Source organism: Pezoporus wallicus, unplaced genomic scaffold (assembly GCF_028554395.1).
Source record: "Pezoporus wallicus isolate ANWC-B61680 ecotype Strahan unplaced genomic scaffold, APGP_CSIRO_Pwel_v1 contig_3952, whole genome shotgun sequence".
In the NCBI taxonomy this organism is placed as follows: Eukaryota; Metazoa; Chordata; class Aves; order Psittaciformes; family Psittacidae; genus Pezoporus; species Pezoporus wallicus.
The window spans coordinates 9159280-9230411 of record NW_026635034.1 but is presented as its reverse complement, the minus strand read 5'-3'; the positions used below and the strand labels follow the sequence as shown (position 1 = coordinate 9230411).

The 71132-nt window shown below is 41.8% G+C and overlaps 1 protein-coding gene and 3 long non-coding RNA genes across 8 annotated transcripts; 3 read left to right on the top strand and 1 right to left on the bottom strand.

Annotated features, from left to right (window-relative positions):
* The first annotated feature begins 3003 nt into the window (after positions 1 to 3003).
* Positions 3004 to 4999, top strand: LOC130592952 (uncharacterized). Its single transcript, XR_008970714.1, has 3 exons — positions 3004 to 3119; positions 3601 to 3777; positions 4896 to 4999. It is a non-coding gene; the product is annotated as an uncharacterized LOC130592952 (long non-coding RNA).
* A 12664-nt stretch (positions 5000 to 17663) lies between these two features.
* On the bottom strand, positions 17664 to 20598 carry LOC130592953 (uncharacterized). Its single transcript, XR_008970715.1, has 2 exons — positions 19878 to 20598; positions 17664 to 17976 (listed from the first exon to the last, which is right to left on the bottom strand). It is a non-coding gene; the product is annotated as an uncharacterized LOC130592953 (long non-coding RNA).
* A 2704-nt stretch (positions 20599 to 23302) lies between these two features.
* On the top strand, positions 23303 to 70876 carry ATOSA (atos homolog A). Of its 5 annotated transcripts, none has more exons than XM_057397676.1 (13): positions 23303 to 23690; positions 46293 to 46380; positions 54545 to 54729; positions 55617 to 55819; positions 56241 to 56366; positions 56645 to 58493; positions 58992 to 59108; positions 60053 to 60132; positions 60885 to 60993; positions 61810 to 61968; positions 63840 to 63908; positions 64739 to 64938; positions 70278 to 70876. In XM_057397676.1, exons 2-13 carry the CDS (start codon positions 46329 to 46331, stop codon positions 70429 to 70431), a joined length of 3303 nt encoding a protein of 1100 aa, XP_057253659.1. In that variant the 5' UTR covers positions 23303 to 23690; positions 46293 to 46328; the 3' UTR covers positions 70432 to 70876. The 5 variants fall into 5 exon arrangements, with proteins under 5 accessions (XP_057253659.1, XP_057253667.1, XP_057253685.1 ...); XM_057397667.1 differs by lacking the exon at positions 23303 to 23690 and adding an exon at positions 35338 to 35382; XM_057397684.1 differs by lacking the exon at positions 46293 to 46380.
* On the top strand, positions 35565 to 37834 carry LOC130592948 (uncharacterized). Its single transcript, XR_008970712.1, has 2 exons — positions 35565 to 36099; positions 37131 to 37834. It is a non-coding gene; the product is annotated as an uncharacterized LOC130592948 (long non-coding RNA).
* Positions 70877 to 71132: the final 256 nt, after the last annotated feature.

The following is a 71132-nucleotide window of genomic DNA, read 5'->3' as shown; positions in this document are numbered from 1 at the left end:
TGCCCGCAGCTCGAGGGAGGAAAAAGCAGTTTTGAGTTGAAAAGCAAAAAAAAAAAAAAAAAAAAAGGAGTAATGACAATGATAATTCTGCAAAGCTGATGATGGCATCATGGCACAGAAATAGGATGCCACTCACCTGTATTTTATTTGCGTAAAGAATAGGTTCTGTTTCAACTAAATGTTGTGTACTGACATGGTTTGTGATGGCTGTAAATATTTCCTTTCCCCACATGGTAGCTGAGCTCCAGGTGTACCTTGGTTTCCTTTGGGGAGATAGCAGAGGGGTTGAGGGAGGGAAGGACAAGGGCAGGATTTGAGCTTTTGGTCAGAAGTTACACTTTCTAGGTATGTTTTTGTACTTCAAGTATTGAAATGGGACAATAAAGACGCTCTGAAATGCAGGATCATTAAATGGTCTGTTGGTAAGCATTGGCTAAATGTCTGTTTTTAATACCTAAATTAATGCCGTGCAATGAGTTATGCTTCACATAGAGGGGGGAGGCAAAGTATTAGTCTATAAATCCAGCATGAGCCGTCGAGCACTGGACAGAACCGTACTTAGGAAGACATGGTTTCTTTTCCTGTTCCGGTACTTTGATTTTTCACAGCCTGTTCTGCATTTATCTCATCCTCCCCATGGAACCACATTAGTTTTGCAGTCTGACCCGAACAACAGTATTAAATGAAAATAAACGTTAAAGCATTGTGTTTTACTTGCTTTGGTAGTTGTCTTCATAACCCCTGCCCACAGTCCAGTCCCAGCTGAGCCGGAGCCTGGGTCCCCCTCGTTCCCCCCCCCACGCCTCCCTGTTAGCTCCATCCGCTGCCGCGCAAAGAGGGCGCCAGAGACAATCACAGGTCCCAGATCCGTAGAGGTAGGAATTCTTCCAAGAGCAAGAGGGAGTTGTTCTTCCAGAGCAATGAAACAAAACCAAAAGAGAAAAAAAAAATAAATAAATAAAAGAAATAAAGAAACCAAGCGAAGATTTTGATAAACGACGTTGCTGTCATTTTTAGTTTGCCCATTAGGAAGCAGTAGTAGTTTATGCGTTGCATCTGCATTTCAGACTAAGTGATTATTGTACCTAATTACGGTTGATTGCTGATATTTCCTCAATCTCTCTCTCTTAGTCAAGCGCTTCTTCTTCTGTATTTTTGTGTGTAGCAATGACAAGTGTAATGCGCTAGGCATTATTCTGGTTTGGTTATGAGTATCTCCTGTACTGCGTTAAGATTTCCTTCAGTTACTTTTTTTAAGCTTTGCTACTGTTCTCACTTTATGCCGTGCAATATCATCTGCTGTGTTTGCTAAGCAAAGAAAAAAAAGAGAAAAAACAACAAAAAAAGGAAAAAAAAAAGGAAAAAAGATAAAAAAAAAAAAGAAAAAAAGCAAGTGATGATGTCATCATGCTTTTCAGTGTTACAATGTTTCAGCGTTACAATGTTTCAGCGTTTATGTAGTCACAAAAATGTAGTAAATAAAAGGTTGGATTTTCCAGCACTTTAAATTTAGACATTTCTTGCCTTCTTTTGTTTCTCCATGTACAGCTCTCCCCGGGGGGTCATGGGAGAGGGACACAAACCAGCACCCTGGCTTCATGGGGCTCTGTCTTCTTTTCTGCTTCCATCCATGCTGAGTTCTGCAGCCCCCACCCCAGCTCCCGCCATGCTCCAGGGCAGCGCGTGCCGTGTGTGGAAAGGGGAGTGCAGTGGAAAGGGGAGTGCGGCTCACACCAGGTGCATTTTTTTAATTGAGGGGGAAAAAAAAATTAAGAATATAAGTGAAGCAAATAATGTCAGTTTCCTTCGTACCGTGCTAGGATACGGACGGCGCCAAACTAATTCACTGAGGTGTTTCCTTTTGTGTGATGGAGTCCACCTCAGGCCACAAGGATCAATATTTAATTGTTTAAAGGGATATTGTATTCCTTTCCTGTCACTGTTGTTAATGCCTCCGCACTCTGTAATCCCACGGGGTCTTTTCCCGGGGATCTGATCAGAGAGATTACCCATCACTCGGGAGTGGTGGGAGGAGGGTCCCCAGCCGTAAAAGATTCAGCAATGCATTGAACCGCTTTCTCTCTATCTCCTAATGAAGTGATGGAGCGTGTGCCACAAAATTTAACAGGGTTTTGTGGCAAATCAGGTTGTGCTGCTGAGAGGAGGATTAAACCTTCATCTTTGTCCCATAAATCATGGCATCAGCTACATTTATTCTGATGGATGGTCTGGACTCTACTGACAATATTTTATCTCTGGAAGCGCCTGCAGCTTCTGCCCTGACGTGCAATTTCTTTTTACTGCTAAGCTGAGGGAGGCACTGAGCGCATCCGTTCAGAGGGCTCCCCTTGGGCTTGGTATCCCAAGACCACACCAGAAACCAAAGCATCACCAGCAATCCACATCCAGGGCAAGAACAAAAGCTAAGGGGAGATGGGAAGCCAGGAATGTCCTTTGTCCACAAGAGGGCCTGCGGGATTTGCTCTCTGTAGCTAATTTAGGCCAAGCCTGGGAATATCTGGCACTCAGTCATGTTGGTAGCTCTGTGGGGTGGTGCTGGCCAGGGCCACAGTGCAAAGTGAGGGCTCCAGCATACCCTGCTGTGTGCAGCACCCTCACCCAGGGAAGAAAAACACCTCCAGGGACACAGCAAAGTGCTTTTTTCTAGACAAAGTGATATGGAGATGCCACAGGGGTTGAAGCCCATTGGGCAGCTGTGGGGACCATTCTCCAGGCCTGGCTCAGCTGCAGCAGGTCCCTGGCAGTGACCTCTCTCTTCACCTCCCATCCCATATTTCCCTCTCATTTGAGTGAGGAACAAAGCAGTGGTGTCTGGGTGCTTCTTCACCCACTTAGCTGGCATAAGGCCCATCGTGGTGGCAGCACAGGGTGATGCATCAGCTGCAGCCCATTTGCAGGTGATCAACCCAGGCCAATAAAGCTTCCAGGGATGGGCTGTGGCCCCCTCAGGAAGCAGGGCTGGCATATTTGGAGGGAAATATGGGCTGCTTTGTGCTCGGAGTTAAGCTGTTCAGGGCTCTGTGTTTGGATGTGCAGGGCGGTGGCTCAGGTGCCCTGTGTGAATGGACCAGTGCCGCTGTCAACGTTATAAATTAACAGTAAGTGCTAAAAGCCTAAAGTAGGAGGAAGGCCAGTGAGGCAGGCGGGGGGGGTGGAGGAGGGAGGTGCTGCCTGCGGGAATGGGAGCCACAGCAGGGAACACCCCTGTGGGGAGGGGGCTCCCGGCAGGTACCAGGAGAAGGGATGGCTCTGCTGGGGCTGCCCGAAGGCCAGGGCTGTGCCGGGACAAGCCTTGAGCAGTTTTCTCCCCACTGGGGCACCGGTGTGGGAAGAGGAGCTGCAGAGCACCCAGTGCCTGGGTGGGCAGCTGGGCTGCTGCTCTCCCTGGGCGACAGTCACTGCAGGATGGAGACAGCAATACCGCACCCGTGTGTCTGGGAGCCGGGTACTGTTACTGATGTACAGGAAAAAGCCTTTTGTAAAAACCTGCTTGTTCATCAAGCAAAATAATCTCCTGTGCAAGGGAGGTGTCTGGAGTTTGATTCTCAGTTATGCTTTTGGTACTAACAATCACTTTAGGTTAAAGATGATCGGGAGGAAGAATTAATCCTTGTTATCAGCTTCATTAGGAAGAACTACTGCAATGCAAAATATAAATGTCTCATGTGAATGAACTCCACAGTGGCTACGGACACATAAATCACATGAAGCTCAGGACAGCAACTCAAAAGGGCTGGCAGCAGGAAGAGTACAGAGGTGAGCTGTTGCTGTGTGCTTTGTGCTGGGCACCCAATGTTGTCCCTCTGGTCACACAGAAGGACCTTTAGTCTGACCGATGGTGGCTACTCTTTTGTTCTGGTATCCTTATGAACAAAGCACAGCCCAAAACTTAGCAGCTGTGTCCCCAGAGCAACACTGCTTAGCCCAGATTTGTCTGCACAGGTAGGCAAGGCTGCTTGAAAAGAGCTGCTGTAAGGTGTATGAGAAGGTTAATGAGTCCTTCCCTGTAAGGGTGAAAAGGTTTTCAGGTGTTTGAAAATAGAAGCAGGATCTAAGCTGGCAGTGAGTAGCCAAGCTACATCACTTTGTGACCATGGGTAAAGGTTCTGCATCTCTGATGTCACTTGCAGGTTTGGGCTCCTGGCAATCCTCTTGCCAACTCATAGAACTGCACTTAAGTTTTCCTTTTGGTGGACAAGGATGGTGATTTGAACATGTGCTAGGCACAAAGTCCTATGGCTTAGAGTACTGTAACTCACCCCTGCTGTGCCTGGCACAGGTAGCAAAAGGTAGCAAAGCATCCTTTCCAAATTTGCCAGTGGTTGGTCTGTGAGGAGCAGGGACTGTAAGGCAAAAGGAAGGCCAATGGCAGGACGCTGCATGAGCCCCCTGCCCTGAAGCGGTGACTCCTGCAAAGGGCTGGGGGCAAGCAGGGAGCAGCCGCCTCTCCCCTGGCAGCATGTGCTGCCTGGGGTGACTTGGCTACAGAAGCAACCGTGCTCATTGCAGATGTCCCCAGCGATGCGGGGACAAGGCCAGTGAATTACTCAAATTACTTGAATCTCCCCAGCGGTGTGCAGAGATTCAATCTTGGCATGGCATTAAATCAAGCCAGTGACATAGATCAAAGGATACTGCTTTAATCACCTCGTTAGGCCACAGACATCATTAGTTACTCATTATGATGTGTTGATACCAGCATTCTCCCTAACACAGTTATGTACACTCCCTATCAGACATTTTTCTCATCAAATGGGATGTCAATACCTTAACATCTTAATGAGTTACAGTCAATATCCATTGCAATAAAGCTCGTGTTTTCTCCTGATTTCATCTACCCTTAGGGTTTTGATTAAAATGGCTGCTTTTTCCAGGTAATTGAGGAACTATGGAAATTCCACATAGGAACTAGCACATGCTGCTACACAGGCTCCAAAAATCTTAGATTGGTTCCAAGTGCTTTAGAGACTACAAGGTAGTTTGCTATTTTAATATAGATTTTTGGGTACTGTTGCTCAATTCTGCTTTCCCAATCACTGGTAAAACAATTTTAGCATCAAAGAAAGTAATTAAAATATCCAAGAGTGTATTGGAAAAATGTTACAAGCCAGTCATTGGTTTGCAAATGTCTAAGAATGCGAACAAGTGCTGCTGCCAGGTGAGCACGGGTTCAGATGAAGGTTTTCTGATTTACTGCATTGGCAAAATATTAAACCATTTGCAGGAACATGAAAGCAGCCAAAACAAGCTGCAGTATTATTTCAGGCTCAGGTTTGGCAAGTGGAAGTGTGCACAAGTCCCCAGTTTTCCAAGTTGGGGATAAGGAAGCAACTATTTAGGCAAAGCAGACTTTTTGCCCAGTGAACTGTGAGGGACCTTGTCAGTATAGTGGGAAGGAGAAGTCCTGAAGGCTCCCCAGCTCACTGACCACCTCATAGTTTTCCTCTGAGGAAAATGTTAATGCATCACCAACAGAAAGAAATCAAGTATTGAAAGGAAGAGGAAGCAGTAGCAGCCATCCACTGGAACAGACCTGTTCCCCCATGGCTGTCTCCTACCCAGCTGGACAAAGTCAGGTGCCAAATAAGACTGTCCCCACAAGTGGTTTGCACTTCATACAGGCTGTGAGGTCAGTTCTGCCTGCCTGGTCCATACCGTTTCTTGGTCCTGTGTTAGTCCCTATTCACTCCTGCATAGCTCTTGGTGAAGCAGTAAGGTTAGACTCTCATTCCCTAGCCTTCCTTTCCCAAGCTGGCTGCAGCCACACTCATTGCTGGCACTCCATGAACTATTTTCACAGTCTCTCCCTTATTAAACTTGGGAGAAAACCATTTGATTTTTTTGAGTGCTGGTGTGACAGCTTTGCAGAGGAAGCTCTTGCTAGATGCTTGATGTGCATCCACTCCAGCTCACCACTGCTACATACTAATGCCAATCCTTCTCCCAGATACCACCAAGTGAGCTCTGACATCTAATACATCACTAGTAGCAGTTCCTAAATCTTTTCTCCCAGATGGACTTCTTTCCATGTGTAATCAGGGATTTACATATATGAAGATTTACAGATTATGGCATACTTACACATAAACATCCTACTGTGTGTAAGATCTTCCATTGCCACAACTGTTCTTCTCCTAGCTCTGGGTTTTTAACTCTGACAGCAGCTGCAGCTTTGCTGCTGCATTCTCTGGGCAAATCCATGGGGCTTACACCAAGTACCTTTTCTTCCCTCCAACTCTGATGTGTGCAGGGCCATTTCTGCTGTGTGATCTCTTCATGCTCTTCCATGTCCTCTGCAGCCAGGATGCCCTCAGTGTTGCCTTGCCTGCTCCTTTCAACCTTGTCTGCCTGGACTGCAGGGACAGAGAAGGATGTGGGCTCAGCCCTGGGAGCGGTCCTGCCCCTAGCAGGTAGGAGGGAGGTGTCTCTTTTGGTTATCAAAGACCTTTGGTTTGTCACAGGTTACCTGCTCGGTCCTCCTCTCCTTCAGCCTTCTGGAGACATTGTCCATGTGGATCTGGGGAGCTTTTCTGTGCCAATTCAGAGTTTAGCTACCTCAGCAGCTCAGTGCACTCCTAAGTGTGCCAGAAAGAATGAACAGAAACAGCATCCCAGTGTGTCACACACTGGGCAGCATCCCAGGGTGTCAAGGGAAGACCAAGGCCTCAAGCCTTGAGACTGACGGATAGTACTGCCAGAGTGCTGCATATCCATTGCACCTCCCAGCCTCATTGCAGTGTATGGATCAAAATCTGCTGAGGGATGCCTCTCCAAATTATGTCACGTGAAGGGCTCATACCAAATGGGTGAGCATGAGCTTTAACCAGTGGCAAAACCATCCACCTGTATTTTCAATCCCCCTGGCCCTTCTCAATCCTCTGCTGTTCCTTTGGGTGGCACCTGAGGCGAGCAGGGGCAGAGCTCTGCCTGCAGCCCAGAGCACCCGTCTCCTGCCTTGCTGCAACCCTTTAGGTACAGCCCTCTGGGAGAAACCCTGACTCCATGAAGATCCCCGTTTGTCTGTGTTTTGACCTCTGACTCTTTATAAAATGTGCAAGTATATTTCTAAAATAACAGTTGCTTTAGTAATTTCTTTTTAAACAAACATCTGTGATATTTGACACTTCTCCTTATGACAGACCCAGGGCTGCAGTTTGGGACTCTAAAGCCACATTCGAACTGCTTTTTTATTTTAAAAGCCCTCTTTTATACAGGAAAAGCCAGCAGAGGTTTCCTGGATCTAATTTAAATCCTGGATTGGACATTACTGTTTATGGTAGTGAAAAACTGTGTGGTTGCTGGATTCACCAGAATAAGAGAAAATTTGTCATATTCTTAGCAGTCACTGAAAATAGCAAATGAGCCGTTGTGATTCACATTGGAAAGCACCAGCCGTTTCTGCAGTTCAGCTCGGCAGCCTGGAAAGGGCGAGACCCTGACACAGCCCAGCCATGCTGGGAATGGGCAGGCACCTTAGGGAGCACATGGCTCAGGTGCTTTGGGGAAACCCTTCACAGAGCTGCCTGTATTGCCCTGCCCAGTACACCCCTGATCCATGGAGTATATGAGGATATACAAAGTGAAAGTATCTGGAGTTTTGCAGAAGAGTGTGGCCCCAAGTAATGCACATGGAGGTTAGTGTCATGCTGAAAAGTATATGGAGTTGCCACCCCAAACCCATGGTTCATCTTCAGGGCATCACAACCCACAACCTAGGGGCCTCCTCAGAACCTCCTCTGAGAGCCAGGCTTGAACTGTTTCATGTACAAGTGGTTTCTGGTGATCTGTCCTGTTGTCCTTGGAGAATTACACACTGTGGTAAGGGAGTGTGGAGTTACCAGCAGAACTGATTTCTCCTGTTATCCAACTTGTCTGGATCATTGGAGTCCCAGAGTGAATAAACAAGATAAGTAATCTTCTTGGGAAATACTCTGGATGAAAGCCCAAAGGAAAAATGTGGTTTGAAGTGTTCCCTTACACAAGAAGGAAAAACCTTCATCATCCCTTTTTGTGCAGAACTGGCCCCTTTGGTTGGGTGGCTTTGCAAAGGTACTGGAAGACTTTGCATATTTGTTTTGGATAGGAACATGCAGATGATGTGCATGTAACAATGGAGATAGAAACAGCAAAGGTGCCTGGGGAAGCACAAATATTCAGAGTAGTGAGGAGATGTGAGATGCTTTCCAAATAGAAAAGGTTTCTATGCTTAGGGATGCAAAATGTGATGACAGCCCAACAGCTGCCCTGGAGGGTGAAGCTGACCCCTGGCTTGGGAGCAGGTCCATCTACCAGCCTTACTTCCCAGCCTGCCACCAGCTCCTCCTGGGAAGGCAAAGGGATGTGTGAAGGAGATGGCTGTGCGGGGCCGGGAGTGGAGCTGGGGCAGCATCTCCCTGTGAGTGGCTCAAATAGGCACTGAATCTCAAGTGTAAGATGCAAGGGATGGGCTGTAGCCACAGCCCCAGCTCTGCCAGAGAGCTTGGAAAAAGGGTTGGATGTGGATCGGATGTTTTATCAGGCTCCTCTTAGTAATACCTGGTATGATCCAAACTCCTCTGATCCAGATATGGAAACTTTGCAATGAGTTTATATCCCTAACAATGAGCCTATATTCTATTTCTATTCAGAAGTCTCACAAAATTAACCTTTCCCTAAAGCCTCACCAGCTAGAAGTGCACAAGTAGAACTGTACTTTCACTTGGGAGGATGCTTCAATCTCTTGTGCTTATTGTGAAAATCAGAAGAAATCTCATGATGGTAAGCACTAAAAACTTCAGAACCAGCAAGCACATAAAACATTCTAAATACCATCACCTGTAGCTCTTTTTCATTGAAAATTAATGTTGTGAGGTTTGAGGGTTTACTTCCTGGTGTTAATATTTGGATTTAGTTACAGTTTTCTCAAGCTGGTGGAGTTTGCCTGCACCTCTGGAGGGGGAAATTAGTGGCAACATTGACTGCCACTAATCAGGCTCAATTCCAACTAACTTCAGTGGGCTTTCTATCAGCTGGGTATTGGTGGCTCTTTCAGCTCCACTCACTTCTAAAGGAGGTCTGCCTATGGCAATCAGCTCATGAAAAGTGTCATCCACAACTGACAAATTATATGTTCCTTATCTTTTTAATTAGAGTATATACAATGTTAGTAATGACATATTATGTATGTATTAATTTGAAAGGGTTGCTTTAGTGTCAGGCTTGCTTATGTGGGGTCATCAGTATGAGGATATGTATTAAAAAAAGATTTAAAATCCCTGAAGAGTTATACAGCCCTGCTTTTTCATAGCACTACACATTAGAAGGCTCTAAGTTGCTCCTCTCCTAAGCTTCACTTTTTTTCTTCTACATTGCACCTCACTTGACAAACACTAAATTGCAAGAACCCACATGCAATAAGGGATAGAAAAGTTTATTTGGCTGTTACTGTGGTCATTGGTGTGATGAAAAATAGAATGACAGCATCTGAAATGCTGAGGGGACCCTCAGCTTTCATCTAGGGATAGGCTCCCTCATCATCATGCTCCTGAACATGAGGTTTATCTCATATTCAGGGGCATGTGCTCATGTAATCCTCTGCTGACATCACATTAGCATTCAGTCCCTTTTTCCTAAGCTTAGCGTTCATTTGGGAACCTGGATGTTTCTTTCACATTGTTTGTTGTAGCCTCACCATGCCCTGCAAGAAAAATATTGTCTCTGATCCAGGAAGGCACTACTGGGGGAGTGCAGGTCCTTCATGAGGTGCATCACAGACAGGCGACGCTTTGGGGCTGGGGCAGCCTCATGTGTGCCAGCAGAATAAAGCCCCGGCTTGGGCAGATGTTTCTAGGTATTTCTAGGAAAGCAGTGTTATGCTGGAAGCCTACCCTTAGGAAAGAGGGAGCAAATAGGACACACGTGATACTTGGATGTAAGTTTACTGCCAGTTTTGTAAGGATTTCAGCCCGGAAGTGCTGTGTGGTTAGGTATGGAGCAGCTGCCACAAGCCCTCTGTCTCAGAGTACCAGCCCTAACTAAACCCCAAGAGCCCATTTGAACTTTCAACAGCCAAACTGGAGATGGAAAGGCACATCAGTGTGATGAGAGGTAAGCTAGGCAGACCTGGGAAAAACAGGATTGAAGAAAGACACCAAAGAGCAGGTTTGAGACATGATAGCTGCCTCTGAGCTGTGGTAGGATGTCGTGGCAGGGCTGTGATTAGATCTAAACAGAGCTGAGCTCTGTTCAGCGTCCTGCTGCACGGGGTTTTAACCAGAGACAGAAACCTGAATCATCAAAAATGTTCACAGACCAGAAATACCACTGTATGCTGACGTGTTCAAGCATCTCATATCAATGTGCTTAATCAAAACAGTGCAGCCTGGCACTCTGAACACCAAACTGTCCAAGAGTAAGCCAACAGTAAGCCACACTTCCCCATTGCAGCACACTGACAAGCAGCAGTCACAAAGGTTTGGTGTCCTGCACAGCCCTGCAAACCACATTTCCTGCTGGCACATTACCTTCCACAACTCATCCAGGCTCAGGTGACAACACACCACACAGGTGAGACTTGAAGATGTGACCTTATTTTTAGGGAAAACAGCATACAAAAACCAGTCTTTGTTGTTAAAGTGTGAGTGGTGGGGAACCTGTGGTGTTTTCCCAGCTGCAGCCTAAATTGGCAGTGTAGTTACAGCATCTTTCTTAGGCACTATTCCAGCAGAACACTTGAGTATGTGCTTAATTAAATCATGTGAGAAGTTTAAAGAGCTTGAAAGCACGCAGCTAAATGTTTTGTTTGGGACTTAATGCCTCAGTTTCTCTTCTCCAACATAGAGAAAGAAATATTTACTTCCCATACAGGGTGCTGACAAGCTTAATTCAATCTTACTTGTAAAGTGCCTTGTGGGCCTAAGAGAAAAGGTGCTATAAAAATCAGAATATTATTCTACACTCCTTGGCAAGACAGCACTTAGTTTTATAGATTATCCTGCTGGTGATACATCTCCCTCTGGCTGACAGCAGAAGCAGATAATATATATAAACCAAAAGAGGCCGTTTAGAAGGCTTGTGCTTCAAGTAATGTGTAAACACCTGATGACAAATCCGAATCTGAAAAGGTGGAAAAGGCAGTGGGTTTAATGGGTTTTAACGCAAAAGCGTGCATGTGTTTGAACTCAGAGCATCAAAGGGAAAAGGGCTGTTTCTCCAGTAATGTATTTTTTATTCCTCATTCTTTTTTATAGCCTTTGCTATTAATTTTTCAGATTTTCTGGTCTTTTACAAGTTAGCAAACTGTACTGCAACACTTGTATTTCAGATTTTCCTGACTGGATTGAAAAGAACCTGGAACCGACCTCAGAGGCAGCTGGAGTTAAGTGAAGTCAATGGAACTGCTGCCAAGGAGAGGGTTGCGAGTGCAGCCAGCATGGGAAAGGTTGTGACAGGGTTGTTTTGGGGTTTTTTTTTTGGTTGGTGGGGTTTGGGGTGGGGGGTGAGGTGGATTTTTTAGTTGTTTTCTTTGTTTTTTGAAAATCCACAATATAATTTAAAACAACTTTCTAATTGTGATTCTGCATTTATCCATGTTGAAAATACTGTTGAGGACAGAGTATCCCAAGCAACACACATTTTCCCTAAGGTTCACTGGCATTTTAGACATGTTTAATACCCTGTCTTTTCATGCATTGAAATACAAGTGCACTGTAATGACTGCTCCTTTGCCAAAAGTGAGTGAGTGTAGCTGCAAACTATCTCCTCAGATTAAAATAACCAATTGACTAAAAATGTGAAGCTCCTCAACAGTGGTTACTGTGAACACTCATTTCCTGCCTATATTTCTGCACTCTGTATTCTGACTGACCTTAATGGTTTTTCTTATTTTTGTCTTCTTGCAATGACAAATGATACTTACTCTACCACATCGCAAACACCAAGAATCACAGCTACTCATTTATTTTTAACATTCACTGTGTATTTCGTTTGCAGTATGATCAGGATGGAAATGAGTTTTAATAAATTTCTTGACTACATGACAAATAGTGAATAATGAGTGGGTTTTTTTTTAATTAGTATTATTTTTTTAAAGTATGAACATTGCAGCTCCCCTCCCTGTATATGTTTCTGCCCTGCCTTTCCAGGATACAACCTCTATGGAAACGTTTCCTCCTCTGTGCCTGCTGCAAGTGGCACACAATGGATCGTCATTATTCAACAGAGACTCTAAGTGCCATGAAAAAGAAATAATTAAACTACAACTATTTCAGTAGGTAAATACTGCCTTTCTCACTCCTGTGAATAAAGCAGCCAGTGTTCCACTTCTGGCAATCTCCTCTGGGGGTTCAGCCTCCTTGAAGACCCCTGGCATGAAACCTTAACGTCCTGAAAACGCTGTTTGTCACCCCCCAGGGCTGTCCTGGGGCAAAGGGGAAGGTGTCAGTTGGGATACGAGTCCCCACCATCTGCTCTGGCTATTGGTGGAGGAAGTTTATAATCAAACTACATGTCCATCATCCTCATGTAGAGCTACAGTTTCTATGTGTGCTAGGCAGGTGTTCAGTTTCTACTCCCCCCATGATTTTTCTTTAGTTCAGATAAGTTTGGTTTTATGATAGCTGACACGGTACATGGCCTGGGAGTTTCGCACAAATACTTTAGGAGGAGGAAATGCTGTTTAACTTCCATTGAAAGAGAGAAGAAATGCACACCTGCATACCCAGGATTCTCCAACTCCACAGCTGGGAGGTCAGTGCTGCCCTTGGCAGTTCCTAGCAGCTGTGGGTAAGGACAGAGCGTGGGGGATCAGTGAGGACCCTGGATTTGAGGGTCAAGTGGTAATGGCTTTAAACTGAAAGAGGTAGATTTAGACTAGATATTGGGAAGAAATTATTTACTATGAGGGCAGTGAGGCACTGGCACAGTGAAGCTATGGCTGGCCCATTCCTGGCAGTGTTCAAAGCCAGGTTGGAGAAATCAGGTCTAGTGGAATGTGCCCCTGCCCATGGCAGGCGGTTGGAACTGGATGAGCTTTAATGTCCTTTCCAACCCAAATCATTCTGTTGTTCTATGATCTATTACTTAGTGTGTTTTCCCCTTGTTTCTAATGCGATGCCCATTTTGCTCTTTGTAACTACTGAAAATATATATTCACTCATCCCAGAGAAGCATGAGGGAATCTTTGGGTTTTCTCTTCGACATAAACTGTAGGTTCTGTGCATGCTGTGGCAGCTCAAGTACTTTATTTTAGAAATAATTTTCAGGGTACTGCTTTGCTAGATAATACATACATAAAAAAGCACCCATGGTGCTTTTGGTGTTTGAGTAATGATGCAAAAAAGGCCAACACCTCAATTTGAATGTAATTTCTAAATCACTGAATTTGAACTTTCTGATGAAAGTTGTTTGAGGGAGGGGCAGGTTATGTCAATTAAAACGTGTGGCTCTGGCTTGTGTAAGGAGCGCGGGTTTAATCCCTGCTAATGCTGTACAAGTATTGTTGATCCAATGTTATACAACCACCTGGAAATGCTGCCAGGTAAAGCTTTTGGGTGCCTATTGTTCAGCTGGAGGAGACTGTTATCAGAAGGGGAAGTTCTGCAGTGCAAACAAGGAACAGTGCTTGAAACCTGCAGAGGGAAATGGGAACAGGAGCAGCCAGGTAGCAGCCAGTGAGTACGTGGCATAACGTGAGTGGTGGTGGTGGTAGGGTTCACAGATGCTCTGGCAGCAACTTCAGTGCTGAGCTGCCACTGTGTCCATGCAAGCCTGGCTCACCTCTGCTGTGCATGACTGACTGCACTTTGGCAACGGATGGCTGTCACCAGGGCAAGTTTCCATTGCAATGAGCAGCTGGCTTCCAGTTTTTCAGACATAAGGGAGGTGAATGCAGAAGATTCATAACAAAGCAGTGATGAAGAATCAGTGCTACAGTGACCAGATCCATGGAGGAAGCAGATGAAATGACTTCATGCAGTTTATGGCAGGAAGGTATCTGCCATAAGTTAGAGTAACCCTAAGGATGCTGCCTCCTAAGGCAGTTCAGAGCAGAGGAGCTCTGTGAATGTATCCTCTTCCCTGCTCCCAGCTCAGTCCCTTTCACAAGCAATTTATCTGTTTATTTAGAGAAGGGAGGAAAAAGGAAAAAAAAACAACAAACAAACAAAAAAGGATTGAAAGTCTTGGTATGATGGATGTTTCATTTGCCAAGGAAAAATCTGAAAGCATTAAATGTGCAAAGTGATTGTCTTGGTGAAGCAAAAGTGAGGAATGGCCTTAAATGGGCCATGTATTTCTTGCTGGAGCTTTATTGCTGACAGCTGAGGACAGTTTGCTACTGGCTCTGGACAGTGGAAAAAGTCATCTCAGTGGCAGCAAATAAACAGGGGGAAAACCCTCCCGTTCCTTAAAATCGGATCAAGGAAATGGCCTCTTAGCATGATGGGTTGTGACTAGGCCCTGTTTTTGAAATGTGATCTGTGTGTGCAAATCCCACACAGATTGGATGTCAAACTGCAGCGCTTCTTTGACATTTCAGTTGAGAAGGAGAACAAATGTGTTCAGTACTCATCTTTTCTTTTTTTTTTTTTTTTAAGCAAAAACAATTAACTTTGAAACAAGGGCTTTGATAGCTATCTCACGACGTCAGCTTTATATTGATGTAATTCTATAGAATGGTGGAATCACTGCTGATTTGCACTGGTGTAAGCAGGAGAACAATTGGGCTCTGTGTCTTCCAGACAGTGAAGTTGCTTATGTTTTGTGCAAAGAAAAGAACTCAGTTAAACAACTTAAAAGGAAAATAAATTAACCAAGAAATCCAGAAGGAGCCAAAAGCAATATAAGCGCAGATACAGCTACAATGTTCTAACTGTATCACTAGTTTAAAAAAGATACCTAACCTAATTAAGTAAAGATTGATGTTGCTATAAATATGTACAGTGATCTCTCTAACTTTCAAGTTTTAATTGACATTCAAAGATAAGCTATTTCATAACTTACTGCAATTTCTATTTTTTAGTGTACATACTGTACTTTATTACCTTTGTTTGAGACCCGACCCTTGAACAAATGTCAGCTTCCCTTCCCCTTCAAATGTTATACAACACAAGAATAAATCAACCATAGGATTACAATTACAATTGATCTGGTGTGAGAGTAGCAAAGAAAGCACTACCCAATATAGCCTGAATTGAAATCCTACCTCCCTCTGTATGAAGGGAAGTTGACCTTTGTATATGGGCCAAGGATTTCACCACTGATGGCATTTGCCAGGCATGGATATTTTTTCATTTATAATTTTTACACAGTGAAGTACAATCAGGCCATTCAGTGCTCAGCTTTTAATTCTCTCTCTTTTTTTTTTTTTTTTTTTTTTTCTCTAGTTGCTATTATGCTCTCACTTTTAGAGAATGCCAGGGTCCTGAAAAGAAATTGTTTTGGTTTAGGTACAGTAAAGCTTACAAACACTATGCTTGGGGTGAGACATGTAGGCTGGGTCTTTCTCTGGGGAATTTTGGTGTATGAAGAGAGTGGAGCTGGGCCCAGGACTGCTATTAGTGACCCTGCCAACAAGTGAGGTAAGCCACGGCATTCTTCACTACGGACTATACAATTACAGGACAGCAGCTAGTGAGTGAAATTTTAGGGAATACTTTTTTAGTCTAAAAAAGGTAAAAAAAGAGCAAAAGTTGGGCACCAATGAAACCTGAATCTGGGTAATTTTCATATTTCTGTATTGAAAAATCAGTCCTGATGACTATGTGCAACCCATTCTGTTCAGTGCTATTTCCATTTTTACTATTAATACGTACTATATGTCACTAAATGGCCATCAATGTATTAGAAGGGCTTTGGCTAACAACTATGCAATTAAAATGTTTAGAACAAGGCCACTGCAGTTTTGCAATAGCTCTGGCATTTACCTAATAAACCCCAACTCACTGCTTTAGTAAATGATACGTAACTTCTCTTGTAAACCATGCATGTGGTTACATTAAGCATTGCCCTGTATTTAACGTGCTACTCTCCTGCCCTACTCTCTCATAAGTGTAGTAGGAGCTGTGGTATTAATTTAGCCTGGGTGGAACTATAGGCAGGACGACTTGTTCCAGCAAAGTAATCACTTCTCTACATAAATGAATTATCCTTTTCATCTACAGTGCCTGTGGAAAGTTGTGTGTAATTTCAATACACGTGGCAGTGTGGCTGTAGTAATTCTCTAATGTGTTGTGAATGTGCTCACTGTGTCAGTTCTCTGAGGTGCAACAGCTATACTTGCAAGGTGAGATTTACAAGATGGCCCTTTGGAAGGATGCTGGCTCTGCTTTACCTGTGGAAGTGGTGGACTGTATGAATTGTATGAAAAGACATGCTGGACTCTTCTGTGAAATGTGTGCTAATGTGACAGAAGATAAGCACTGCCTGAAACTGAGAAGTCTGAAGATCTGCCTGAGAGGCTGGACAGGATGGCAAATCTGCAGACAGCCATGTAGGAAAACTGGGCAAAAGGTGGTTGTGGTACAAACTTCATATGAGCAGCCAGTAGCAGTGGAAGTATGTGTGGGCAAAGGCTCTGGATGTTGAGTCCTGCCTTAAATGAGAGCTGCCCGAGCTGGGAGGAGCTGGCTGCGATGTGCCACCAACTTGTTGGTACAGTGCTAAACTATGACCCAGCTGCTGTGATAGGGAAAGTAAACAGGGCTGGCGGAGGCATCAGAAGTTGAACTTCACGAACTCCTACCAGATGGAGTTACACCAGCAATTAATTCAGTGCAATTAGTTGCACAGAACTGTGTTGGCAATTATTGCATGATAGATCAAACCACTGGCAATAGCAAAACAGCATTGCAAAACTCTAAACATCTTTCCAAGTGTTATGCGCTCTCTTTCCAATGAAATTAACAGAAATAATATAAAAGGGGTGCTTGGATTCCTGTTGGATCACTGCAATGAGTAATTGGGGTACAGCTTCTGGATATACCTGCTCAAAAGTAAACTGAGAGTGCTGAGCGGCGAGAGATGACCTAGACTGGAAACAGTTCTTGTGTTTCTATTTTCTCAAAGCCTTCTACTGTTGGCCACATCTTGCTGTTTCTCTTGGCAAACATACATCTCTAGCTTCTGTTCAGGGAATGCCAGGGCTTGCTGTTGCTACAAAACCTTCCATTATAATCTGTAAACCTATATATTTTCTGATTAATGTTTCCATCAAGCTTAGTACTGGGTAAACATTGTGTAATGTTAGCATTCATCAGTGAACCTGCACAATCCCCTTGAAAAGATACTGAAAAAAAAACCCAACCAAAACTGCTTCCAGTCTGGAATGAATATTACAGCCAAAGAAAAGATCTTATATGTAAAAGAGAATAATTTCTCTCTTTCAGAAATTAGTGATCTATTCGCAAGTAGATAGTTTACTTTTTAGTGCATTATTGTCTGATTAGTCAGGTGTTGATGCAACGAAACTTAACAGTTGTGATCTTACTGAGTAGGTATCTTCTTAGATTGGCATTTATAGAAAGCAGGTGGTTATTCTTCTTGTAAAGCAGAACCTTTATGTGTCTATTTTCATAATTCTATATTCATTACCACCAGCCACCACTTCAGATGAGACAGCACTGTTCTCTTTTGGAACTGGCATCTAATTACACATCACAGATTGGTTACTAAAGAAGTATACAAGGTTTATGAAACGTCATTTTAAGAGTTGCTCCAAACAGAGATTCATACAAGTTACTGTTTCCAAAGCAAATTGTGGAAATGTAGGATAGGCTTAATTTCTGTTGGCAAGAAGGCCTGACTGCTAGACCTCAGTCTCTGGAAGAGTAGCAAAGAAGAGATTCCACCCTGAGAGGTGCTAAGCTCCTGTTGCTGCTGCCAGAATAGTGGAGAAGGCACAAGCCATTCCATGTGACCCAGGGAACTTGAGCAGGAGCACAGGACAGGGGCCCGGTTGCTTTCAACTAAAGGAATCTCCTGTATGTAAACAAGGTTTAGCAACAAAGTGTCGAATACAGGAAATTATTTCTGGTGAGGAAGATAAACTTTCTACTGTTCTCATAATTCCCTCTCAACTTAGTCTTGGCTGTGTCGCCAGTGAGAAAGTACTATTTGGAACATAAAGCAATTTGAGAGCACACATGGAGGGGATGTTGTTTTACTAATTTTAAAAAGTGGATTTAGAAAGTAAGCACATGACAATAGCTATATAGTTTTTACTTTTAAGGCCAATTAGTAGTGAAATTTAGCAATAGAGGGGTTTGGTAGGAGCTGCATAAAAAGATAAATCCCTGTAAGTTAGCAAACACAAGGGTCTAACACCTGTTGATTTACATTATGTGTATTTACTCTCTTCAAAATATTTAGCTCCAGGACCATGGCTTGTGCATTTCAAAGAAAGAAAACTAAAATCCTGCTGTTTCTACTGTTATTTTTCCCATCTTGCCAGACTTTCATATGACAGTCTGTGCTTGGGGACTCAAAACAAAAAGATGAGATTAATTTACTTTCCTCTCTTTGATCCTGAGGCAAGTCCCAAATGTAACAGAGAGGCTTAAAGGCTGTTCAAAATTATGCTGGTGAGAAGCTCTGTGGAGGAATTGGAGATGAACAGAGAACAAAACCTCCTCTGTGGCTCCCACCACCAAAGTCTTCTTGCCTCTCAGATCAGCATGAAACAAAGCAAGTGGTGGAACGCCGGAAGCACTGCCTTAATACCACTCAGATATCTTGGCATGATATAATGAGCTGTGTTACCTGGAAATTGTAAGGTTGGGGCATGGAGTTTGGGTGTTTTTGATGAACTTTTGAATCAGTTTGGTTTGATGGTATTAAAATACTTAAATCTAGCTGCTAAATAAAGATGAATAGGGCTAAAGACACATACTCAGAGGCTGAAGTTAATGGTGGTAACACGAAAGTTGGCAAGAGTGCAGAAAAAAATTTTCTCAAGCTATTCTTACTGCTGTGGTTATAGGTATTTTAAAGGATTATGATGAATTCTCTTCAACTAGACCCACTTATGTGCATATACTGACAAATTAAAAACCAAACGCAAAATGGTTATAACCCCTAAAACTAAACTTTTACAACCTACGGATATTTTAATTACATTGTTTTATTCTCTCAGTTTCAGTGACAGCTTGTAGGGATTTATTAGTTCTTGTGGTATTTGTTTCTACTTTAAAGTTCTTTCCAAAGTGATTACTACTGGGGACAATTACATTACAGTTGATTCTTTGCAGACTTTCTCTTTTAACACATTTTAAATTTGTTTCATTGCAGACTGTATCTTTTAGTCTATTTCTCATTGTCCTCATCCTTTGGCTGTAATATTCTCCCAAGTGTGGTGGCTTTATATCACAACAGCCATGTCAAAAGCAGTTGTAGCACGTCATTTAACAGGCAGTAATTGTCTCCAGGAATCACAGGAATCCTGATCTGCTGCATCAGACATTACTTCTTTGACAGCTGAAGCTGAAAAGACTTTTGGGGATATGACCTAAAATACACTCTGTCCCAGGTTACAGGGACTGTGCCAAAAGCCTAAAGGGCTGAAGTTCTGAAAGGAAACACAGCCATATGTTTATCTTAATTTTGTTTAAAAACTTCATTTCTACATGAGCAAGGTTTATGTGTCATGCTGTCCAGAGTAGGGATTATTTTAAACCTAGTGGCCAGTTTGAGCCAAGCCTCACATGTGGGTAGGGTTTGTAAGAGAAGAAAGGTCTGACACATTTCAGGAAAAAGAGGCAAGTGGCTCTACTACGGTTTCCACTGGGAAAGAGCCTGCCACTGAAACTCATGGCTTTCAACACTGGAGACTGCATGTGCTAGAGCTGCTTTGATGGCACGGGTGCTGCAGCCAAAGCTCTTACCTGTCTAGGCACTGAAGTTAATCAACCACCAGACACAAACTGATCAGAATCCTGATTTTGTCCCTGCTGGTGCTCCTGGAAGCACATGTTGGTCTGTACTTGGCAGTGGGGGTGCAGTTAAAGTTCTGTTAGTGTTCTAAGCTAATCCTGCTTTCGTGTGATGCATAATGCAGCCATAAGCTTTTCAGACTTTTTAACCTGATATTCAGTTTCTGAGGTCAGAAATGCATTTCAGTAGTGTCATTGTTCTCAAAAAGTCTCCAAGGATGTGTAAGTGAATTCCCATGGTTGAAGCCCCCAATGCCATGTCTTTTCCGGCTATTCATACAGTGCTCATTGGTTGGTGACTGGGAGGAAAGTTATGAGTTCAAGGCCATTTTTAGACATTTTAGACACACTAAGTCCAAGAATTTGTTTGGGATGCTTACCCTTACTTTGCCTTTAATAGTGTACATAAAATATTGTATAATTAGATTTCTCTAATAATTCTTAGTTTCCTGTTTTGCTTTTTTCTGATCTGTTATATATCTATGTGCTCAAAAGGGAAACCATCCGTTGTCTGAAGTGAAGCAGGACCTGAAGGATGTATCTCAGATATACCCGTTGCTCTCTGGGTCCAGAAATGATCTGACTGGAGGGGAAGTTGACCTTTAAATCTCCTGTGCGGTCACATAGAGTAGGACTGCAAACCAGACTTGGCTTACTGTAATCATATCCCTTAGAACTTCCACTTCCTTTTTTTTTTTTTTTTTTAATGGTAAATGGTTTTCAGAATATATCTGGCATTTTCTTGAACTCCTAAGAACTATGAAGTAATGGAAAACTGAGCACTTAGTATTTGGCTCATTAAGTGCTTTGAGAGAGCATTTTCATGGAAGTTGGGCCTATGTATATCTCATGAGATGTTAAAAAAAATGATGCTTAAAGTGAGCTTAAAACTTCACAAACTATTAAAAATACTACATGAGGCATAACAGTTAAATAGCTACAACTGTAGTTAAACAGTAGAAAGGCAGATTTGATTTTGACTGTAAAACCAATATTAGAGCAAGCTACAAACTAATTTGCAATGTCTTACAGCAACAATTAGTGGCCTAAAGGATGTGACTTTTCATTAGTATGACTATAACCAGTAGGAGGATCTGACAGGTGGCTGAATCATGACCCGTGTAGTCATGCTGAACTTCACATATACATACATCTACAGCATTTATTGCTCAGTCAAATTCCTCCTTTTATAATTTTGGATTGCCACATTTGCAATTATACTGCATCCGGCAGAGTGCTCTGAGATCTGTAATTACCAAACACATCTACAGCAGTCACACAGCAACAGAAGTAACACTCATGTACTTATGAGTGTAATATCAAAGCGTTGCATGTGATACCCTCCTACTTACCTATGTATTTTGGGGTATGACTGAAATGAGAGATGTTTAATGGACAGCTTGTTCTCTGAAGCACCCTCCAAGTGTAATGATGGGACATAGGTGCAGTTCCTATGAGCTGAACAGTGTAGAATTGAGTTGTTTGGGAATTCTACATTCTCTGCAATATCTTCAGTGGCTGCTTGATTAGCTGTGAGAAGAGGGAGGCTACACGGATCCTAGGTGTATAAGCATCTGTGGGGCTCCTGGCACACCAGAAAGGATTGGGAGTTGACTGACTGTATTTTCTCTATATAAAAACGGCAGAAGACACATATTTATAAATCATCTTGTAGAGAGTGAGTGTCCCCAGTAGTGCTCAGTCTGTAAGATGGAAGAGTTTGTAAACAATAATCACAGTGGCAGGGATTTGCCAGTGTAATGACTGGAGGTGCAGCAGTGTTTGTGTATATCCCAAATATAGGACCACATTAAAGTGAGAGAGGTCGGTATCAACTCATCTGTCTCTTCTGACTGCATCCAACTGAGAGCATTATTGCTGTATGTGGGGCTTTCCCTGGCCCTGGTACAGTCTCCTTGTGAGTTCTCTACTGTTGGGAGCCTAGGATACCACAGTCACTATTGCCCGCATGGATCTGGGTCCCTGGTTTAGGAGGGAGCCCTGTCGCCACTGCAACTTGTTCATTTCCAGAAGAGGCATTAGCAGTGTGTCTGCACCAAATAGAGCAGACTCCAGGCACAGAAGGCTCACATTCAGTGGCCCTGGCTCCTGAGCTGCCAGGCAGCCACGCAGGCCTTGGAACGAGGCATGGCGCAGGCTGCTCCTTTCAGGTACGCTTGCCTTTCTGCTGGATTGAGGCGGTTGTAACCACAGCCCAGATGGCCCCATTGTCTTTGCACACAAACTGTTACTGGTGTAAAGTGAGCGTCGAGCACAGGGCTGCTGGGCAGGGCAGGCAGTGGGCATGTGAGGGGCAGGTATCAGGGCGGCGGCCTCCCCTGGGGCCAGGGGCACAAAGGCGGCTTCTCCCCTCCTTCACAACTCCTCTGGGCAGGTGGGGGCACAGACTCCCGCGGCTCGGGCCGTTCACACTTTCAATCGCTGCTCAGAGGATGCCTATATACGCAGCTATATATATAGGTCCCTACAGAGATGAGCACGCGGTCGTGTGGAGACACGGGGTGTCAGCGCGGGAACACCTCTGTGGCTGCACAGGCCGAAGAGCGAGAGCCGGTGAGCAGCTAACGGGAGTGCGGGACAGGCCCCTCGCGGGAGCAGGCCCACAAGCGGCAGGGCAGCCTATGCCGGGTGAGTGAGGGTCCGGGGGCCTGTCTGCCCAAACACTTTTTGGGCGGGGGCTATAAGAGGGAAGGATACTGGTAAACTGGCAAACCGATAAACCGCGGCAGCTCCGACCCCCGCCGAAGGGCCGGGCCCGGCAGCGCCAACAGGCCTCAACCGGGCCGGCGCTCTGTTGCTATGACAACCGAGTTGCCCGGCAGGCGGGCAGCCAGGCAGGAAGTGGATGCACGCGATTGGCAGCCGCGGAGCACGTGAGGAGGGCGAGGGGCGGGGCGGTCGGTCCGGCCTGGGGGCGGGATGAACGCGGTGCCGGGTCCCGCAGTCCCGTCCGGTCCCGTCCCGTTCTGCTCCGTTGTTTTGTACCGGCGGCCGCGAGGCGACCGAGCGCGGCGGGTTCCGCGCTGCCGAGCGGACGTGCCCGTAGCCGCCGGGCTGTCATGTGTGTGCCCCGCTCGGCGGGAGGCGGGGAGTTCCCGGCGGAGAGGAGGGGAGTTAGTCAGCCGCGAGGAGGAGGAGGAAGGGCGGGAGGCAGAGCCATGGAGAGCAGCACTCCGCGGCGGCGGGAGGGGCGGGCTGTCTGACCGGGGCGAAGCGCGGGGGGCACGGCCCGGCAACCCGGGCGGCAGCGGCGGGGCCGGGGATGAAGGTGCCGGGCAGCCCCCCGCCGCCACCCGCCGGCCGGTGACGGGGCAGGGCCCGCGGGCTGCAGGGCGGAGGGGGTGTGGGGGGTCGCTCGTTGCCCTCCTCGGGGCAGGCGAGAGGGAGGGGACTCCGTCCGGGGCCGCCGTCGCCCGGGGCCGCGGTGACTCAGAGCCGGGGGTGAGCCGAGGTCTGTTGTTGTGGGATTTTTTCCTCGGCAGGTTATAAATAGCCCCGCGCGGCGCCGTGTCACGGAAGGACACCCTGGCCGGGCGCGGGGAGAGGCCGCCGTCGCTCAGCCGTCCCCGGCCTGCTGCCTGCCTGCCGGCGGGCCCTGCTGCCAGGCAGGGGTCCGCTTGCTGTTCGTACGGCAAAGAATCGCTCTCGGGTAGCTGGAGGCAGCGGCAGCCAGCCTTCGTGGGGGGAGCAGCGGGGCACGGGGGCTCCTGCCTGAGGAGACGGAGGAAATGAAGCCGGAACGAGGTAAACGGTTTATCAGGATATTTCTTTGTGTGTGTTTTGTTTTGTCGCGGATTAGCCTGGTATTTTGCTTCGGTGTTATCGCTCTATTTCCTTATCCCCTCCCCTGTCATTTTGGGGGATGGGAGAGAATCTTGGTGCTCGGCTTCACTCCCATTAGCATTTCCCGAGTTGGTAGACTGGATGGTACCCCGGGAATGTGTCCAAGAGCCCCGTGTCCTGCCTGCCCTTCAGCTTCCCATTGTCTGGGTTGGACGGAAGGGAGACAAAACACCGTAGCGAACTGCTTTTGCTCTGGGAATGCTGCAGTTGGTGTGTCAGCTACAGTCGGCTTGTTAGCCAGGACTGCAGTGCTGGGGCGGGAGTCGGTCAAAGGCAAATGGGACATCGACAGACAATGCCAGCACGTGGGCAAAAATGACAAAATGTACCTGAAAAAACACCCTCGGAAGAGCCGTAACTTAATTCTGTGATGTTTTGTAATCTGGCAGAGGGGTTTGTTCCGGTTATAAAGGAGATGTATCGTAACAAGCATGCTGAAATACTATTTTTTCGCCATAATTTAGTTCCATCTTAATCTGGATTACTGACATCTGGATTTACAGGAAAATAAAGTCGACTGTCTACGTATGTGTTTGTAACACTTCAGCTCTTTTGCAGTATAGCAACAGCTGCTGATGCCCCTAGAGTTGAAAATATGTCATGACTTCTATCTTGATCGACAAGAGCAGTGATTATTGGTTCCTGTTACTTAAAGCAAGGTTGTTTTTTAAACAGATCTTATGAGTTCTCATCGTAGAAGTGAGTGTTAATTAAAAAAATTGCTTAGAATTATTGCTTAGATATTTGGGTTTCTTAAAATTTTTGGTGATTCTATTGTTCACCTGGTTGCTTTCAGTTTTAAAAACGCATTATTTTTTTTGTGTTATAATCACTGGTGTTTTGAGAAACACTTTAATATAGCTTAGATATCCGTGTGTTAAATGCTAACACGTACATGACATACACAGCTTAATTAGGTTTGTTAATGACATGTTTGCTAATAGTGACACTGCGTAAATGACCACTCTTAGGTGTATTTCTTGTATGTATATGCTGTAAGGATTATATGATGTGGCAGTAGCACAGATAGTACAGAAATTATCACAAACATATACATAAAATAATGGGGTTTAAGTACTAGGGTTTCAAAATGGGCTTTTCTCTTTGCTTTCTTCCTTGTTTCTTAGTTGTGTAAACCTCTACCTGATCAGTTGCAGCAAGGCACATTGTTTTCAGAATCTCTTTGTTTTAATACCAGACACTGAAGTTTGAAAGGTGTTTGCTGTCAAGGTGAAACAAAACTTCAAAATAGCCAGGTAAAACCCAAGTCAATATTTGCAGCTTTAAGATGTTCTTCTGTAGCCGTTCAGAACCTCCATATGACCTGTGCTTATTCTTTAGTTTCCAGGCAAAAAAGTTAGATGTGAATGTCTATCATTAACTGGGTGAAACACTTCAGAAGTAATATCTTGGAATTCTGTTAAGATTAACAAAAAATCTCGAAATATCTCCAGACCGAGAGTATCTCCAGCCGTTTTAGTAGATACGTGTAGCTTAGCTGTGTGCTAATGTAATAAAGCAATACCGTGCACAAAGGGGGTTGTGAAAGTGCTACCCTAAATACCACATGCAGCCCATAGAGCTTCTTAGGAGGCAGGAATTGTGCACATATTTACATGTGCTGCTTTCTGCATAGCAGCTGTACCATGGGATACAAGCAGCCAAGTGTGTAGTCACCTGCTTCCAATCATCCCAAATTAATAGCAAAGAACAGGGGAGAAGCACACTCAGCTTGCCACAGTCTGCACTTTTCTATAGACCCTCACAATCCTGAGAGGACTGCAAATCCATGCAGCAAGTAAAAACAAAGAAACAGACTTAAACAGACTTGAAATATTTGAGGTTTTTTTCATTCTTGCTAGTAATTATATCAGAATCCAATTAGAGCAGAGATGTAGTTTTTGTAGATAGAATTAAGCATAAAATTATAGTTAATAAGATTGTAATGGCCCCACCTTGCTGGGGGAAGTTATGGTTTAGCCTTTGTCATACTAGTAGTAAGGGTGGTGCAGGAGAAGAAAGGGGAGATCTAAATGTGCAACCACTTTAACAGTGGGAAATGTTACAGAATACTTGAAGGAGGTGAGAGGGATGAGCGGAAATGAAGAAAAAAGGGAAATCCTGCCCTAAGGTACTTACCTCCCTTTATATTGTGGAAAGTTTGAAAATTACAGCTCTAAACATGTAGTATACGAGAGCAGTATGGAGAAGATGGAATGTGGAGTGTTGCATAGCAAACCAGTGGAGCAGTTTTGCAAGTGAGGAAGAGGGGTTAGAAAGTGCAGGTAAAAATGTGGTCTTGCTTCTTTGCCATGCAAAGGCACAGGCATTCACAGGATGTGTCTCATGAGCATCATTCAGGACTTGCCCATCAGGTGGCTTGTCAGTGTGGAAGGGCAGTGGCTGCTTTAAGCATATTCATGTAAACATATACCTGGTTTAGGGAATGCATTCACAACAATACTGGTGGCTGCTGCTTGGCTTTACCTTTCCTATGCTGCCACTTTTAAAGAGAAGTGTCAAAGCATCTTAAAATACAGTGGACATGTTGGCTCAGCTGAGGCTTCATCAGTGCAAAGAATGATGTGTCTCCTTTTCTTGAATACAATGTTTCTGAAGTGATGTTTAAGTTTTGTTCTTTCCGGTTTGTTTTTTGTCTTCCTGCAGTAGCAACGTATCAGTTTACCTAGCTTTAATCCATAATACCATCACCATTTATTTTCTGCAGTACAGCTTCTTAGTCAGCTGCTTCATGTTGGATGTTTGGAGCTCTGTTTCCTTCCTCAAGTACAGAGCTTTGCTCTTGCTTCTGTTGAACTTCGTTCTAATGACTTCTGATCACTTTGCCAGTTTATTGAGTTTGGAAGACAGAACGAGGCTTCGTAGCAGAGTGCTTGCAAGCTTTTCCAGCTCAGCTTTGTTCATAAACTGTATAAACACACTGTTTCACCATCTTAGTTAATGAAAACATTGCATAATGTCAGGGTGATAGCTTACTGCCAAACTCGGAAGGATTGTTTTGTACTCTTAGAGTACACTTGGTGCACAACTGGAAAAAATCTTGTGGTTTACATGAATCTACAGTATAGTCATATTTAACTGTGGGAATGTTACGAGACATCAAAAGTCTTAGTATAGTCTAAGTAGCTCAGAGTTATTGCTCCTTCCTTCTCCCTCCCCCTCGCTGTTAAAGGAGGAAGACAGGCTTGTTTGTCTCTAAATGCATGCTGGCTGTTTTTTATCACCTTATTCAAGGCTTTTCTTACTTTTTTATTACCTTGCTTTGTTTATTCCTTGGCTGTGTTCTCTGTGTAGACTATTCTGTTTTCACTTACAAATTAAGCTAAAAGCAGTTCTCTCTTACTTTCTGAAGCATTAATTCCCTTCTTGAGATTATCATAATTTAATGAAATGGCTTTCTGTCTACAAGAGAGGAGCAATCAGTCTGAAGATTGCTTTTTCCTTCTCCCTCTTTCTTTGCAAGTCAAACTTGGATACGCGCCTCTAGGTCTGCTTGTAGTAACTGGGTTAAGAAGGTTTCTTCCACCTTATTTGGTGGTTTGGCACGGAAAGAGCTAACTCTCTGGGCCCAACAGAAGTCTGTTTGCTACCTCATACTGGGAGCATAGCTGAAGGATTTCTGAGTGTATCTGTGAGGAAGCTGGAGGAGAGATTAATGCAGATAAACAGCCGATTGAATGCTTTATCTCAAATTCTTAGGAGGAAGGATTGAGGAGGCATTGGGTTGGGAGGGAAGTGAGCTGAACCAATGTGGTTAAGAGTTGTGGAGTTAGCTGTTAGGAGCTCTGGATAAGGACCTTGTTTTAAAAAACAAGATTTAATTTTATGCCCTATATTCACTCTGTGAAAGATTTTTTGGAAACATTTTAGCAAAGATGGTGTGGTACAGAGTATGCAGATCAGGAAGTGAAAATATCTTTTTAAAAAGGATGAGTGGTATTTTAGCATCCCATATTGCACTGTGATGCAGACACTTTATTTTTATAGTATCTTCTCAGTGAAATGTCACGAAGCACTTAAACTTTTCCGTGGTGGAACGATGTAGCCAGTAAACAAAGTAGTAAACTGGAAATGAGGTGCTTCCTGCTTAGTGGAGTTGTCACTCCAAAAGCGTTTGGGCAATGCTTGGGGCTTGGTTGCCACAGGTAAGTGCAGGTTGGGTGATAATGAGGTGGAGGTGACGCTGCTCCCTGGCCAGGGAGGAAGCCGTACTGGCGGACACGCTGCACAGGGCACGTGCAAGAAGGTGCGTGTGGTGAGGGAGGCTGGCTCTGATGGGCCGCAGGGTGTGGGGTATCTGCTGCTCCCAGGTTGGGTAGATTGCTTCCAAATAAAACCAGATCCCTTTAAAAGGAGGAAAACCCAACCAAACTGACAGGTGGTGAGGATACTGCACTCGGATTCCATTTATAAGGCATGAAGCCATCTAGCTCTAATCTTCAGGGAGAGCAGATTTGGCCTGATAACAACTCATATGTAAATGGAGAGGATAAGTGAACAGGAATATAAGCTTTTTGTTGTTTTTATTTTTATTTATTTTTTTTTAAGTGAGGTTGGAGTCTGGATTCTTTCAATGCAGCCTTGTCCTGGCATCCAAGAAATAAGAATATATGTTCTGTTATTTCTTCTATGGAAATTTAGCTTAGGAGAATTCTTAGCTTTTAGAAGCTTAACTCCTCTCCCTCTCCCCCTGCCCCCAAGAAAAAACCCAATAAAAATCTAAGGATATTAATTTACAGACGTCATAGAATTGGAAAATCTTACGTTTTGAGTATGTTTGCTTAGGTTAAAATTTTCTTACTGTTCTGCAACTCGTACCTGGATGTTGATAATGAGGTGAGTTGTCCTGTTGTAGAAATAGCTCTTGGGTTGGAGGAGCGCTTGTATGTGTGCTCAGCAAGGAGAGTTCTTCACTGTGTGCCTGTACCTCAGAGAACAAAGCATAGTAGTAACAACTTTGCCATTTTCTTTTTGTTTATTTGGTGGTGTCCATACAAGTTGCATTTAGAGGGGCTCTTGTTGCTAAAATGAATGCTGCTGGAGTGGCATTTAAGTGGATATTTTGGGGCTTGTGGATATGCCAAGCCCATAGGTTTGGGCTATACAACAGACACTTCTGACCGTATTCTGTACTTGCTGAAGTGAGAAACTTTGGCATGCCAGATCAGATCCCTGGGCTGAGGCGTATTACACTGGACTTTGTTGTTAAGGGCAGTGTTGAAACTATTATTGGAACTGAGGTCTGCCAGCTTCTAAATGTTTTTAAAAATAAGCCAACATTTATAAATACAGATTCTCATGAGAGATGTGAGTTTGTTGCCAAATGAAATTCTGCTTATTAAAATTAGAAATCTTCTATGAAAACAGAGTAACTGATGGGAACAAACCAGCTCTATGACATTTGTGAAAAGAACTTGCTCTGCTTCACTGTTTATAAAATGTTTCTTTGTTATTTTGACAAATGTGTACTAATAGCAAATGTTAAATGGTGGTGAAATAGCCATAGCTTTTCATTCTACCAGACACAGGTTTAGGGTAGCAGTCTGGCAGTTACTAGCTGTTCTTTCAGTCAACAAGATCTTGCCATTTAACTGTAATTATAGCTGTAATAACTTCTCCATTCTGAATTGATACTTGGTAAATTCTGCTTTTTAGATTTTTGAAGGTGTCTCACATTGTTGTCTTTCAGGATGGTAATAAATTGTTCAGTCTTTGCAGGTCATTTGTATTTAATGTTTAGACAGAAGATTTAAATTGTTTTAGGTTTAAATTGTTTTAGAAGTGCCTGTACAATCGCATGGTTACCTTTGTACTCTGGAGTACAAAAACTTCATGTAGAAGTAGGCAGTTAAGGATGTCTATAAACCCAGGTGAACGCAAGTACTGAAGAGTGCCTCTTGGACTTGGGGAGGTAGTTGGACTTTGGAAGACTTTGCATTCATTATGTGTTCCTTTTCCTGCTGGTGCTGAGCAGGGTAGGATGACTGTAGCTGTGAGCACACAGCCAAAGCTGTATACAGTTACTTTTTATCTGCATGCACAACTGTACCAGGATTGGAAGAGATTTATATATATATTTAAAGGCTACTTGTAAACAGCAAAACTGAGCTGTAAGACAGTCATGAAAATTCTTCATCTCTTCTTAACAATTCAGTGTGGTTTTGACCAAATCAAATAAAACTCACTTGCATTAATACATTTTCTTCCATGTTAAATCAGCCTGACTAGTTCTTTTGGCTAGTGGTTGTTGCGTTACCTTTTATTGTTGGCTCTGGGACCAAAACTATCCAGAGTTCCTATCTGGACGGTATTAGTACATTATGTTGACTCAAAATGGAAAGATGTAATAGAATAGTGTGAGAATGTTCTCAGTGATAATTTGAAGAGGAGAGCTGTGCATGAATCAGTGGAGCCAGATGAACACAGGAGGAAGGAAGCACCCCACATGTGAAGTACTAAAGACACTAAAAGCACTTTCATGTCTGTTCTGAATGTAAGAATCCTTGTTAGGAATCAAGGGAAACAAAAAGTGTTACTGAGAAGTCTTCTGGACAACTTTGTTGCTTTAGGAGCAGTAAGGGGAGTTCTTCAGATCCCACCATACGAATTTCTTTTGATTTCACCACTTTTCAGTTAGTAGGAAGGCATCCACTTTCTGTCCAGGTATACAGTGTGGGGCACATAGACTTCTCTCTTAGCAGTGATCAATGCATTTCCCAAACCTATTGCCAAGTACAACTTTTTTTGTTCCAAGGGAAAAAAGCCAAATTGTTTTCTGAAGTAAAATAAAAAAAGAACTTATCTAAAATAAGGAATCTGTGGTGCACATGAGCCATGTCATCTGTTTTATGTTATGTATCCTGTGAAGTTACTGAGGTTTTTTCCATTAAGATCCCAGAGATCCAGGTTGGTAAGTCAGTCCATTTTGGCTTAGAAATTTAGTGAGACTGGAAGCAGGTGACTGCTCAAGCTAGTTTAGCCTTTTATGGTGCTGTGCATGCAGGGATTCCTTTTTCCCACTGAGCCTTGAGGATTTCTAGGGCATGTTTCACACTTTCTCTGTGCTGGAATAAATTAAGTTTCTTTCTCAAGGTGTTGTACAAGTATCATCTTGTTGTTGGGTGTAATGGGGGAGGGAAGGGCAGAGAGGGAGCTGAGGATGGTATTAGTTGGTACCATGGTGGGAGGTGGCAGGGTGGTGGTGGTTTCCTCTGAAGGTCAGCAGAAGGAGAGGTGAAGGAAGACCTGCTGTGGTCAGCACTTTTCCCAGTGATGGGAAGCCCTTCTCCCCTGCTTGCCAGGTATTGTTCTCCTCGGTTCCCTGCCAGGGCACTAGCCCAACAACCTAAGTGAAACAAACCTTGGCTCAAACTCACGCTTCCAAGCAGGTCAGCAAGTTTGCTAGAAGGCTTTGTCTGCAGACTTGGAGGGGTGGAGGGGTGGCTAAGAGCAGTATCTGACAAATGCCTGTGATGCCTACTTGTTGAGGGCATAAATTCTGTGTTAGCAGAAAGTGAATTTTGGTATGTTGGGTTGATGTTCTTTTCCTGTGCGGTTTTTGTAAAGACACAAGTATCAATGCATGGTTTGTTTGCATGACGGATCTGAATATTTATTTGCAATGTAGTCCCAGTAAGATGTCCCATTTACTCACTCTTTTTTGTTACAGTTTTTAGTTGAGCTTTTAATTTTGATAAAGTTGGACTTGGGAGTAAGGGGGAAGAGCACAGATGCATCAAGAAGAGCTTTAATAAATATTCCAGTGATGTGGAGTAAGAGTTTCCTACCAGTAGGGACTGAGCAGGGACAAAGTTGTCAAAATCAGTATGCACTGGGAATGCGCTGTCAGGTCAAAGGAATTGATATCAACACTCATGCTACTCAAAATACTCTGCTGTATAATTGTTTAAAAATGAGTCTTCAGGCATATTTCCTATGCAAGGTTTCCCACTTCAGTTGCCTTTTAATAAAAAATATGGCTTTGTTTTGCTTTATTTTGAGAGGGAAACAGCTTCTTCCTTTTGAAGCACTTGCTGTTTGAACAGGCAGAGAAGTTTTGTTTACTGTGGAGAAGCAACAAGAAACAAAGTATCTGAAGGACTAGAATTGGAGGAGTGGCCTGAGTAAAGGCTGCTACCATAACCACGCTAGTAGCACTGCTCACAGTGTAGCTGCTTATGCCACGCTAACGCAGGCAAGGTGTGGAAGACCCTTTATTAGAAGTGTGCATGCTGTTAAAAAGTGAACAAATAAAACCAAGTAACTGGTTTATGAAGCTGAAACAGGAGGAATAGTTCATAAAACTAGAAAAAATTGAAGGTAAAGATCAGGAGATCAATGTAGAGCCAGTAGGGTAAACATCTGCCTCATCTTGCATAGTGATTAAGTTCACTGTAACTGGCTGTTATTGTACTGACTTTGATAGTCTTACTGGACAAACAAGTCTCTACGAGAAAGTATTTTGGATCCACTAGAGAAAAAGGTTAAGGGACGATGCTTGATATGCATTGTATGTTTTTTCATCCCGTCTTCATGTTGAGGCTATGTAATGGCCTTTCCTAAATGTTTTAGGACACTTTTTATAAGCTGGCCATATTCATCCTCAGTCAAACTTCTTGTATGAAATTTTGAACAGCTTTATGATATACACTGATTTTGTTTTGTTTTAAAATGGTAGCAGAACTGTTAGTATCTGATGCTACTTTTCTAGATGTGCTGTAGCCAAGATGTAGTCTTTCTCACTCAAGAAGTCTGAGTTTAAACATAAAGGAAAACTATACATAATTATTAAGACTGTGAGTAGTATATCTTATGAGCTCTTTGACATGCATTGCAAGCATCAAGAGCTGACCTCAGCTTTGTTCTGAGGAAGTAAGCATCTGAGGAGGGAGAAGGGAATAGGGCTGCCTGCATGAGTGTTTTCTCATTTTATACTTTTCACATTGATACCTCAGTCCAAAATGATTGTTTTGAGCAAGGGATACATTGCTAGGAGCGTGATTTTTGTTTTTACCTTGTCTCTGCAGCTAGGCTGTGTAAACATAAGGTGTTATGAAGTCACGCTGTGCTTCTTAGAGGTCATGTGCGCGCTTTGCTTTTCTCACTCAAGACAGGGCTGGAATTGAACTAGGGTGTTTTTCTGAACTAGCTCGTCATTAGACATGCTGTGCTTTGGCATGGCCTTCCAAAGGCTGGAGTTGGGCTTTTTTTTATAACAGGGGTGATGCCAATTATGTCTACTGGCAAGTGCCTCTGAATTCGTGCACAGCTGACTTGATACCAAGATGAACCACACTTGGCTGTGATTTCCTGCTTTGTGAAATGTGTAGGACTGCTTATTCCTAAAGTTTTTGTTGGAATAAAATCCATTCTTCTTAAAATCCTCTCTTTTTATTTTAATAAATGTTACCCTGTTTGTGGTAGAAGGTGGGGTGCAATAGTCCGTTAAATTCAGTCTTGCTTGTTTCTTCTAATTTTGCAGTGTTAAAACTGCAAGGGTAATAGTAGTATTCTGAGTGCAGCTCCTTTATGATGATGGAATATGCAGCTGAGGAAAAAGTCCTATGAATATCTCTGTGTTGCTGTACATACTGTACATCTCATATTCAGTCATGCTACCAGTGTCCTTTTATATGTATCTTGTGCCTCTGAGAGTTTGTGGAAGAGTATGAGATCAGACTGACAAATGAATAACGTGTTTCAAGGTGTTTTTTTTTATTTGTGGCATTTCTAATATTATAGTTTCTAAGTTTAGCATTCTGCTAGGCCAGATGCATTAATTTCTGGGGTGTTCTTCTACAAGCTGGCACAGAGCTCATCTCTGCATACCTACAGCTGGCTTAGGACTTTAAGCTTAAAAGCTGTGGTGTCAACATGCTGTCCTGCTTTTACTGTACTTGAAGACTGTCAGATGTAAAAAGGATCTTAGTGGTTGCGCCCTAGTGTCCCAGTGTGGGGAGGCTGTTCAGGAGCACTGTGGTGGATATGCCTGTCATCCAGAGGCAGCTGCTCATCACTAAAACATTGTCAGTTGGCCTGTGAAAACAGCTGGTGGCTCCTGAATGCTGTCTGTGTCAGCCCCTGTGGGAATTGACTTGGGGTTGTTGCTTCTGCCTCTTGTTAGCAAAACTTTTAAACATAGTGTGTTTACCAACACGCTAAATATTCTTCTTACCCCTCCCATAGATGCTGAATAACTGTTCCATAGAAAATCATCTGAGTACTTTTTTCAAAGGCTGGGTGGTTGATTGATTATGAAAACTTGAAATTGCTTTTTCAGACAACTGTGTAAACTTCTGGTGTTTTTGTAGAAGTAAATGTTCCATGAAAGAAAAATACTTGGAAAGCAAACTGAGATAAAATACACAGGAAGCTTGAATGTCAGTGACTAATGAAATGGTATGCTTCGTGTCTAACTTTCTGTAAGCCACTATCTGTATCTACAATCTTTAAATGGGCCAGCTACTAAAGGGTATCCAGCTTTCCTCAGAGAAAATGTCTGCTTAAAGATCTTGTATAGGCCACGGCTTTGCACAGCCGCAGCTAAATGATACTGCTTTCTAAAATGTGAGTGGGGAAAAGGTATTGTTCCGTGAACATGTTCTCCATGCTCTTCAATGGGTTAGTGAGTACTACTGGATTTTGAATGTGGTTGTGAAGTCTAGTTTGATCTGGACTTACAGTTTCATGGCATCTAATTACAGAACAGGAGTTGTGGTCCTGTTTTGTAACGTGGTTAGGCTGACAGTACTTTTTCTTTTTTTTGTGTGTGCTGATCATGTTAATATGGTGCATGTCATCTGATTTAAGTTCTTTTAAATAGGGAGAAACTGGATGAAATTAATGCAGACCGTATGTTGCTTAGACTTTGCCTCGAATAATACATGCTGTTTTGGGACTGTTCTCTTGAAACTTCATAAATTAGTCCCCAGGATCGAGGAGGGAGTTGTAAAGAACGCTGAAGTAAGGAGCTCATCGGGGGGGTTAAGAGCTGCGGTGATGCAGGGAGAGCCAGTGACGGTTTCCGTGGGGTCAGAGGGATGGGGCCGAGCCGTGTCAGAGGCGCTGTGGAAGCGGCTCCTGGGGCTGGCGGCAGGACGGGCCTTCGCCTTTTCCACTGCAGCAGCCGCGGGTGTCCGTCCCCCGGCTACGCGCCCCTCTGTGTGAGCACTCGGCGCGTGGGGCCGGGCTTTCGGCGGCGCTCGAGGGGGAGCTGGACGGTGCCGGTGTTTGCCCTCCCACGAGTGTCGGCAGCTCCGCGGCAGGGCACGCGTGGCGATAGCGCCCGCCCTTGTGGACGGCAGCGCCTCAGCACCCGTGTCGGCGGCTCCCGCTGCCGTGGGTCGGTGCCCGGTCCCGCCTCCCCGCTCACCTGCCGGCGGGGCGGTGCAACCGGTGGGGCGGGCCCCGGCCGTCCCGCCCCGGGGGCGGCCGCTCTCCCGGCGGGGCCAATGGGCGCGGGCCCTGTTGCTATGCGCGGCCCTACTCTGCCTCCTTTGTGGAAATGCCGTGGGCACCCACCCGCGGCGCGCCGGCGGGGCTCGCTGCGGGAGCGCCGGGCCGCGCGGAGAAGGTGTGTACCGGCGGGGAACCGGGCCCGCCGCGCCCGCTCACCCGCGCTTGGCCTGGGGCGGGCCACGGCGCCCGTTCGCCTGCACTTGGGGTGTCCTCGGATCCGGTGGCGGAGCAAGGGGTTGAACCGGGCGGTTCGGGGGCGAGGGGCAGCGGGACGGGGGTGCCGGGGGGGGGGGGGGGGGGTGGACAGGCGTCCCTGGCTTGAAATCAGCTCAGGCTGCGGAACCGTGAGGGCGATCGGCGGTGTATGTCGGTGTTTTGCTGCGGGAGGTGATTTAAAGTCCGTCTGTGCTGAAGTTTGCCCCTCCGGCACCGTGCGGGAGCGCGCTGTGCTTGGGCTGTACATAGTTCCTTTAGAAAAAACAAACAGTTTCACCATATGTTCTCTCTTTCGTTCCGATTACTGAGCATAGGAAAGGCTGGGGCTTGTGAGATCTCTTTTTAACAACTTCCTTTAAAGGAAAGTAATGGACAACCTGAAAATTAATTCTGTTTATTCATTACATTGTTAGGGCAAAAGTATTAAGTAACCTGGAACAGGAAGGTGATATTTTTAAGCCTTAAAATTGAGACATGTCGTTAAAGTCAAATCTGCAAACGGTTGTCACTGTAGCCATATGCAACTGCTTGACTCTTCATTGTTACGGAGGAGAAAACTTTCTCCCCTTCCAAAACCACCCTGAAGCTTAACTGAGTTTCTTCTGTGCCTTGTTATGTAGGTCAAGTTTCTCTCTTTTTTTCTCTTTTCCTCCAGCAGGAGGAAACTATTACAGTATTTTGATTTCTGCTGGAAACAATGCATGAAAGCACTATCAGCCTTTTGCCACTGCTTGTTTGTCTTGGGCCAAATGAAGCTGATGCAAGTATATCAGCTTTGGGGGCAACTAAAAATATGTATGTTTAATTAGCAGCTTACTGGTTGCTTAACTGTAGGCTGTGCTTAAAGCTAATTAAATAGCATATGAGCTCAATGCTGAATTGAGGATTATCCATTTCTTTTTATGCCAACCTGTTCTCTAAAAATGCAGATATTGTTCCAGCCAAGTACTTGCATGTCTTTTCATCCTGGGTTTGAAGCTTGTTCTTCCTCCGAAAGGTACCAGAGCTCTAGCTTCAGTGAGATGGCTGCTATTAAACATTCACCTCCCGATATGGGAGGAACAATTCCACTAGTGTACTCTTGTGGTTTGTGTGGGAATATTAGTTTTGACCCAATGAAACATCGCTTTATAAAGTAGTGAGGAATTTTTGAGAGAACAATGTGAAATTTCATAATTGCATAAATTGAATTTTAAATGTGTTAATTTCATGTCTGCCAGTTTGCTATGTAGAAAATTACCATATATTAGCAGAGAGGAAGGCAAACTAGATTCTTGGCTGGAATTCTGTTAAGCCTTTCAATTTTGACCCTCTGTAACATTTTATTTTTTTGAGTACCAGAGCTTAATTAAAGCTTAATAACATGGTGTACAATGTGGAAACTTGTAAATAGCTGAATTGTGCTGTATGACACAGTTAAATTCTAAAATTATCCAAAATGTTTGTTCTATGCATACAAAATTCCATAGTAGGCTCTGGTGTCCATTTTAAATTGAGCAGGCTTTTACACAGCGTGAGAATTGTAATGTCCTCATTTGTCCTCCTGAATAAAGTTTAAATACAATTTTATGCTCCTGGCTGTTCTCCCAGAAGTTTTTTAAATGAGAAGCATATATTGTCTCTTTTGTAACTTTTTTACTTTTGCAGGTTACTGTTTAACCACTTAAGGGCAGGCCTTGTAGGTGAAGGTTAATAGCATTGGAAAAACTACCTGAGGAGCTTCATGCTGCTCCACCATCATAAATGTCATCTCGGTTCTTTCAGAGCTCCTTGCCTTTCTGATGAAGAAGCCTTTGGTCTGATAGCCTTATTCCTTTCCCTCCACCTCACCCTCTAAATAATCTGGACTGCAGGTATGGAAACAAACCTGAAGCCAGAGGCAGCCTCACTAGCTAGGAGGAGGATTTTGGGTGGTCAAACATGTTCTGACAAAGTTCCACAAGATAAATTACCCACCACTTAGATGACGATGTTGTAACATCAAAGTTTTGAGAGATGAAGTAGGAAAGCAGAAGATGAATACAGAAAGAAAATGCAGTCGAAGAGGTCAGATGTCATGAAAATAGGTTGCTCTGGGTTTTTTGATTTGTCTTTTTCTCTATTTCAGGTAAAATAATGGGATTCTTAATCTACCTTCCTCACCTGGGGACACTGTGTGCCTTTTTTAAACACCCTAATAGCTAGTTCTGTTCTAGCAGCAGTACTGGAGAAGTTTTCAGCTTGTAGGTGTAATTTCTAACTGACATGATGTTGTAATAAAGATACGAGAGTATCAGCTCCTACTTAACCTGCATACTATATATCTAATGTTTGATGTGCTGTCCATTAAAATAAAAGTCTTAAATTCTTGAGTGTTTCTCTCTTCTCCTCGTGCATATTCTTTAAAAGCTCTGCTATTAACAGCGCATTTGCATTGTTTGGTTTGTTTCTCATTTCCTTGTTTTTCAATTATTCTGGGAAAATAAGAAAACTCTTCCCCAGTGTGACTATTTATCTTGGACTTAGGTATGCCACCAGTGTTCACAGAGCTTCTTGGAGTTGAACCAAGTCTCTGGAGTTGACATGATTTGATAGTCAGAAAGCTGCCCTGGGTGTAATTCACATGTGAACCTGAGTATCTGTGGTGGAGAATTTTTCTGAACATGCTGAAAGAAAACCCTTTTCAGATGCTTCAGTCTGTTCAGTTGCATTGTTCTTGTCAGAACCAGAAGTAATGAATTGGTCTGGGTTCTTGTTTCGATACAGTAGCACACTGGTCTCTAAACCATTGCATTGTATCAGATCTATCCTATACATGTGTGGTTGTATCTACCAAATCTCTCATCTTCATAGAATCTGAGAATGCGTGTTAGCCAGTGCTGTCTGTTCACTGGGTCTTGCGCTGAGAATGCTGGTGTGTTTGCCAGGCTGTTGGTGGTCTTGTCATTTGAATGAAAGACTAGTCTGGAAAATCCTGTCTTGTTATTTGGATGAGTGAATTAGTTTTCTGATGCTCTGCAACTCTCTCTTCCCACATAAATGCTTTTCGAATTTTTCATCCACTTTCAAAGTTCAGAGGATCTGATCATTACTGGCTGTATGTGTGAGCAGAGTGGTCTTAGCTTATGTGATACCATGTTTAAGTTGTTAAATGACTGAAACAAGGGCTTCCTGCTGAAGGCCTCTTACTTGCTCCTAATAGCACTGATCTTTTTTGTGAAGTAGGTTTAGGAACAGTAAAAGAAACAGACATGTTGTTCCCCTTTTGTGATTGAGTAGCCTTCTGCTTTCTTCTGAGAGCATGATGGATGAGAAGTAGGAAGGCTGGCCTGCTTTCCTGGGACTAGATTCAGAAAGAGTCAGTATTTTGCTTTAGGTCATAGAGATCTGAATGTAGATAGTGACGATTTTTAACTCCAAAATTCTAAGCTTGGAAATGTGAGAATGAAGTTTTTTGTTTCCTTAATGTGTACAGCTAGTAGACAAATTTATTTCGGATCCTCTTGGAGTATAAAAGGTAGTATTTCCTTGCTAGTAACCCATCGTTGAGTCTATGCTATTCAGACTCTGAAATAAAATGACAAAACTGTTTTCTTCTGCAATATTGAGAAGGTGGAATGTAGAAGATGAAGGGATACTTTGGAACTTGGGAATATAACACACAGTGGAATACGTTTAAATGGGAGGCATGTAGCCTGTCTTGGAGTTCAGCCACATCATCTACTGCCTGAAATTCTTTTCAAATTGATGTCTCTAACAATAAAGCTGGTGCTTCCAGAGGTTGGTGTCTGTATAAGTGTATGCTTTTTCCTTGGTGAGAAAGGAGAATACTGACCAAATTTAAGTAATGGTGGTCATCCTACCTGAAAGACAACTGAGCCCTCAGATGAATTTCCACATTAGATAGGATATTTACAAAAGGGCTGAAGGTGGGGAGATAGATTCTGCAAACTTAAATAGCAAGCACCAGTGCTAACAATCAAGACTGTTGTTAAATAGTTAATAACAGATGGCTGAACTTCTGATGCAAATGATCAGACAGAACAAGAGAAGTTCTCTGCATCCTGACCCAGTGACTCCTCACCGCTGCCATGGCAACTAACACTTCTCCCCCCCATTTTAGCAAAGTTTATGAAACTAAAGATAACTTGTTGGTTTTATGACTTTAAACTAAATTTTAAAAGGCAAAGCAGACCAGCTGGAGGAGAGAAAACGTAAACTAAGACAATGTGGATGTGAATTCCAAGAGGCCTAGTGTATTCTAGTTCCTATAAGGTTTTTATAAAAGATGTTTGAAACACTGTATACTTTAAAAGCCTGGCTGCTCAATCATTGGTTTAAATACAGAAGTTTATAATCTGAGCAGATCTCTCTTGATCCTTTTCATTTAACTTAAGGTGAAAATTGCCTACTGCAACTCGAATAGCATGGCAAGGGGGAAAATAAGGAGGAGGTAGGAAGCTCTATGTATTTGGCCTGAGCATGGTACACAGGAGCAAGGAAGATCCTGCAGCTTGTAGCGTGGATGTGGCCTTTCATCTGACTTGCACTTGCAGCCAGGTGTTTGTCCTCCTTGGTGGGAATAGGGGAATGTTGCTTTAGGACAGTGGAGGTCTGTAGCAGGTGCCACAGAAGGGGTTGAAGCTCTTTGCCACTGAACAGGGCAAACTTCTCTGCCCCTTTGGTTCAATTGACTGGGAGAGTATTTTGGGGAAATAACCAGCACAGCCCTACTTTGTCTGTGCTCTTTTTGCTAAGGTGCTTGCCTTTGGCTGCTGTGAGCAGGATGCTAGAAGGACCCTGACTGCTATCTTGCTTATTTTTATAGTAAAGTTACTCTACAGTTCTTGTACCTACTATAGTTAAATTCAAATCAGAAGGCTCAGTATCTCTTTTTAGGATAGGGCAGCTGAAGAAGTGTTTGTATAAAGTAAACTTCATAGCACTGAAACTGCTGGAGGGAAGTTCTTCTGAGGCAGGTTTTGATCTGGTCCCCTGGGAAAGCCTTGACCAAGACCTGTGTATATTTGTGAATGCAGGGTGCTTCTCATAAAGCACAAACTCTTGTAAGTCTGTTTCATCAATGCTGTTAGAACACATAGTTTTTTCAGCTCTTGCTGTTTCTGTGAGGGACATCTATGCCTGTGACTACGACAGTGGCTTCTTTACAGAATAAAGTCCTTCATGTAGATCTGTAGTAAGCCACTGTATTCTCAAATTGTATTTCCAGAGTGTATCATATTGCTGTGTTTGATTGTCTAGATGGATCAAGGAATTATTCAGCCTCCAGGTGTCTAACTCAGTCCTAATACTACTTTTAAAGAGAAGGGAAGCAAATTCCTGGAGTTCTTTCCTGGAGATTATAATCTGTTATCTGTGATACAAATTAAGAGGTACATTCAGGTATCATGGCTTGCTGGGTATTATACAAGCATGGAACAAAAGGCCGTCCTCACCTCAGACCTTATGCAAGTATCAAACATGAAATCGATGACTTCCAACAGAGGCCTGTAAGGAAACAAAGGGATAATACTGATGAGACAGATAAACTGTGCTCCCAGCGTACAGGCTAACAAGCCTTTATCAATGTAATGGAGAAGCTGGGAAACAGTCAGTTGCATCAAGTGTTCTTCCTGACTATAGGATAACACAGGGGGGAAGAAGTACAAGTGATTAATCAGAGGCTAATTGGAAGTTTATTGCAATAGTGAGTGGGGACAATAGGAATGGTGGTGAGCTGTGGAAGATCCTGAAAGTTGGGGTTTGGGTTTTGTATGTAAGTTATTTGCTTGTTATGAAAGATGGTATTTTGAGAGGCAAAAAAGAGAACAGGAAAATGTTTTGCTGTTAGACACTGACCAAACCTATCTTCCTCACAAAGCTGGATGCTGGTGAGGCATCGTCTCTTCTTTGTCCCTTTCACACTCATTTTCAGTGATGAATTCCATGAGAAATCCTGTGGGCACTGCTGGCACTTCCCCAGCAGGCAGATAAGGCACTGCCATCTGCCTTCCTGAGCCCTGATGGCATTCACGTGGGCTGCGCCCAGCCTAGAGGTCCCCACTGCAGGGCCTGTTTCCAGCTCTGTTGCAGCTCAGACTGTGAAGGATCTCTGAGGAAAATTGTAGGATTCCAGACAGTGTTTTTCCACAGTTGAGGAAAACCAACTCATGCCAAAAGCAATTCTCTAAATGCTGTTTCCTAGGGATCCAACCCAGTATTAAGGCTGTAGTGAACCCAATTTGCGTGCTCTTCTGGGGATAAAGAGGGTGGGTTGCTTGTTGTCTGGATTCCCATGCCAAATTCTGGTTCTTTCAAGATCAGCCACTAATTCAGATGGTAAGAATAAAATGTTCTGTGCTGAAAATCTCTCGGATATGTTTTTTATTAGCTCTTGAAGATAAGTGATTGCAAATACCAGCTGTTTATAGTAATAGCCAATGTAGTTATGTATTCCTAAATGTAAACTTGAAATCTTTTCGACTACACTTACTCCTTGTAATCTCTTAGGAAAAGATCCTCTTTCTCCAACAGAATTTTGTGTTGATGTCACTTGATAGTAATGAAATTTGTTCTATTGATTTTAACAGAAAATCTCTGGATAATCTTTTTGGTAACCGAGAGGGTTGACAAAACAAGTGTGGCTGTCAGGCCCCTGGGTTCTGTAATGGTTGGGGGAGGGAGGCTGGTTGGTTTTGGGGGTTGTTTGGTTTTTTGGTTGGTTGGGGGTTTTTTTTGTTGTTTTTGTGTGTGTGTTTTGGTTTTGTTTGTTTGTTGTTTGTTTTTCCCAATGCTCAACTTGAGTATTCACAATAATTTATTAAATCTATAAAAGCTGACAAGCAGGCAAATCCTAAATGTTCGCTGAACTATGCTAGTAGCTGGTGTGTAGCAGATAGTGACTTTTTGGCATTTCTGAACTGAAGGCAGCTTGGGGAAATTTTCTTCTGATTTAAGTTTCATTGCATATTTACTTTGGACATTAATACCTTTTCTGTTGGTCCCTAATTCAGCTCCCCCGCCCCCCGCTGTATATTTTGTTTGAATATATTTTTGGAAGTTATCAGGGAAGAGCTAAAGTTGGGGTTTATTTGTTTATCTGTCTTTGCTTATTTCAGTTGTTTTTGCACAAAACACAAAAGAGGCTGTGGAGGTCCTTGAGCTTTGACTGGATAAAAACTGTTGTTTTTCACATGCTGCTCATGTGTGCTATTTTTAGAGCAGTGTTTTGTTTTCCCTAATAATTTATTGCTCTGTATCTTGCCTCACGGGTCACCTGATTTTAGAGCATGCAGACGCAGAGGTTGGATCCTTCACTATTCTGTAAACTGCTAGTTTATCTTGAGGAGCAGGATGCTGCTGCTGCTGGTGAGATTGGTCTGGAAGTGGTCGTGGAGGGGTGAGCCCTGTCCCTTTGGTTCTCTGGAAAGTATGTTCTAAGAATACACAGTACAGGGTGTTACAAAACACACGTGCAACCAGTAAACTTGGAGCGGAGGCCAGGGATGGTGGGTGACTCGAGGTCAGTGCTGTGCCTGCTGGCCCTCACCGTGCCTGTCTTAGCTCTGTGCCAGCAACGGTGCAGTCATCCGTGAACTCACTTTTTCCCTTGAAGGGAGAATTGGTTTGAGCAGATATGAGTACACCGCTATTATTCTTGCTCTAGTAGTGGTAATTTCGGCACTTTGAATGTCTTGCATCTAGCATCGTCATGGACTTGTGTTCCATGAGGTGCTGGATGTTTCTGGTAGCCTTCAAAGCAGCAGCGCGGCCCTAGCAGGATGGCTGAATGAAGCGGAGAGGGAAAACAGACACCTTTTGTAAGCAAGCAAGTATGTTGTTTGAAATGTCAGTGTTCAAGTGGGCCCAGGTTTTAGAAAGGTACTTTCCAAGATGTGTGTATGTGTGGAGGGAAAACATAACAAGGTCTGAGTGCTCTAGGGTTTCATTAGTCCGATTTTTAAAGTTCTATTATTGTTTTGTTTTTTAAATTTTAAAGTGAAATGTGAACTGTAACAAGATAAATGTCACTCAGTTAAATCTTGGCGATCCTTCAAATTGCTTGAAAACAGAGAGGAATGAAACTGCATCCATCAAGTTATTCAGCATTTGCACGGGTGAAATAAGTCTAGACATGTAAAATGGGTATTGTGATAGAAACAGAAGTTCATTACTGCCCAGGCAGTTGCAGATTTTTAATTCCTGTCCCATGAAGTCTTTCCAGCCTCGTGAAAAACAGCAGAAGTCGTGCAGACTTCTCTGGGATTTACAAATAAAGCAAGTTAACCTTCACCTATGTGGATCTTGGCTTAACTGAAACCGGGATATTGGCTGACCTGGGTAACAGTGGTGGCATTCTCAGGACTTTCATTCACATCATTATAATTCTTATAGGTTCCTCTAAGACCACACAACATTTGAAATTGAGTGTTGTGTGCCTTTGAGGGAGGGGGTTGCTTTTTGGCCGAGTGCAGGGCTTATCGTTGTGCTGGTGAGTTGCTGATAGCACCTCTGTTGCGCTTGTACCAAATATGTAATGCTGGTAATGAAACCACAACCTTCTGAAGGCGTGACACCGCGAGCTGATGCCCCTGAAGAGCTGACATACTGATCGTGCACGTGGGAGGCCTCAGTTGCTTTTTTAATTTCTTTAATAGAGTAGACTCCTTTCACCGAAAAGTAGGCTAGGTCATAGATGTTTTTTTTTTCCAGAACTTCTAAACTTCTGCCCACCCCTATCCCACAGCCTCCTCTGGCTTACTGTTGGTTTGGGGTTTTGCTACCACAGTAGGACTGAGACATTGCAGATAGTGATAGGTATCCTTAAGGAGATCTTCAACATACAAAAGCTTCTTAGTATTTACAGTCATGTGGTATCTTTCTGTACATTGAAAAAAGATCCTTTTCAAGGGATTAATAGGAGGGAGGATTTACCAGGGATGTCTGATTTGTACAAGTTTAAATTAGTTTGTTAATGTCCTGACATCAGAGTCTAAAGATCATGGCTATCGTAAAACCCATTCATTGGGCTTGTTGGCTCCTGGCTGTTGTGTGAAGATGAGAGTGTTTGGCTACTGGTTGTTGAAGGTTTTCAGGCTTTGTGGAAGGCTGAGTGCTTCTGTACTTACAAAACTTCACCTGCTTGGACAATGGTTCTGTGTTGAAGGCTGAGTACTTAGTGAAGGGTTTCCATAATGCGCATTCCTGTAAATCAACATGGTACTTTTTCCAGGAGGTTCCCTTGACTCCTGTGGCTGTAGCATCCCTGCTGATTCCACCCAAAAATGAGTCAGTGCTTTCACATTGCACTTTTCAAATCACTCTGGTTTATATTCAAGAAGTCTGAGTATGGGTTTGAAGCAAATAGCACATGATGTAACTGTTCTTTTTCTTGCAGTGATCTTAGGGAAGAAGAATACCAGTTTATGCATGGTGATCATAAACCACAGTGGAACCTATGTTCACACAGCATAGCTGGCTTTCCCCAGCAGGATTTTTGTATGCTCCCATTAGAGTTTTTCTCAGACCCTTAATGCCTTTTCCAAATCATTCACTCAGTGTGTCTGAGCTGAAGGCTACTTTACATTCCTCCTCAGCATAGAAGTGTTATTTTATCAGTGTTGAGAAGAAAATAAGTACAAGAACACTTTAAAGTGTATTGTCAAAGTTTCTAAGCACGATAAATACTTAAGGTGATGAGATAAAGCATGAAATACTAAGAGATTAACTCTTAGTAGGGGAATTTCAAAACCCATTGTTTTTTGGCAAGTGTAACCCTACATCACTGTGAATGCTGTTCCCAGAGATACTTGATTATATTGTGAAGATGATAAGCTACAGAGGAATAAACTGAGTAACACTTCAGCAAACATCTGATCACCACAAGACACAAACATGTCGCATTTTAAATAGAGGGCTGCTCTCTCTCTGACAGCTCTCATAAGCACTGAAATACCTACTGAAGTATTTTTTAAACAGTCCTGTGTTGTTTTTCAGGAACATCTGAGAGTGATTTATTATTACAAATTACGGCTTTCCATCTTTAAGCCAATCTCTGTATAAAATATTGCGGAAGTCTGCAAATAGTTGAATCTTTGTCAAGCTGGATTGTTAAACAAATTAGAAAGGAAACTTATGTTTGTTGTCATGAGTTGTTTTGTGTTTAAGGCCTCAAATAAAATTTCTGGCATGCATTTTTATTTATGCATTATAAAAATGCTATCACAGCTGGAATTCAATGTAGAGCTGCCGTCAACCTGTTTAATGGGAGGGATGTCTTGGCTTCCAAATGGAATTGGACTTCCCAGACCTCAATTGCTGCAAGTGTTGTGTGGAAGATAGTCCTTCAGAAGGAGATGAGGCTTAGCCAAATACATATGCTTTTTCATAGCTAATTCATGTCGGGCCTCCTTTGAAAAGAAAGCAACAGCTGTGGAGTCGCTGCAGGGTGGGATTTACAGCTATCATAAGGCTGAGTAAATTGATGAAAGCCTTCAGTTTGTATGTCTTCAGCCATGTAGTTGTGGCTAAGTTGGTTCTTGAATGAGTGAGTAACAGCAGTGAAGATGGTCATCATCTATCATAATCCTTATCTCCAAAATGTTCCCTTGGCTGGAGAAGCCTTGACGAAAGATGAAATGGTCATCATCAACATCAGTGAAGGAAGCTGTGAAGTGATAAAAAAAGGAAAATATTGACTATATCTAGAATTCTCATCTTGGGAAATCTGTATTTTAATACAAAAGTATTTAGTTGTTTTTCCACAAAACACCTTAGGAAGAAATTTTCACATGTTCTGTAAGCTTAAGTGCACTCTGTTTTCTGTTCTAGGGTGACACACGGCTCCTTCAGCTCCCCAAACCAAGCATGTTGGACGTGGTTTCACATTATGGTGGCAGTGACTATGAAGCTAGCGTAGGTCTGATCTCCACATTGCCCTTCCTCCTATGAACTAGGGTGGGATTTAAAACAGGAGCATTTCAGTAATTTGTTTTCAGTATAATTCAGCAAAATGTATGTCAGCATATTTGAGGGTGGTAAATCACTGTATTGATGGTGAGAGTGAAGACTAGATACAAATCTTTTATTCCCCTCCAATTACAGCTTAGTGTCTGTTCTATACTTAGTGCCACAGCTACGTACTTACTGAAGAGATGTTTTCTCCTAATGTTTTTTTTTTTTATGAATTAACATATACCTGAAAAAGAATAGTTTTGAATTGCAGAATTTAAAAACCTGACAAAGCAATAGGATTTCTAAGTGTTTTGGTTTGTTATGTTTTTTTTTTTGTTCAGGTAGGTGTCGTGGTTTAAACCCAGTCAGGTAACTTGTTCACTCACTCCCAGTGACAGTAGGTTTAGGTTTATTGAGTCATGCAGTTTGTTCTAACATAAGCTAATTTAGGCAGAGCATGAGTTAAATCAAGGGAAAAATGTGAAAAGCTAGAGAAGAATGAATGGAAAACTCAGAAATTACTTAGTACGAGCTAATAGGCTTGTTTGTTTCATTATAACTTGATAGTTTTTTGTGTAGTCACATTTAATAAAATCACAATCTAGGAAACCATAATATAAAGGAAAACATAAATTGATATGTGCTTAAGTAAGGGCATTAGCTGAGACAAGTGTTCTTTGCTTTCTGTACCTGTCCAGTTATAGCATGTCAGTACAACTGGCGTCTTTTGCAACTTGTTTTGTAGACTAGGAAGTTTAGGGATCAGCAGAAATGTATGTTCTGTTCCTTCAACTTGCTTATACATAAAATGCTAAACATTGCAGCACTGATAATCTTACAGTTTTATACTGACAGTTCAGCACTTCTTTACCCATGTCAGAATAGAGTTGTATTTTAGAGATCTCTTGCAACTTTTGTTGAACTTAGGTTTGAAATGAGCCTTAAACTTCATATTTTCAGGTATTGCTTTCCATCTATGAAATACAGGTGACGAAATCATAATGACCTACTTCACAATTTGTGATTTCCATGTGGAGCAAGAAAGAATTCAGCTTACATAATTTGTTCTTCAGTATTCCTTTTCTTTGTCCAGTTAAGAGAAAATAAAACCAGTTTTCTTGATCCAAATGCAAATATTGGATCTAGAATTTGGTTTAATGCCAAAAAAATCAAAAGAAGCAGGTTAAACTGTTGTTGCTTAGATAAAAATAGAAACCTACAGTTGGAAGAAGAGAAGTGACTCAGTAAGCAGTATGGTGATGGCAAAATAGGATGTCAGCCAAAATGCAGGAAGCAAGATGGGAACACCCAGATCAGTTTAACAGTCTGCATTTTGCACTCTCAAAGAGTGGTAGTTTCCGAGATGACTGCAGGAAATCTTAGCTTTAAATAAATATAACTGGATTTTACTTCTGTACTTATTAAGCTGCTTGAACCTGAGTAAGTTTTACTAAATGTGAAATGTATGGTTTTGGTTGTTTTTTTTTTTTAACCCAGCCCAATTTTAAGACCAGTCTCTTTTTGGTAACTTTATTTATGGTAAAGCTGCCTTGAGTTTAGCTTTGGATGCTGTGAGAGGCATCCAGCAGAAGTGTGTGGTAAGTAGGCAGTGATACACACGTACTAGGGAGTTACTGCGGCACTGCAGTCTGGAGTGGAGCTGATGGCACTGATTGGTACTGATTGATTTTTATTACTCTGGAGCTCTGAGCTAACTTCATCATCTGCCAAGTAGCTGTGTCTTGACTTTTAAAAATCCCCCCTTAGTGGTGTACATGGTTTTGTTTTTCTAATTATAAGCAGGTAAATTTCTTCCTCTTCTGCTATGCAAAACTAAGTAGATTCAGCAATTTTTTATAGCTTATACTCTATATTTTCTTTGAATAGCAGGTATGCATCAATCCTAATGTGAAATTCCTATGCTGCCATTTCCTGCCTACAGCTGAACTGCTTTTGATGATAATCAGGTAGTGGTTCAGTTTGGTACCCTGGAAAAAGTAAGGTGACAGCAAGAGTAAGATGAGGTATTGTGCTGCAGTCCTCATGTTTTCGTAATGGCTGGCCCTGACCTTGAAGATCGTGGTCCCTAAGAATCTAAGGAGTTAATGTGGGGGGAAAAAATGTCTGTGTAGGAGTATTTTAACGTAAGGTAACCAGTTCCTTGCATATGCTTCAATTTAAGTAAACTTAACCAATACTTTGTTTTCTGAAGCAAGTAGACCATCTCATGACTTTACGTCTTGATAGCTTAAGTTATACTTAATATAGCCTGGCTTTTGAAGCGTGTGACTTCAGATATAATTACAGGCTTGTAATATGCAGACGCAATATGACTGCTCATCATGAATTTGGGGGGGTTCAAGGCAACTTTCTTTTGAAGTGAAGCACAACATGGAATTAGTTAACCAAAGCACCCATAGGTGTTTCTAATTCCAGAAGAGAAGCTGTTAGTCAAATGTTTACATTGTGTTTCATTTCCTTTACAGTAGTGTCCTGAATCCCTGCTTTATTCTTAAAATATGGACCTATCTTTACCCCTACTTCTTGGAATAGTGAGCTAATGAAACTTATCCAGTTGACTGTTTTGGGGGAAGGGCCAGAGATCTTTTGCTGTACATTCGTAAATGCAGAGCGATGCCTTTGCTAGGAGGTGGTGGATTCTGAAAGCTGATAGTGCAGCCTGACTGTCCTGCCACAGGACTCTTAGACTGAAGCATCTCCTTACAGACAGCCTGTACTAAAAGCACAAAAAACCCTAAGTACTTAAGGAATATATTTAGTCTTTCAAAGAAAATTGTAACACGTGAAGGAAGCAGAGAGCCGAGGTAGCAACTGTGCCAAGGTGCCTGTTGGACAGCTGGGGTAGGTCAGGAGCAGGGCTTGTCAGCTGGGAATCCAACCAGAACACACCATGCGCTCTAGTCTACTGCTTTGCTTACTGGGTTTCAACTTTCTGAGAAGCGAGGTAGAAATCTGATTATTTTAAATTGGTGGCCTTCAAAATCCATGATGGATGCCCGAAGATTTTCCAGGAAGGTCTAGACTGTTACAGAGCATATTTAAAGTCAATTATTAGTTGTTTTGTGGGCCATCTAGGAAAATAGCCCTCCAAATCTGTGGAGGTCAGGACTAACGGATAGTTCAAGCTGAATAAATTCATCACTTTAGGAAAACAAGCTCTTCTGAAAAGAGGACAAGCTTGGTAGATGTTTGTGGTGTGCAGTGCAGTAGGAAAGGTGCTAGACAATAAAATAAGCATGGACTAAGGGAGATTGCAGTGGCACTGCCTGTTTGTGGCAGGAAGAAGGCACAGGGCTGTTTACCCTTTCACTGTCCCTGCACAGGATAGGGCATAGGATTGCAGATGGCCCCTGGAGCACAATGGGTTACATGGCGCCAAATGTCTTTGTTTCTTGTCTAAGCCTAGAAAATAGATTAAATGCTCTTCTAATATATGTATTTCAGGAAAACGTTTTCTGTAATGACTACAGAAAATGCTGTGATAGGAAAAGGAAGGGAGTTGGTCCACGTAAGTGTGACCTGCTTGGGAAAGGAGTCAGCTGGGTACAAGTGGATTAACTGAAGTTTTGAGAAAATCCTTGGGTGACAGTTAAGTGGATTTGTGACTCACTACTACCACATCCTAGCACTATTACCTAACTTCCACAGATGTTTTAAGATGTCAGCCAGTTTAACTTTTTGGGTTTTTTTTTGAGTTCTTATTCTTTATTTCAGTGCTCCAGTGATGTGCACGTGTGTAGTGGGTGGGGGAGGACAAGGATTTGAAGACTGTCTTTATGACATCTCTGGGTAAATGGGCTTTTCTGCTTGTCCAGAGTGTGTATGAAATCAGCCTTAGTTGAGGTTGGTATGTGCAGGAGGCAAAGCAAGAAACAAGGATGTATCTTCAGGTTCCAGTTCTCCAGTACTGTGTGTTCTGGGGTATGTGCAGTAGCTTCAGTCTAAATTTGTGTTTGTCTTTTTCCCTCCTAGAGGAGTCTGACATCTGCTATCTCTTGTGACCACCTGGTCAATAAACTTCAGTTCCAATGTATCTGTTAAAGGGCTGTAGTGTCTTGTTACTTTAATTCCAACCTACTCAGTCAAGTAACTGGGTTTTCTTTGCTATTTTAAGGGGAATAAAACCCAGACACTGCTGGGATGCATATTTTATATTATTTACTTGCATGTCCCGTTGCTAGAGATGAAGCAGAAAAGTAATCATTTTTGTATAGTCAGATTATAGGATTGAGGTTTCTCTATGCACAATATATGATGTGTCTCTTAAACAGGGCTGATTCATACACAAAAGAGAATGGTTACAGCACACACACTGTAAGACTTTTTATAACTAAACACTGAGTTTGCTGTTTCTATAAATGTCTTTCCACCCTTGTCCTCAATTACATCAACTTGCATCATCTGTGTCTTTTGTATAGGAACAATTTACCAGGCTTTTCAATATTTATAGGGGTTTTTCCTTTATGAAAAGGGACTAAATGATAAATAAACCTAATGGAGCTAAAAAACATCAATATGCCCATGAACTTTGAAGAAAACCCATCAGTATCCCTTGCTATTTGTGCTTTTTTAGTCCATATCAAAAACTTAGTTTGTTACAATGCTGACATAAAGCATTGCCCCTGTCTTTATAATGCTGTTATGAAAACAGTAGCATTTCCTAGTTGAATACTTGCTGTTTACCATCTTTTAAGAAGATTTATTTTGAAGCAATATCATGTTTTTGTGACTGCAGCCAATACATATTTGAATCTCAAGCGAGATGTGCCTCCTATGCTTAAGGCAAGAAACTAGTTGCTTCTGAAATAATGGGTCTGATACAGGAACAGAGGCAGCGTTTGCAAATTGAACTTAGAAGTAAGCTTTATCTCTTTACATAAAGTAGTATTGCATATGTATTCTGAAATAATCACTACTCATTTCAGATTTATTTACCTTGCTTTATTCACTAGATCTTGCTTATTTACTACATTCACTGGATCTTAGACATGCTTAGACCGTCTATGGCTTATGTCAGTTTGTGCTACATGTCTGTAAAGACACTGAGTGTTTTAGATATACAATATAAGCTTTGATATCAGATTTTTTTCATGTAAAAAGGGGGTGGGCTTTTTTACCTGCATCTAACCAGCTCAGCAGAAGCACTCAGGCCATAGGATTTATCTGTTAATTTCTGTCAAGTCCAGAAGCTTCTGATCAAATATGGATTTTTATCTTTTTTGTTTCTAAGAAAAGAGAGCGAAGTAATACAAGGTCTACAGCTTCACATAGTAAGCTGCTAATGTTAATTAAAGGGCTTGTCAGTTTTACTGTCCCTTGCTATTTAAAATCACTGAAGGTAAATTCTCAGATACCACATCTTACTGTGCATGTTTCTGTTACATACAGTAAGATCAAGTTTGAGATGGGATCTGTGTGCAAAAGCATGTGCAGATCTTGCTCAAGCTCTTTATTTTTTCTGTAAACCCATAGATGTTTTTACTTATTTTAACTAAACAGAATTCCTCTTACACATTTTCTCAAGGTTGAATTCCCCTTCTGTTTAGTCTGCTAAGCAGGAGGCAATTCTGGTTTAAGTTAGTATCATTCCTGCTGAACAATTTCTAGACTTTTTGAACTTCTATGTCAGAGTAGGAAAATTACTCTAGTAGTGATATTTCCAGCTGTGGCTTCCTTGACATTACCATGGCCTTGAACATACAAAGATGAGCACAAAGCTTGTGTTAGCAGAAAGATCATAGAATCATAGAATGATTTGGGTTGGAAAAAGCTTATCCAGTTCTAACCCCCTGCCATGGGCAGGGACACCTTCCACTATGGCAGGTTGCTCCAAGTGCCATCCAACCTGGCCTTGAACACTGCCAGGGGTGGGGCAGCCACAGCTTCTCTGGGCACCCTGTTCTAGATAAATAATGCTGCCATTATGGTTTTGGTCACCTAGAATACCAAATGCTTTTCAGAGCCCTTGCAAATCGCGTTTCCATATCCTCAAGAATGATTTGCCTACTGCTCATCAGGCTTTCAGCTGGAAAAAAAGAAGGAAAAAAAAAAAAGCAGGTGCCTAATTTTCGAAGTGACTCATAACACCACCAAAGTGTCTTGTCCTTTATTATTTACTATTCCTTTCATGCACCCTTTATTAGTCATTTTCTGCCATCCGTCAGATGAATAACCATTTTAACTCGTGCCAGATGATTTAATGCATTGTTCACGTGCCATGTGGGGTCTTCCAGGGTAATTCATCTGTTCTCTGGTTTTTCTTCTGCCTGAGGGCAGGCAATGGCCAGATGAATTGTCCTGGCAGCACCCTGTTCTTCCAGGGCCCATGGTCCCTTTCTGGTCAGGGTGCCCCCCAAGGTGGGGGGCAGACAGCTATGTCAGAAGAGCCCCTTCCCTGCTCCCCCATGGAGGATGGAGCCACAGGACCTGTGCTGTTTGTGGCAGTCCAGTGGCTAGCGTCTTCTCATAGATGTGTGCATGCAGGTGTGACATGTTTGGTGTGGGTCAGGAGTGCTGCACCACTGGCTGCGTATGGGCACACAGTGCAAAGAGGGGCCCAGTTATAGCCTGTCCCTGCTGCTGAAAGCAGCTGTGTAAGTGCATCCCTTTAAAAGGGTGGGGAGAAAGAGTCAGTAAAGATGAGGATGACTATGCAATGAATTTTGTTCCCTGGCAGTGGGCTGGCTTCTCTTATTTACTTCATGTAGATCCGTCAAAAAGGCTATAAGCCCTGGGGTCTGTGGAGTACAAGCCTGGGCTAGGCAAATATGTACATGCAAAAGCTAGTTTTACACACTTTACAATTTGCATATGCAGGTAATTGCACATTTAATTGCAGCTTTTGTTTCATGCATCTCTTCTTGTATGGATCTCTGAAGCCTGTCTTGCCATGTCTGCCAAACGCTCTGCTATGAAGGAACGAAGACAAAAGAGACTTTCTTTTCTTTCCAAGTGGAAAGGTGTTTTATGCATGGTAATCAAAACGTGAATAGAAATTAACTCAGTTCCTGTGGCAGTTTTGTTGGATGACTTAGGACATTTAAGCTAAAATTGTAAAGATGTCATGTGCTTTTGTTCCCCTAAAGCATAAAGGTGAAGGACTGCTGGCAGCCTTGCCTCCACCTGCTTTTCTTTGCTGCTCTTAAAATAGACTCTGAAGTAGAAGTAGTTTAGGTTTTTCAGAAAAGAGATTTTCCTGAACCTCTTCAGTAACTAAATCATTTTGAAACATAAGTGTTTCTAAGCAGAGAAGGGAGTGACATGATCTGGTTGTACTCGAATCTGTTTGAATGATGTATGACATCTTCATGATGAGGGAGAAGGAGAAGGGTGGTCATACCATAAACAACACCATAAAATCAGGGAACATTCTCCCTCTGTGGGAGTAGAGTGTGCCAGGGTAATTCATGAAGAGCAATGCCAGCTGCTGCTTTGTCTGCGGAGACTTGTTGAGTTTTAATTCTTTGCGCAAGTTTAGACTGACCATGGTACAAAACAATGAACACTCTGTATGTTCCTTGGGAACCTTTCCTGTGTGTTAATGGTAACTGAAAATGGACCTCTCAAGTAAGCCTTGCTCTCAGCAGGAGGGAATCACAGTAAAAACTTCAAGAACATTGTGTCCCACTTTTTCTAATAGAAGTAAATATTTTTTTTCCTTATTCAATCTTTAATGTATTTTATGATGTACTGTGATTTCTCTTTCTATCCCATGATACTAACAATGCCAAGTCATATTGCCGTCAGACTTTCCCTACCAGAACCCAGGGAACTTTTTTCTTCTAGGGAGGCTGTGATCCAGCTGTGGTTCACAGCACAAACCATTGTTTCTCAGCACCGCTGACATCTGCTGCACTGACCAGTTACGATATGAATCGTTCTTCAGAGTATTTCTAATCTTGTCTGCTTGTAGCAACAATGTTATGGGACGAGGAAAATTGTTTTGTGGTGGTACAGTAACTTACAGGGAGTGCAGCCAGTGTGGTACAAAGATCCATTTCCCATAGCTCTCGTTTTAAATGTAAATTGAAACAAAACTGTGGGCTAAGCCAACAACTGAAAGCTTAGTATACAGCAGATGTCATTTCTTTGTCTTTTTGAACTGACAGATACTTTGGATGAATACTTTGAGTATGAAGCTGAGGAGTTCCTGGTCTCCTTGGCCTTGCTGATCACTGAAGGTCGAACACCCGAGTACTCGATCAAAGGCAGAACAGAGGGCTTTCATTGCCCGCCGGCACAATCAGGTCAGCTGCCAACAACTAAGCATGAATGCAGCGACAAACTTGCTCAGGTATGATGGTACTCGTTTCATTTTAAGTGTCATGGTGGGCATCCTTGCTACCCTGATCGAAGTCAGCTGAGAACCCCATGGTAGAGTCACAGTTTAGCACGAGTAACAATTGCTTTCTGTCAATCCCACATTTAAATGACTATGTAATTCAGTATCATACTAATAATAGAGCTGTCCTTAAAATGAGAGATCATTAAGCCTTTTATCCTTGAACATGAAATTCTGCATGACTACTTCAATGCAGTACATTTTCAAGTCTTTATTATGCAAATGGTGAGTGCTATTCTTAGCATTCTTGGTCTGTTTGGTTTTGATGTTTTTTTTGTTTCGTTTTGGTTTTTTTTTTTTTTTGAGAAAATATAGGCTGACTTGCCTAACTTCTTGCTTTTTCAGGTATTATTGAAAAGTTAGTGACCCAAAACCATGAACACAACAAATGTAGCTACTCTGTTGGGGAGTAAGGTTGGAGCACCCCATTTCAAGTAAAAGCTCCTAAGTACTGTGAGAATTTAAGCTATTATTCATGTAGAAGTTAGCCTGCTCCAAGACACAGAACTTATAAAGATACTTGAGTGTGTCCATCCAAGAGGATGACTTGTGGAGAGACAAGTACAAGGTAGCGAAGTACAGTTATTGGGGAAACGTGGTTTTATGTGCTCTTTTTAATATAATTGTCTACAGAAGTTGCTCAAATGGCAACCATAAAAGGATTTGTTAATAATTTTTCATTTAATAGCTCTGGAATCTTATCTCTGATTAGTAAAACCTGGTTTACAGAATTCCACCCTTAGCCTTTGCCAGTACTTTGGAACATGTTTTTAAAGTACAGTTAAATCTGGCTAATATTTTTATGGCTTGCATGCATTGACATTTCTTCTTTCCTTCAGTGTCGTCAAGCCAGGCGAACCAGATCTGAGGTTATGCTATTGTGGAAGAACAATATTCCAATCATGGTAGAAGTGATGCTGCTTCCAGACTGTTGCTATAGCGATGAAGGGCCCACCACTGAGGGGAATGATTTAAATGACCCTGCAATCAAACAAGATGCATTGCTACTAGAAAGGTGGATTTTGGAGCCAGTTCCTCGACAGTAAGTTGAATATGAGGATTAGCTGACAGTTGCAAGAATCTTGTCATATTAAAGGCCTTAAAGTTATGAGTGGTTTTGAACTGGTCCATAGCCATGAGGACTGCCCTAAGAAAACCACTATTTACCAATGAAATCTGAACATCTTTTAATCATAGTCATCTACTCATACGTTCTGCAGTGCACACTCTGCAACACAGATTATGAAATGCTCCTAGCTGAAGATTTTTGTACATGACTTGTTATGTTAAATTGTATGAATTACTTTGTGGATAAAACCAAATCATGTTCTGTAATCTTCAATGTTTCATTGTTTTGTTTGTTTCAGCTGTGTTTTATTGTCAGAATGAAGCTTTGAAAATGTTCTTGTTCTAATAGTGTACATTCTTGCCAACATCCATGTGTTTCTTTTACTCCATTTTAGGAGTGGAGATCGATTTATTGAAGAGAAGACCCTTTTATTGGCTGTTCGCTCTTTTGTGTTCTTCTCTCAGCTAAGTGCGTGGCTGAGCGTTTCACATGGTGCTGTTCCCCGAAACATTCTGTACAGGTATGTCTGGGATGGAAAAAAATACTACTCATTTGCTGTTTGCAGATTGCTGCAACTTGTCTTAAAACCATCCTTCCCTCTAGTTTTCCTGTTTGCTTTCAGAAGGTGCCATGCTGTTGTCCCAGTTCTTTGGTGGTTGTATAGGATTTGTACACTTATCAAAGTACAGCAATTGCTGCTTTTTCTAGTGCTTTTATTTAGAAATTTGTGTTATGAAGTAGATAATTAAAAACTCTTCATTTAGATAATTCTGTAAATGCCTTTCTGTATTGTTTCAGGGTGAGCGCTGCAGATGTGGACTTGCAATGGAAGTTTTCCCAGACACCAACTGAGCATGTCTTTCCTGTTCCAAACGTTTCTCACAACGTGGCCTTGAGAGTCAGTGTCCAGTCCTTGCCCAGACAATCGAACTACCCAGTACTGACCTGTAGTATTCACACCAACCTTAGCTTTTATGAAAAGAGAATGCAAGAGCGTAAGTTACATCAGCACAGTGATTCCATTGTGGCACAGCAATGCAGTACTTCCAGTCCACAGCGCTTCTGTGGGAAACAGACGTGGACAGTGACACCTGAAGGACAACTTAATGGAAAAAAGGCACCTGAATTTACCACATCTCTCAGAAATTTAAAACTTTATCCATCTACTGGACTTGGATCTGACTTTGGGGCATCGCAGTCTAAAGTTCAGTGCTATAATGCTACAGCAGACAGTAAGACACAATCTCATGAAGCACCTGTCAGAACTTTTAAATCCTTTTCCCTTGCTGATTCTCGTGTTTCGAATAGTCATTGCTCTCATCAGCCCACAGGAGAAACCAATCCTTTGATAGGCTCTTTACTTCAAGAGCGACAAGAAGTCATTGCACGGATTGCTCAGCACTTGATTCACTGTGATCCAGCTACTTCACCAGTTGTTACTGGACGTCCGTTCAACATACATGAAAACAGCTTGGCTACACCGAAAGCTTTTCGGAGTACTTATGAAGACGAAAACTTGCCAAGGAAAGGCAAGGAGACCTCCTCTGTTTCCAGCTTAGACAATGCGGTGCAAGATGGCAGTGAAAGGAAAACTAGAGCAATACCAGAGATCACATTGCTGGACTCCCGTGTTCCAGTGAACCATTGTGGCCGTCAGTTGGCAGGAGAGGGCAATCCCCTGATTGATTCTCTGCTCCAGGAGCGGCAGGAAGTGATAGCAAGGATTGCCCAACACTTGATTCATTGTGATCCGGCTACTTCTCATGTTACTGGACATCCTTTAAAAGGACATGAGACTAGCCCAGTTACTTCAAAGATTTTCCGAAGTACATATGAAGATGAAAATTTGCTGAAGAAAGGCAAGGAACCCTCTTCTGTTTCTTTTGCTAAATCTGATTTTAATTCGTTAGAAGACAGCAGTAAATCAAGGACTAAGACACCTGATACTCCTATCAGTCCTTCTAGGTTTGATGGAGAATCGAAGCCTTCTCTGAAACTCCAAGCAAGAAGAAAATTAGTTTTATCAAAACCCAGTGAAGCTGTCCGCAATGCATTTCATCAGACTTCCAATAAAACTTCTCATGCATTTACTAACATTCACACATCATCATCATCATGTATTAAAGAAAATAAATCTGAATTGCCAGATAAATCGGAAATGAAACATTCTGGTTGTGCACAGAAAGACCAGATAACCAACAGAATTAAACAGTGTTCAAATTTCAGCAGCATTGATGAACAGATTTGCACAAATAAACTTAAAGAAAGAACAGTTATTAATGAGAACAACAGCACGGACAGTTCTTTTAACAATTTACAGATAGATAAATGCCGAGTACTTGAAGGTACAAAAAAGGCAACTGTGATGCAGGTTTCTGACTCTTTGCACAAAAATGAGCTCAAGTGTTTAGATAAAGACTCAAAAAACCCAATTATTTATGAGCAAAACACTCAGCTTATTAGTATTGAGAATTATTTAAATAAAGACCATGACAGTTTCAAAAACAAAACCAAACAAGATAAAACTAAAACTGCACATGATGAGAATGAAGACCCAATAGGTGTCGATTTACAAAGCACTTCTCAGAAGAAACCTACAGAAGACAGTGTAGTTAAGTGTGAGCGGCTGAAGAACCCAGATGTACAGGTAAATACACAGAGGAAAAAAACAATTCATATAGCTGCTCTTAGTCACATAGCTTATACCCCATATCTGCTAAGGACCAATATGAACATGGATTTAAGTCTGACTTCGTAGAAAGCAGCATGTTGTTATTGCTGGTTTGGTCTGAAGTAATGTTTGGCTGGTAGTGCCTTCCCCATACCTTCTTAATTACAAATTTAACATTGAGGAGAACATTATGTTATTCTGCTTATGGTGATAGCCTTATGAACGACAATCAGGCAGTTAAGCATCCGGTCTTTTTATAAGTACACCAGTGTCTCAGATTATGTGATCTTTAGTGACCAGTCTCTGTGACTGTAGATTGAGTCAAGGCATATTTATACTAAGTATTTCATAATATGCTAGTATGATGCAGATCCACCTGGTTCAGAAGTCCTCTCCATCACAGCAAGGAAAGTATTGCCATGATAGGCCATTGAAATATCCCATTGATCTTGGGTAAATTTGTTTTGCTGACAGAAAGCACCGTCTTCAAAACACGCAAATACATGGCGGAAACATAATTTTCGATCCTTGGATGGAACGTCAACCAAGGCTTTTCATCCCAGAACTGGATTGCCTCTGCTTTCAAGTCCTGTAAGTTATTGTTGGAGTTATGCTGAGAAAGGAGGTATTTTGTTCTTTTAGAATCTATGTATGGTAGAAAAATGGACCTGTTACCTAGGTGAAGTGTGTGTGTTTACTTTCAGTGTCAGAATGAATGCTCTTGCAAGTGGAGATTTGAGAGTTAACACTCACATGAAGTCGAACAATAATTCTGGAAAAGAGAATATTAAGGAGGTAGTTGTTGAGATCCTATCAAGATTAACAAAGGGTGACATTAGAAAATTCTATGGAAAAAAAAAAGCTTTGGTGTTATTTTAGAGCACAGAAGAAAGCATTTTGCAAATCAGTGTAAGCTAACATATTTTGTCATTTAAGAGTTTTTGTGTGAGTTATTAATACCTGATTGCCTATTGTTCCAAAGCTTTTGTTTCTGTGAACAGTTTGTACTGTATATTCTTCAGCAATCAGAGATGTCATTGAATGACTCAGTGATACAAAGCTGCTGTGATAAGACAGGAGGACATTGGGAAAGTGTTACAGCTCTTGGTAGGTTGTTGGGAGTCTTTAAAGAAAAAGGGAATCTCAATTAAAACTTCTGAAGTAGTGATGTTTTGTAATCAATGCCTGATATGTTTTATTCTTCAGTGCTTGTGAAAGCTGTCATATTTTCAGGGAACTCGGATGGAAATTGTTACAGCCTGTTTAATAGTAATGTTCTGTACCGTTCTAAAAAGGCATCAGCCTCTTGAATGAATCTTTATTCAAATACTTTTAAAACCAGAATTTACAGTCTTGTCATCAATAATTCTGGGATTTTCTTCACTAGGTTCAGAATGCATAGGAATGACTTACTTCTGCTCTGTGTTCATAGTTTTGTAATGTCATGAAAATTGTTGGGAAACTTGTGCTTACTTGGCAAAATTGCCCTTGCTAGCGGTACAGTTTTCAAATTAGCATGTTCTTTCCCTTTTGAGGTTCCTCAAAGGAAAACACAGTCTGGGTGCTTTGATCTGGATTCATCACTGCTGCAGTTGAAATGTCTGTCTGCAAGAAGGTGTGTTTTATTTACAAGCAACATTAACATTTTTTGGGGAGACATATCCATATGCAACCACAAATCGTGTTAGCAAAGACAGAAAATGGGGGCCTTTCAAAAAGAATCCTTATTTTTGAAATAAGGCTTGGCAGCTGAGTTGCCACAGGGTTCCAGGTTAGCACAGTTCTGGGGCATAAACATGGTATGAGAGCTGCTGCCAGGATGACCTCTGTCCTGGGGGAGGCATGCTGTCATATACACTTGAATTTTCAAACAAAATACAGTAATTGTTGATTCTTCTTCAAGTCAGTGTTATGTATGTGTCTGTTTTGTTCTTGGTGTTGAATGGGTTAAACATTTTACCTTATAAAAGGAACTGACTGTGGCCTTTTGTACATTAATATAGTTAACATAAACAGCTTATAGTATGGTATTTTGATGTTAGAAACATCAGGATACAAGACAAAAATACCTGCATGCAAGAGAGAACAATCTGATACTTTGGTTCCTATTTAATGGAGTTAATGAACAATCTACATTTTTGTTGTCTTCAACCCCTGTAATGTAAAACTTGTGACTGTATTTTTTCAGTCAATTCAAACATGTTTTGCTAAAGTATTACCAGGCAATGTTCAACTGTTACTTCTTTAGGACAATATTTTGTAATGCAGTAAGTAAATGATCCTTTCTAGAGCTCTTTGTACCCAGAAGACAAAAGCCAATGCTTTTATCCTTTATATTTATTCTTTTTTTTTTTTTTTTTTTAATAGCCCACAACAATGTATAAACAGAGACAGGGATCCAGAGAGCCATGGGAAACCATTCCTAAGTTCTAGTGCTCCACCAGTAACAAGTCTTAGCCTTCTGGGAAACTTTGAGGTATTGCATATTCTCTGGAATTCTTGTGGTATTGTTATTATTCTTCTGTACTGCTTTGAAAAGTACTTGACTGTGAATAATTCCAGCCTGATTACAATGTAAAAGTTTATAATTAAATTGAATAAAATTTGTTTTAATTTCCAGCTGTAAGGGCACATATTTCATGCCCCAGACATCTTCTATTTCAGAGATACAGACACAACGCATTGCTTAACTTTTATTTCCCACTATGGTCAAGTGAGGAGGTGTTTTGTTGACTTAAATAAGGTTTAATAATCTGTAATTGTCCATGTATATACCTAGAAAAAAAGATTTACATTTTCAGTTTTAATGACTACTTGATCACAAAAGCTGTATTGAATCAGTGTAGTAAACAGAATGTATTTAAAGTGTAGCCTCCAGCTCTTCACTTTGTGTAGTGTATCAAATACCAACAACTGATAGCAAGTGTATTAATGGGTTGTATCATGCTCTGAAATACAGAGTGAGTATATTGAGAAAAGTTACAGATTCTAGATTCCCCTGCCCTCCCAGCTATTATATGTCAAGGAAAATTGTGCCTAGATCCTGCTGCAATAAAATTCTCTGGCTTTTGCACCGGTTTCAGTAGGGTGAAGACTGGATGTGGATGGTGCTTTCTCTTAAACCCATATCATCTTGCTGAAAGTTCTGCTGTTTATCATAATTCTTGCCTCAGTGTTGATTTCTGGCAGGTCACCTTAGAACAGACCCAAGGTTTTATATAAACCTGTTCCCTGGTTTGCTGCTATATTCTGAGGTGTTTCCAATGTAAGCTCTGTATGTTTTGTTTTTCAGGAATCTGTCCTGAATTTTCGCTTAGACCCACTTGGCGTCGTGGAGGGTTTCACAGCAGAAGTAGGAGCAAGTGGAGTCTTTTGTCCAACACACATGACTCTGCCAGTTGAAGTGTCATTCTACAGCGTCTCAGATGATAATGCGCCCTCTCCTTACATGGTAAGTGTGTGATTGGATTTGCTTTACATAAATTCTGATAGGTGCAGATGAAGAACAAGAGCTCCATGAGTAGATGTTCAGCAAGTGGGTTTGAAGGGATCTGTTGTTTTCAGCTGCTTATGATGGAGTTCTGTCCCTTTTCCTTTCCCTAGCTAGTGCTTTTCCTCCCATTGCTCTGCTGCACCATCCAACTGCTCTCACCCTGGGATACTGGACATATTTGTCTCCCTCCACATTGGAGGGGTCAACCCCCACCATCTCTCTTTATTCACCTATCTTAAAATAGGCAGTGAGGCAATAGCTGGACTTAATGGGATACATTTTGTTGTCCCAACAAGCAGCTGTCCTGGGCAACTAACCACTGCCAGAGTGGCTTAGGTGCAGGCCAAGGTATATTTGCTGATGGAGACTTTAGGTACAGAAGTTTTTCAGCCCTTTCTTTTAAAGCAAATAATGTCTCAGCTACTGTGACATGTGGCACTCTCACAAGCTGTATGGTTTGCTGATGTTCACACCAACACAGTATTTGTGTTCTCAGTATTTGTGTGCTAATTCCATGTTTCTACAATGACAGCATGGGTTTTGGATGTCTAAAAGTGCTTCCTTGTAAGAAGCATGCTTCCTTGTAAAAAGCATGCTTCCTTGTAAGAATCAAGGGATGTCTTGTATGATAACATTGAATTAGGCAGCTAGATTTGTTCTTAATACCTGTTAAGGAACCTCAGTGTTACTAATTTTTAGAGGTTTAGTCCATTTAAGTAAGTAAGTAAAGCAATGAACATCTGATTATCCCAATATTGAGATTGTAAATTAATGGCACTTAACATATTTCTCACCTTCTGTTTCTGGCAGAAGGTCAGAGCAATGAAAACAACCTTCAGAAAATGAAATGGCTTTACAAATTAAGTTTGAGTAAACTTTTATATATCTTCTCTTAACCACTGCAAAGAAGTATCTATTGTTTTGCTTTCATTTTTCTAGATTATTTCACGTGATTTTCCAGGAGGTGAAGGGATTCTGATGTTCCTCAAATGGTTAAAGTAGCATTGCTTATTTTCCTAGCTGCGTTTCATTGTTTCAGGCTTTTCCACATGCTCTGAACATGTTATTATGGCTGAGTCTCCCAGGATTAATACAACGTTTGTATAGTGCCTCCATCATCAGAAACATTGTTCATGTTTTTATAGCTAGTTTCTCTCCTCTGGGGTCTTTTTTGTTGTTGTTTGTTTGGGGGTTCTGGGGATTTAAGTCCAGTGCAGTGGGGGCGAACATCTGTGCACTGCAGGTCAATCAAACCTGTGCTCTAGGGCAGTACCCTAAGGGTGGCCTCAGCAGTGTTCCAGCGCACTCGGATGCTCTGTAGTTCACAGCTGGTACAAAAGCAGATGTCATCATTGCTAAAGTTTGGATTAGAATGGAAGATTAAGTGCATCTGCTGCCTTTGAAAAGCAGAAATAAGTTCTTTGAGATATGGGGTATATTGGTGCAATTGTAGGTGATATAAAAATGGAAAGGAGGAGACAAAGTTTCCATTTTAACTTAGGAGCCATGTTTTAAAGACAGCTCTATTTTGCCATAGCTCCCTGACTGCTAGTTTGGAAATGCAGCAACTTGGATCTTTACAAGATGAGAATATACCACTTATTGCACAGCTTCTAATGATCTGCCAAAGTATCTGTAAGGCCCCTACTGTTGATTTTTAGCTGCATCTTAAATTCATTGCCTTCTCTGTATTTTAGTTTTTATGCATTACTAGTTTTTGGGTTTCTTTTGTTTTTAATGAATGCAATTATATGAACAGAATGTTTTGATTTGTTTACATCTCCCCCTGTGAATTAAATGCGTGTCCTTTATTATTATTTTTTTCCTAGGGTGTAATTACTTTAGAGTCCCTTGGTAAAAGGGGTTATCGGGTACCGCCTTCAGGAACAATACAAGTGGTACGTATTCAGCAGATAAGGGTGCCTTGAAACCACTAATATCAAGGAAGTCATGCAGAGGAGATGGGGTTACTGGAGATGAGCACAAAGCTAGCAGTGGAAATGGTACGTCTCTGTAGGTACTGCAGTTATTCAAAGCAGAAATAAGAAGATTCCCAACCTTTGAACCCATCTGTGCTGTGAAGAGACTTAAAATCAGTCGCTGAAGATTAAGAATAGTTGGGGACACTGTGGCTTTGAACATGTAACAGAGAAGTAATTGGGCCACAGTCCAAATTCTGAAATCCTTCTAAAGGGATTAAGATTAAATACTCAGTTGTATCTAAATTTTGTAATATTTTAACACCACCAATTTATTTTTTTTTTTGGTAATAAAGTTAGAAAGTAAATCACAGTCATTGCCTCTTTCTTTTAAGAACCCAATCCACGGTAACACATTTCAGGATTAAAAGCAGAACCCACCACTGTGCTTCCTGTGAGCATATTGTGTGTAGAAAATAGTGTAGACAAAAAGCTTACTGGAAAAGTAAACGGGGAGGGATGCAGATTAGCAAAACAGTATTCATACACTGATGTTTCATTCAGATGAGGTTGTATTCAGTATTATATTTAAAAGTGGGAATTGCTAGTAGCTGAGGTGTTGAAAACCAGAAAGACTGCACAATGTTTTTACATAAACATTTCTATATGGCACCAGAACAAAGTGCATAGAGGATGGTGACTATTTTGGCAGGTGGAGTTTGTTTGGGTTTTGTTGTTTGTTTGTTCATTTATGTTTTATTAATTTGCCATCTCTAAAGAGCATTGCATTGAACTATTTGTCTTTTCAGACCTTATTTAACCCTAACAAAACTGTGGTGAAGATGTTTGTGGTGATCTATGACTTGAGAGAAATGCCAGCCAATCATCAAACATTCCTACGGCAAAGAACTTTCTCTGTTCCTGTGAGACGAGAAGTCAAGAGAACTGTCAATAAAGAAAACAGTCAACAGACTGAAGAAAGGCTACTACGCTACCTCATACATCTGAGGTAAGCCACTCAGAGTTAATAAAAGAAGTACCCAAAATCAAAAGAACCCAGACAAACAAAGCCACAAAAAAACCCCAAGTACCTCACAACATTTATCTCATGATTTCCTTCCCAGCCAACCTTTCTGTATACAGACTGATTTACAAAAAGAATGCCTTTAACTTTGGTCCTGAAGCTAGACAGCAGCGAAAGAAGAGCTAATAAATAATTTGGACTCTGCTTGGGAGAAACGAAGTTAAAATATAAAGCTCTTTTTTGGCATTGAAGTATTTTGTAGAGCCTTGTAAAGCTTAATAGTAAGAGAGATCTAGTTCTGGCTGGATCAACGTACTTTTTTTGAGGTTACATGAAATAGCGAGTGTGGATTTTACATGGGGAAAAGCCAAAACTAAGGATCAATGTAGAGAAGGTGCCCAGTGTCCCACATGCATGCCTCTTTACCAGAATAGCTTGTAATATGAAAAGCATTCTGAGTTACTCCTAAAAATACAGAGGTTAGTGGTAAAAAATGTAAATGCCTGTTCCATGATGCAAAACTGCTGATAATGCCTTTCACTTTATAAAATATTCACACAATCTTCCTTAAATGATTTACAAAGCACTGCCTGAAACCAGATACTGTGCTGCTGCTCTCAGGAGGTTCTGGAGACTGTAGTTTGGAACAAAGGAGGAATGGTGGATATACTCTGTCCTTCTCCAGTGTGCAGACTTTTGCCTGCATTGTGGAAAACAAACCACATATGTGCAGGCCCACTGCTTTCATTGCAGCACTTGGAAAAAACAATGGCAGCTGACATTCTGGGGTGAGCAAGCAAAACAAAATCAAATACTCTTCTCTTTAACTTGTTGTAGAATGAATTCTGATACATACTATTTTCCCTATTTAGTGGTGCTGATTTCTACCCAGCAGACTTCTGAAACACAACTTTGTTTAGGGCAGTGATTCCAGGCCAAGCTTTCCCATTAAATGAAAGTTGAAAGTCATAAAAAAATGCGTTGGTTTACTGGAGCATGAAAATAGCATCCTGCTGAGGCTGCTGAACTGTGTTTTCATTCTGAATTTTAGCCTGGATTGAAATTCACCCTTTTGGGCTGCACTAACTTGCCATATCTAACTTGAGAATGTGGTTCTGGGCTAAATTCTGAAAAAGAATGTGTAGGCCAAATAAAGGCCCCATTCACTTGTATGTTGAGCTAACTGATGCAGAGGAACTGGGGACAAGCATCAGCTGCAGAGGTGGGAAAAAGTCTGTGGCCGACCAAGTCTGGCCTACAGGCATGGAGAATTGTAGACTTGTGTCCCCTTTACATTTCTGCTTTAATGTGGTTTGTAAATTTGTTGTAGACTGGCCCAATAATTCTATTTGAGGTCAAACCTGGGTTCCTCTCTGTTGGCTTTTATAGCTAGAAATCTTCTTTCATGAGCTTCCTATTTCTGATACCTACTGAGAAGCAGAAATGCTATTTTGATTCTTCCAGTTTTGAAATACCTGTACCATTTAGCTCAGCTTTCAGGCATGTAAGAGGGATCAAGTCATGGATTTATAATAGGTAATTTGAAATGCATCCATTTCTGTCTGAAAAAAAATGTTTAGCTGCTTAGTTGGGAAAGTAAGCACCTGCAGAGTGTGCCAGAAGTTCTTTGCTTCAGAGATGAACCCAAACAGTGGGTCCTTTCTCACAACTGGAGAACTACAAAACTCCTTGAAATATTATGGGGGTTTATGTTCATCTATCTTGTGATTTATTAAAGAGTACTTCAGATTTTACAAGTCTCAGTTGTCAATTTAGTAGCCTTCTTTACTAAAGATGGATTTTAATAAGGAGAGTTTAAAAAGTCTTAGTATACTAATTTCTACGTAAGTTGGTTTTCAAACTTCATTTTAAAAAGCAGCAATGTTTCCTCAAAGCTGTTTTACTGAAAACTTATACACTAACCTAAAAAAATTAAACTATTGAGTTTTTTTCTGTTATTCAAGTTGGCTTAGAAAAGCCTTTCAGTTTTAGCTGCAGCAGTTGTTGAAAACAAGCATCTTAAGCTTACATGTTGAAACTTCATTTAAAAAAACAAATGAAGTCACCACCAGTAAGCTGCATTGTGGTCGCATCTGCTTGCGAGGCCTTAATCACAGTTGTCAGCACTTGCATTATGAAAGCTTCTTTTCAAGTGGTAATGCAGCAGAAATGCTTGCACAGGTCTGGAACTTAACATTGGCAGCCAGATTTTCTATAACGCTCTTTAAAATGTCAGATTTATTGTGTACGCAGCTTCTGCATGCAGCTTTATATGTTTGAGATACTGTTCAATGTGCCATTAGACTGTATTTATACCCACAGCTACAGTATTGAGATATAAAATGGAGCCTGAAAGGACAGCTGAGCTTCATTCACTATTAAGAAAATCAAGAGTTGCATCTGGAGTTTAAGTCATTTCTTGGAGATGTTTTGGGGATCAATTTTTTGTTGCATGTGAAGCAATGATTTTTGCATTGTAATTTATCTACTAAGAGTTGCGAGTCCAGCTCTGCTCATGCCTCATTTCTGCCTATGAAGGTGATGACCATCTAGGTTTCTAGGTCACATTCTGGCATCCCTATAAAAGACAATTAAACAGTTAACCTGCCCAGAGCTCAGCATTTTTCAAGTATTTAAAGCTTGGTCAACAGCTTTAGTTACGGACATTGCCTCTTTTAATTGCATGGAGCATCGTTGTTGTTGCTTAACAGCTAAACAGGGGTTGTTACTGAAGGCTAGGTGGAGGGTAAGTTTGAAACTGGTTGTTAAAAGTAGTGATTCCTCAAGGTGTTATAACTTTAAAAAAGAAAAGATTTTCTCATGTGGCATATGATAAATTTACTGGTGGAAGCTGAAGATGGCTGCTATTACTGATGTACTGATCTCTCGGCTTTTTTCATGATCTTGACATTTGTATCCTTGTCCCAATCAGTTTACTTAGATATTTTACAGATGGTGTTGTATAGTCTTTTCCACTTGCAAAACATGTCTTGCTACCTATGTTTTTGTGCTCATCCTGCTATATCCTGTTTCTGAGGCTTATTCTGTTCTTCGTGAATTTTGATGGCATATAAAATATATTGGAAGGGATTTATGCTTGTATTTGTTATTTCTTCAGTAATGTTTGTCACTTTGTTTCCTCTGTCAGACTTTCTAGCTCATCTTTGTGTGTTTAAGCCTTCCTGTATTTGCCTATTGTAACTGTTCCTAGGACACCATCTGTCAGAGACCTTTGTGTTTTTCTTGATTCCTCTACACAACACTACTGAAGCTGCCACAGCTCCTGAGCCAGTCCCGTGCTGGCCACTCCATTACCACCCCTCACGGGTGGTGTGTGTAATGGTTGTCTCTTGATTATTCCAATGTATTCGCATGTATGAAAAGCACTGTTTCTAAATCCCAATTACTATGATGAACATTTCTCAAAGAAAAAAGGTGGTGGAAGCAGAGATGAGAAGAATCCTCTGAATTCTGTCTCCACTCATAGAATCATAGAATCATCCTCAGTCCTTGTGAAATGTCATGCTCAGAAAAGCCAAGTTACAGGGAAGTGGTATTTTCTGGGCAAAGGGAGTCTTGCAGAATTTGCACTAATAGAAAATAGTAAGCTTGAGAAGTTTAAAAATAGACCTTGCTAATTATTTTCCGATAGATCCACGTGTAAAATGGGAATTGAGCTCTACTTTATGATGGTGCTCTGATAACTAGATCTGTCTGTTCTGGATGAATTAATTTCAATCATAGTTTTGCTGCAAAAGTTCTTCCAATATTTTACTTTTCATTTTAAATTGTCTGAAGACCTACATGCTGAATTAACTGAATTAATATGTTCAGTTTGTCTCTTGCCTCTTTCAGTCTTCCTTCTTGTGCTCTCCTCCAGAGTCTTGTCTTAAGACAGAATCCTCTCTCCTTTGCCTATCGGGTAAAGGGCTTTCACACTGACAGCACCAAGCAAATAAATAGTGATGGATGGGAGCTCTGTGGGAGCCAGTAGGAACATTCTGCTGGACCCCACCACGTTTAATGTCATTGACAGCTGCATCTAGGAGAGCAGGATTTTCCTTTGTCTGGCTGTGGGGATGACTACAGGCTGTTTTACATCACTTGCCTGAATGAAATGGGGGCACAGAATCCATTTCTACAACCTGGCTGCCCCAGACGATGAAACCTTGACATGTCTTCTGTAGCTGTCTCTTTCTTCCCTGTCACAATTTCAGCCTGATTATGGCTAGGTTTAATTGAAGAGGTACTACTTTTGCTTCAGAGTGGTCAATGAGTAAATGCTTATTAAAGATCTGTGCTAATTGTAATACATGGGATAATACAGTGTGCACTGCTCTCAGCTTTTGTAATGGTATCATTTGGTCATTAGAATAGCAGTAGCTTTTCTGTTTCTATTTCTGTTACAGTAGCAATAGCTTTTTTTTTTTTCCCCTTACTGTGGCATGGAGATAACATCAGCTGCCATAAGAAATGCTCCTTAGGCTCTCCTGCTTTTCCTGGTTGAGGGAAGGAAATTAGGGAGTTCTGCCAGATACAGACTATAGAATACAGTTCTCTGAAATGCAGATCTCTCCTCTCTATATATACTTGTTAAATCTCAGGGAAAGTGGAAGTGGCACATTCCTGGCAGGTTTGGAGGACCTGAATTAGGCTGTTTAGTTACAGCATAAAGGATAAATGGGCGCAGGAACTGGCTGCTGTTTACTTTGGTGATTAGGCCAGTGAACTGTAGTCCCTTTGAAATAGCTCCATGCTAAAACCTTTCCTGTCTGCCTGCAAAGATCCCTCTACCTACTGCTTCTTGAGTTGGACTTCAGTTTGGCATGTGCTATAAAGCAGTAGTAAACTTGTATAAAGAGAGTAATGAAGTCTGTATAGTAGCTAACAAGTGAGATATATATATATATACATAATATGTATATATGTCTTTGTTGATAGCTGAACTTTCCCTTTTCTGTGTGCTTAGGCCACCCTCTGGGCATTTTTAGGAGTGCTCATTGAAGAGCACTTCTTGCCTTTCTAGATTGCTGAGAGCTTTAATATTCAATACACAAAATTGCAGTGTGAACTTCAACTATTCCATGCCACTTTCAGAGCTGTGCACCACGTTGGTGATTAGGAACAGAACATGTCAATGCTGAAGGAAACAAAGCAGATCAAAAACATTAGGTTATTCTTTGTTCTTTCATTTTAACTTGACTTTGTGTGTGTTCAAATGTTGTTTTTTTTTGCCTTAATCTCTTAAAGGAATACATTTTATTCAACCATATTTAAAGATGAAACTTTTGGTTTAGATAATACAGATATTTGTATCTTTTCAGGTTCCAGAGTTCTAAATCTGGAAAGATCTACCTCCACAGAGATGTAAGGCTCCTATTCTCTCGGAAATCCATGGAAGTTGATAGCGGCGCTGCATATGAACTCAAATCTTACACTGAATCTCCAACAAATCCTCAGTTTTCACCAAGATGCTAGCAAACAATGGCAAACTGAAGCATTCATTTTACTGTTGATTACTCCTTACGAGCGAAGGCTGGTAGAGGTGGCAGTATAAAGTTAAGTCTGTAAAGGAATGAAAATAGCGCTCAAGAGAGAGAAGGTTCTTATGTGATCCTGGACCAGTTTTTGAAAGGTTTCTGGAATGAGCTTTGTGTATTCCAAGTAGACTGGAAATATACTTAAATCTAATCTTTTTGTACTGTTTTAAAACCACTTCATTGGATGTGTTGCAATAGCAAATTCCCAAGGTAGTTTAGTGTTTACACTTTTTATTTTTCAGTTATTTAATATTTAATGTTTCATTTAATACTCAAGTGATGTTTGTCTTCAGTGTTCTAATGTAGCATAAATCCTATGTAAAATCATACTATGTATTTTTGGCATTAATATTGAAATCTGAAATATATACAGATGTCTTTAATCTGTGTGATGTTTTAAGTGATATTCATTTAAGTTATTGCAAATGGGGACAACCGGTGAATTTCCATAACATTTCACACTATGCAAGCATTTAGCTTTCTTTTTTCTCTTTGATGGTACCCTCTTCCTTTATTTCCTCACATACAGATTTAATAACGCTTGCAACCATAGCGCAGACTGTTTCTTTACTTACTCATGCATTCAGATCATTGGTTTGATTCATATTTTTACTCCCTCAATTTCTTCCTTTGCCTAAG

Excerpts from the sequence above, each read along its gene's own strand:
- ATOSA (XM_057397676.1), top strand. The coding sequence starts at position 46,329 with ATGTTGGACGTGGTTTCACATTATGGTGGCAGTGACTATGAAGCTAGC. Across the intron at positions 56,367-56,644 it reads CCCCGAAACATTCTGTACAG|GGTGAGCGCTGCAGATGTGG; the intron begins GTATGTCTGGGA and ends GTATTGTTTCAG. Across the intron at positions 58,494-58,991 it reads TGAAGAACCCAGATGTACAG|AAAGCACCGTCTTCAAAACA; the intron begins GTAAATACACAG and ends TTTTGCTGACAG.